Source organism: Papaver somniferum, chromosome 9, assembly GCF_003573695.1.
Source record: "Papaver somniferum cultivar HN1 chromosome 9, ASM357369v1, whole genome shotgun sequence".
Lineage (NCBI taxonomy): Eukaryota > Viridiplantae > Streptophyta > Magnoliopsida > Ranunculales > Papaveraceae > Papaver > Papaver somniferum.
This window is the reverse complement of record NC_039366.1, coordinates 3159048-3231136: the sequence shown is the minus strand read 5'-3', so window position 1 is coordinate 3231136 and position 72089 is coordinate 3159048. Positions and strand designations below refer to the sequence as shown.

At 36.9% G+C, this 72089-nt stretch overlaps 4 protein-coding genes across 7 annotated transcripts; 3 read left to right on the top strand and 1 right to left on the bottom strand.

Annotated features, from left to right (window-relative positions):
* The first annotated feature begins 22910 nt into the window (after positions 1 to 22910).
* On the top strand, positions 22911 to 27659 carry LOC113310140 (WD repeat-containing protein 87-like). The gene is made up of 8 exons (XM_026558725.1): positions 22911 to 22941; positions 23466 to 23525; positions 23617 to 23666; positions 23894 to 24584; positions 24680 to 24835; positions 24992 to 25171; positions 25398 to 27179; positions 27288 to 27659. Exons 2-8 carry the CDS (start codon positions 23466 to 23468, stop codon positions 27432 to 27434), a joined length of 3066 nt encoding a protein of 1021 aa, XP_026414510.1. The 5' UTR covers positions 22911 to 22941; the 3' UTR covers positions 27435 to 27659.
* A 16918-nt stretch (positions 27660 to 44577) lies between these two features.
* Positions 44578 to 48622, top strand: LOC113308693 (cytadherence high molecular weight protein 2-like). Its single transcript, XM_026557158.1, has 8 exons — positions 44578 to 44692; positions 44931 to 44990; positions 45089 to 45138; positions 45382 to 46072; positions 46168 to 46323; positions 46453 to 46635; positions 46878 to 48173; positions 48281 to 48622. The coding sequence occupies exons 2-8, from the start codon at positions 44931 to 44933 to the stop codon at positions 48425 to 48427; spliced, it is 2583 nt and encodes an 860-aa protein (XP_026412943.1). The 5' UTR covers positions 44578 to 44692; the 3' UTR covers positions 48428 to 48622.
* Positions 48623 to 53452: 4830 nt separating this feature from the next.
* On the top strand, positions 53453 to 58124 carry LOC113313625 (uncharacterized protein PF11_0207-like). Of its 4 annotated transcripts, XR_003341964.1 has the most exons (8): positions 53453 to 53677; positions 53815 to 53874; positions 54039 to 55664; positions 55775 to 55945; positions 56387 to 56509; positions 56896 to 56936; positions 57075 to 57282; positions 57392 to 58124. XR_003341964.1 is itself a non-coding variant. In XM_026562418.1 (5 exons), the coding sequence occupies exons 2-4, from the start codon at positions 53815 to 53817 to the stop codon at positions 55943 to 55945; spliced, it is 1857 nt and encodes a 618-aa protein (XP_026418203.1). In that variant the 5' UTR covers positions 53453 to 53677; the 3' UTR covers positions 56387 to 57065. The 4 variants fall into 4 exon arrangements, 2 of the variants coding, with proteins under 2 accessions (XP_026418203.1, XP_026418204.1); XR_003341963.1 differs by lacking the exon at positions 56896 to 56936; XM_026562418.1 differs by lacking the exons at positions 57075 to 57282; positions 57392 to 58124 and having other exon boundaries at positions 56387 to 57065.
* Positions 58125 to 60753: 2629 nt separating this feature from the next.
* LOC113311175 lies at positions 60754 to 61176 on the bottom strand. The gene has a single exon (XM_026560024.1). It carries the CDS (start codon positions 61174 to 61176, stop codon positions 60754 to 60756), a length of 423 nt encoding a protein of 140 aa, XP_026415809.1.
* Between the last annotated feature and the right edge of the window lie 10913 nt (positions 61177 to 72089).

The following is a 72089-nucleotide window of genomic DNA, read 5'->3' as shown; positions in this document are numbered from 1 at the left end:
TGAACACCTCACTGAGTACAATAGATTAATTGCTGATGCACTTAATATTGATGTGAAACTCGAAGATGAAACCAAAACTTGTTGTTTTTTGGCATCATTACCTGATTCGTATGAGACTTTCATTGATAGTTTATCGAATAAGATAGAGGATAAAACACTCAAGTTTGATGATGTGGCTGCTGCACTTATAAGCTATGATATTATGCAAAGGGATAGAGATTTGAACATGGAATCGACTAGTGAAGCCTTGACAGTCAGAGGGAAGTCTGACAAGAAGAATTCAGGTAAATCAAGGTTCAAATCAAAGTACAAATCAAAGATCCCAGCATATGATGAATGTTCCTTCTGTCATCAGACTGGACGTTGAAAGAAAGACTGTCCTAAAGCAATGAACAAGGACCAGAAGAAGAGTTTGGATGCAAACGTTGCTGAAATCAAGTCTGGTGCTGTTGAATACGATGAGTATGACAAGTTCTCGATGAATGTTCATGAATCCGCACTAGTTGCTGATACAACTGAGTGGATTATGGATTGCGCAGCTTCCTACCATATGTATCCTAGGAAGGACTGGTTCGTTAAGTTTGAAAAGTTTGATGGACCAAGGGTGTTTATGGGTAATAATAATACCTGTAAATTTGAAGGGATTGGGAAGATTCGTTTGAAGATGAATGATGGTGTTGTTCAAGAGCTTGAAGATGTTCGTTATGTACCAGAATTGAAGAAAAATTTGATCTCAGTAGGTGAACTTGACTCCCGAGGGTACGAGGTGACATTAAAAGGTGGAGTTTTGAAAGTGTATTCCAATGGCCTAGTTGTTATGAAAGGTTTGAAAAATGGGAACTTGTATTTTCTGCAAGGAAACACAAGTATGAGTGAAGGAATTGTAGCACTATCGGATAGTGTTGAGTCGGACACTACCAAACTATGGCATATGCGCTTAGGGCAAACCGGAGAAAAGTCTTTGCAAAATCTGACTTCGCAAGGGTTGTTGAAAGGTACAAAATCATGCAGCAAGTTGGGATTTTGTGAACATTGTGTGAAGGGGAAGAGAACTAGAACGAAGTTTATGACCGGTAAAAGCACCACAAAGGGAATTCTAGACTATGTTCACACAGATGTATGGGGACCTTCAAGGAATGCATCCTTGAGAGGTAGAAGATATTTTGTCTCCTTTATAGATGACTTCACCAGAAGAGTATGGGTGTACACCATGAACAGAAAGGATGAAGTTTTGGGAATATTTTTGAAGTGGAAGAAGAAGGTCGAGATGAAGACCGGCAGGAAAGTGAAGGCCTTAAGATCAGACAATGGTGGTGAGTATAAGTCTGATCCGTTCCTGCAAATCTGTGAAGTGAAGGCATTGAGCGTCATTTCACAGTAAGGGAGACTCCACAACAGAACGGGGTGGCGGAGCGCATGAATCGTACATTACTGGAGAAAGTACGATGTATGTTGTCTAATGCTGGATTAGGAAAACTGTTTTGGGTTGCAGCTGTGGAATATGCGTGTCACCTAGTGAATCGGTTCCCAACAGCGGCACTAGAAGGTAAAACACCGATGGAAGTATGGTATGGTAAACCAGTTTCAGATTACAATATATTACACGTATTTGGTTGTCCCGCTTATTACCATGTGAGGGAAGGAAAACTTGATCCTAGAGCCAAGAAAGCTATTTTCGTAGGTTTCCAATCAAGAGTAAAAGGATACAAGTTGTGGTGTCCCGAGTCGAAGAAGGTCGTAAGTAGGGATGTTACCTTTAATGAGACTGCAATGTGGAAGAATGAATCATCTGAAACGAATGAAGTAAGTCGGCAAATGGCAGATTTTGAACTGAATGAGAAACCAGCGAAGTCTGTCCACATAGACGAGAATTTAGAAGATGAAGGATCTGACGAAGACTTAGAATTGGGAAAAACTGATGGTTAAATCCAAGAACCGGAACAAGAGGTACAAGTAGAAGAAACACAATCTGACGTACCGGAAGAAGCTACATATTTTGATAGTATTGCTCATAGGAAAGATAAAAGAAATACTCGCCAACCAGAACGGTTTGCGGATATTGTTGCATATGCATTACAGATTGTAGAAGAAGAAATTCCTTCCATCCATAAAAAAGCTGTCAAGACAGTTGAAAAGGTGGAATGGGAGAAATCCATGAGTGAGGAGATGGATTCTCTTGACAAGAATGGAACTTGGGAGCTGGTGGAGCTACCAAAAGGATAAAAGATAATTGGATGCAAGTGGGTATATCCAAAGAATGAAGGATCTCCAAGTGCAAGCAGTGTAAGATACAAACCAAGGTTGGTAGCTAAGGGTTACGCGCAAAGGGAAGGGATTGACTATAATGAAGTGTTTGCTCCAGTGGTAAAGCATACTTCCATTAGAATTTTACTTGATTTGGTGTCGCAGTTTGATCTCGATCTTGTACAACTTGATGCGAAAACTGCTTTCTTACACGGTGACTTGGAGGAGACGATTTATATGAAGCAACCTGAGGGGTTTGAAGTAGAAGGTAAAGAAGATTGGGTATGTAACTTGAAGAGATCGTTGTATGGCTTGAAGAAGTCTCCAAGGCAGTGGTACAAACGATTCGACAAGTTTATAAAGACACAAAAGTAGACAAGCAGCAACTATGACTCTTGTGTGTACTTCAAAAAGCTCAAAGATGAATCCTTTATCTACCTACTTTTATACGTAGATGACATGCTTATTGCGTCTAAAAGTGAGGTGGAGATTCAACGATTGAAAAATCAGTTGAGTAGTGAATTTGAGATGAAAGATCTCGGTGAAGCAAGGAAAATTTTGGGTATGGAAACTGAGAGAGATAGGAAATCAGACACTATTAGTCTTTCTCAAAAGTCTTATTTGAAAAGGGTATTGAAGCGTTTTGGTTTAGATGACAAGTCTAAACCGGTAACACAACCTCTAGCTCGACACTTTAAGTTGAATATTGAACTATCACCAAAAACAGTGGAGGAGCAGAGGTTAATGGTTGAAATACCTTATGCAAGTGTTGTTGGAAGCCTTATGTATGTTATGGTATGCACTAGGCCTGATATTTCACAAGTTGTTAGTGTGGTTAGTAGATATATGCATAATCCAGGGAAGGAGCACTGGCAGGATGTGAAGTGGATTCTGCGGTATATTCAAGGTACCGTAGATGTTGGATTGAAGTTCTCACGAAATGAGAGAACTACTTGCAAAGTAGTCGGATATTGTGATTCCGATTACGCTGGTGATTTGGATAAGTTTCAATCCACTACGGGGTATTTTTTTACATCTGCGAGTGGACCAATTAGTTGGAGGTCAACCTTACAACCAACAGTAGCATTATCGACAAACGAAGCTGAATACATGGCTGTTGTAGAAGGTATAAGGGAAGCCGTTTGGATGAAAGGTTTGTTTGAGGAGTTGGGAATTCAACAAGAGAAAGTAAGCGTGTATTGTGACAGTCAAAGTGCAATACACCTAGCTAAGAACCAAGTTTATCACGCTCGAACAAAGCACATCAATGTACGATATCATAAAATACGGGAAATTGTTGAAGAAGGTGAAATTCAGCAGGAAAAGGTTGGAACCGCCAACAATCTAGCAGATATGCTCACCAAAGTGGTGACAGGTGAAAAGTTTAGACATTGTCTAAACTTGATCAGCATTGTGCATATTTGAAGACACATTAGGGTGTAGTGGTGCTGTCAAGCACATGTGAAGCCCAAAAAAGGGAGTGAAGCATCTTATGATGAGTTAAGAAGTGAAGCATCTAAGGATGAGTGAAAGCAACAAAGTTTGAAGGAAATGAAATGTCAGATTTCATGCCAAGGTGGAGAAATTAGAGAATAGTGAAGTTGTCCTAGAAATCTTCCCAAGGTTGAGAATTGTTAGTTATTGGCTTGATTTAGGAAACACCCTGTTTTTGAAAAGATCAAACTGATTTCCCTAAAACAGTTTTGCACCTCCTCAAGTATTTTAGGAATCTGTTTTCTAAGTTACATTAAGAAATAGTTCTCTATTTAGGACTTCTATTTCTAGGCAATTATAGATTATTCCTAGGCCTATAAATAAGAGTGTAACCCTTTGGTTATTGTATCTCAGTCTGAATTGTAGAGGTGTGTGAAGAAGTTTATTCTCTAAGTTTCAATAAAGAAGTTTATTGCGGCAGTGGAGTAGGCACATTTCCGAACCACTATAACTCTTTGTGTTCTTGTTTAATTCCGCACTAATTTTCTGTTTTCTGTTTGAAGATCTTGGGGTGTTTAGGAAGTAGCTAATCTTAAGCATAACATTTGTGTGTTTGAGAAGGACTGGCATCACCTGCACAAGAATATTGACTTACGTGGGTTGATAGTAGAAACATTTGGAAGATTTAATGTGAATGGGTATGAAAAATGGGAAGGAGAAAAACTTGAAAGTGAAACCGCCTATTACTTATGAGAAAACGAGGCTATTGATGAATTCGAGGTTTTAGGTTTCAATCAGGTGAAATAAAAAGGTTTTTTGTTGTTACTGCTGTAGTTACAGTGTTTGGGCTTATAACGTTTAAATTATTCATCGTTAAGATGCATATAGGTCTTGACTTTTGTAATCATGATTAAACTCGTTATCATGTCCATAATCAATTTGTTCTAAAGGCGATGCCAACAATAATTCAACCACCTACATGGAAAACCGCATCGGGTAATGTTACCAAGTCCACTTTTTCCTTTCTACAACCAAAGTTGAATGTGAATGTTGTGCACCTATAAAAGCCAAACACTAGTAGTATAGTTCATTTTAAACATGTTTTGCTAGTTTGATGTTTTTATTTTAATCTAGTATTTCTCGTTATTAATATGTCTGAGTATTTAGAAATACTAGATTATAAGGGAAAAAAGTAAATCAAATTAGCACTAAATCTGGCTTTCTAGATGCACAACTTTCGATTCTTGATTATGGTTGTAGAAAGCGGGAAACAATTGAATAGATAAATTGATGCAGTAACATTAGTTCGATGTGTTTTTCCACGAAGGTGGTGAAAGTATCATTGACGTCTCCTTTAGAACAAATGGATTATGAACAGGATAAGAAGTTTAATTACTATGCATCATAGCCATAAATAACATGATTTGTAAAGGGATACCAATTTTGGCGGGATGATACCATTTGAACGATCCAACAGTCTGGATTTGTTAAGATTTTTTTTGTCCTATATGTAATGGTATCATCCGACAAGAAATATGGTATCCCCTTTATCAATTATGATAAATAAAGGCTGAATGAGCATTTTGTATCTTGAAGTCTGAAAGTTGTAATCCCATACACCGTAACCATAGCAGATTAAAACAATATTTTTATTCGCCTCACTGAAATGTAAAACCTTCTCATCAGATTTTCTTTTTCGTAGTAGGCACTTTTAATTTCATCTCCTTCTCGATCTTCATGCTCATTCATCATTCAAATTGAAGAACTAGGTGACGAGAAAATGACATATATGGAATTATATAATATACTGATGTTAAACGGTCTACTCATGATGTGAAGCTGAATTTTAAACTTGTAAATGTTTTGAATGTGAAATGTAAAACTGCTGTCGAATTATCCTTTTTATGAAAATGCTTTATATATATATATATATATATATATTGGGGGTGTGCTTATTCAGTTGTTAGTTGTTACCTGTAGCAATATATATATATATATATATATATATATATATATATATATACTAGGTATCACCCCGGCCTACGGCCGGGGCTCAACCTTTTTCGTTTTCGTTTTGTTGTTTGATCGGCTGGTCAGTATTCTACCAAAATCTTTTTTAGTCATTCGCAAAACTAATTAGATTATAACGGTAAAACATCGAGCTTATAAGTTAGTTCGGACTTGCTTCCCTAGTATTTGTGGTTGTGTCAAAGTCGGGCTTACAACCCAGACCGTGGTCCATTGAAGATACCATAGTATTTTGTTGATCGGGTCAATTTAGCCGGGGCTGTAAGGATACTATAGTATTTTGTTGGTCAGGTCAAATTAGCCGGGGCTTACAGCCCCGACCGTGGCCCTTAAACATTCCCTAATATTTTGTTGGTCGGGGTTGTGACACTTAAATCTCGCACATAAATCTTTACCATGTTTTTTATTTTATTTGTTTTTTAAAAATGGCTTTTAGATTAGTTGAGGCTAACTTAAATTTTCTTGAGAAAGTTATGGTACAAATCATTGTGCTTATTAGATGATTGAACGTTCGATGGACCAGAGTATATCCGGTGTATACGAATAATCTTCAGGGAGGGTCATCCACCAAACATAATCCAAACAGACCCTTAGCCATATGTTTTCCGTGAAGATTTATTAGTAAGGAGATATTTGGTTGCATTAAATATAAAACCTCTTACCCAATTCACTCCTCTTCCTCTATTAGGTTTTCTTTCTTCTCCTTTCCTTTTTAGACCAATTTTTTTTTTAAATCATCAGCTTTGTTTTCTTTTATTTCACCGTATCCATCCTTTAAATCATCCATAATAATAACTTAATATTAATAACTCAGTATTATTATGATATAGAGAGACGGAGTTAAGAATTAGAAGTCGTTAATGGAGGGGAAGAACTATAGATAGAAGACCATATGTTGGTGAAACCGTTAAAGAATGATGCTCTTCTGTTCTATAAATACATCTACTTAGTGTTAGCCTATATTAACGAAAACTTAGTCAAATTATGAAATCCGACGTTGCAATCAAATTAAGAAATCCAAAGATCCGACGCTGTTAAATAATCTTTAGAATCATATTTTTATTAGGAAGTCAAGGGATCGGACGGACGTCTATATAGGACATATAACCGATCGATCTCCATCGTGGGATGACGAAATCGATGGTCGGATTTGTAAGGCTACACACACACCACTTCTTTTTATAATATATAATAGGTATCACCCTGGCCTACGGCCGGGGATCAACCTTTTTCGAGTTTTGTTTACTGTTCGGTCGGCCGGTCAATATCCTCACATAAAATTTTAGTCAGCATGTAATGATCGTTTCGTGTTTGATCAGTCGGGTCATAGCAGCCAGGACCTACGACCCCGGCCATGGATTAGAAAATATATAGTCAAATATAGTCCCCGCATTAAAATTTAGTCAACATGTAATGATCGGGTCGTGTTTAGTTAGTCGGGCCATAGCAGCCGGGGTAGTGGATTAGAAAATCAAGAATCAAATGTAATCCCCTAATTAAGATTTGATTTACTGATTTCCTATATTCCTAACTTCCTAAAATTTATATTTTTTACCTTTTCTTTTTCTTTTCCTTTTCGTGTTTCCTATATTCTAAACGTAGTTAATTTATAAACCATTATGTAAATAGAATTCTAATACATATCTTATACGAAAAATATAACTGAGGTAAATCAGTTAATTAAGTCTAGCACAGGATACTGCCATAATGGGGTAGTAATACTCTAAGTTTGTCGTGAACCTTAGCTTATTGAATCTCCTTTACTAATATTAAATATGATTAACGTGTCGTCCTCCGCATGCACCAATACCGACACGAGGAATGAATTTATTGACTTGATAAGTAGATGTTCTTTTAGCAAGCAGGTCTAGCAACTCTGTATGCATGCCGGGTTGAGCATGGGCCGGTATGGACCGGTTTTCACCTCATCCGCATCCAATCCATTGCACTACGGATTTCAAATTTGGCATCCGCATCCAATCCATATCCAACGGATTTGCATCCAATGGATGCACGGATGGACGGATTGGATGCGGATAATCTAATGGATTTGTTTTAGTTAAAATTTATAGTAAAGAAAATAAAGCTAACACAAATGACTCCTTATAAAACCTATATATCTTATATATGTATGCAAATATAAAAATGCGATGTACGTCACCCCAAGCAAACATCTTAAAAATTCCTAAATGATCCATAACATTTTCTAGAACTATATAAATGTCCTTAATTTAATGGATATGGATGTCCAACGGATTTTCAAGGTTGCATCCGGGTCCGATCCTTTATCCGTTGGATTTCAAAAATTCCATCCGCATCCAACTCATTAGCGAACGGTCTGGACACCCATCCGCAAATGAACGGTTGGTCCCGGTTAAATCCACGGATTATGGATCAAATGCTCACCCCTATGCATGCATCCATACAAAATTTTGGAGAGCTGTGGAGCCCATGTACATAGATATTTAGTAATAGCTGTCTAGCCCATTAAAAAATTTAGTAATGGGTTCTCAAATGTGTATGCATGCGTCCTGGCTAATCAAATCGAGTAGACCACGAATTTAATTGGTCACGGTAAGGTTAGGGTGCGGTTCATGAAACCTAAAAATTGGTCAAAGTAAAATTAGGGAATTTTGGTTGGGCCAGGCATAATCCGCATCGTCCAAAATTATATGTTAAAAACGGGATCGGACGGATGTCTATATAGAACATATAACGAATCGATCCGAGCCGTTGGATGACGAAATCGATTGTCGGATTTGTAAGTCTACACACACCACTTCTTTTTATAATATAGTATCACCCAGCGTACGGCCGGGGCTCAACCTTTATCGATTTCTTTTAGGTTATTTGGTCGCCGGTTTGTCTCTTCCCACAATATTTTAGTCAACATGCAAGTTGGTCGGGGTGATATCAATATCCAGGTTATAATATTGTTTTTAGTTAGCCAGGTAATAGTAACCCCGGCTAATAGGAACGGTCTAGTGCTAGCTAAAGGACCTACGGTTTTAGTTTTTTGCTCGTCGAGTCAAATTAGGAAATCAATGGTCCAACATAGTATCCATTTTGGTTAAAATTCAGAGGTTGAGTCGAAGCATGTAGCCCGGGAGTTGAGCTTATAGATTGATCAGGGGATGTCTCGCTGGTCGGATTAAATAAGCCGGGGCCTACGGCCCCTACCGTGGATTAGCAATAGCGGCAAGTAATGTTTGCACGTTAAAATTAGTTGTGATTAGGTCGAAATCTATGGAAATAGGCCTATAAATTAGCGGGGACCTGCGGCCTCGATGTGGTCGGGTGAAATAAGCTGAGGCTTACGGCCCCGCTGTTGGTTAGAAAATTTAGCGTCAAAACTAATATTTAGCATTAAAGTTAAATGTTTTAAATTACAAAACTAAGTTAGATTAAAAACCTAATTATGGAAATTAAGCTATATTAGAAAAATTGAGTCACAATGAACATAACCCATTTGTATACACAACGGACAGATAGATTTATGCCTCACGAACTAATGATCACTATCACAAGGATACAGACACCACTTTTTTCAATAATATAGATGCACATAAACCACTTGATAAAACTTATATATTATGCCAATTAATTACTAATCAACAAATTTTAAGTTAATTAACTACTAAGTTGTAGAAGTGTCTTATTTTGAGGTCTAAAGCTTCGCGCTGTTTAATTAGTTGTAGCAATTTTTACGCACCAACTGTGATCCTTTTTTTTTTCTCTCACCAAAAACTTATAAATTGATCAACCATCCCTTTTTTCCCTTGATCAACATCCGTTTTCTCCACAGCATCACCAACTACATAAGCTTCTCTTGTTTAACCTGAAAATTATTTTGTGAGTAGTGAATTTTTAAGTTTGCGATAGAACATTGTTATGATTGGAAATATGGTCACTAAGAAATTCAGCCAAATTATGAAATCGATAATTAACTTAAGAAATTTGGTCCGAATAGAAAATCGGTAATTAAATTATGCTAAGTTGGACTTAGGTAAGTCCTAACTTTGGTAATCCTGATCGACTATGAAAAGTCCTCATCTTGGAGAAGAAAGATAATAAAATCCCTGACTTTTCTTTGTATTTTTCGGGAGATCTCGACTATCTCTAGTTTTGTAGACTTATGATATAAATAGATAGTTGGGATGTATTGTAATCTTTGTCGCATAGTCTAAATCTAAAATCGATTGGTAAAAGCGATGAGGAATCGATTCAAGGTTCGAAATTATATGGTCAGCAAGAACTAACAGAGTCTAGTAATTTTAGGAATTAGAGATAATGTCGGGCATCTAGTTGGGCCAAAGTATGGTCACATTAGCTTCCTCGGTAAGTAAACGTGATCCCCTGTTTGAAACTACCTTTGTTTATTGTATTCGATAAGGCATATAGTCCTAAAATTTCAACTGTGAAGCGAACCACCTAGTGGTGTTAGTCCGATTTTTTATCCAGTGAAAACTTTTAAGGAATCAAAAGGTTTCTTTTTAGTTTGGTTGAGAAACTCTAATATGTCGGATAGAGCATGCAGCACTCCGTACCACCGGTATCCCAGTAAAGACCATGTGTTTTACGGGTCAATTTTGATTGTAAAGAATTGAATTAGGGTTGGAGGGTTTGGAGAGAAGCTTGACGGTGGGAATGAAACTGTAGGAAACAATTATAAATAAAATCAATATCAACGTGTTTTTGGTAATTAAATGTTAGGAAACTGTTTTGTAGTTAGAAACAGGATTATACAAGGAAAATCTAGGAATCGCATGACGGATGTATGTCTCGCCAATAGACGGATGCACATCAAAAACGAATTCAGGTAAGGAAAATTTATGGAGACAGAGTCAAATCAGGAAACCCAACGATCGGACGGACGTCTATATACAACATATAACGAATCGATCCGCATCGTGGAATGACGAAATCAAGGGTCGGATTTATACTACTACACACACCACTTCTTTTTATAATATAGATATATACAAGGACATTTTATGCCCGTGCATTTTCCCGGGCTAGCTTATCATGATATTCTATTGTCATGTATATTCTTACTTGTGCATATATATTTGTCCTTACCGTCTATATCTTTTTAAACTTACTCGGCCAGCCTTCTCCAATGCTAACAGGATGACTGTATCGCTTTTGTAGTTAACCTGCCATGAAATTCAACCCACTAAACCTCAAAATTCACCATTATCAAAATTCGTCTCTAATTTGAAAGTAAATATTTTTGCTCCTTTCTTGGATAGAGTATCATATCTAGGATAATAGAATCAGGATCTTCAAGCTCATTCACAATGAACAAACTACATCAAAACTTAAATAGAACATATGTTTACTCTGTCTTTTTGTCTCACCAACGATATTATTTATCTGAACACCTTGATACTCGGAAACAACAGACTTATCTCTGCGATCATAGGGAAATCGAATTCCAAAAAAGATTTGTTGATGATGGAAAGAGAGTCCATGTTTCTAGTGAATGGCACGAGTTCCATCACTACTTCTGCTTCCGGCATTGCACTCATCATAATGTTCTTAGCGAGTTTTGCATTGCCAAATACCTAAGTGAATCCAAAAAGTGTAAATGAAAGGATAACCAATCAGTATATCTTTAATGAGTGCTAGTATACTACAAAGAAATTTAATATAAATATGAATGTGAATCCATCCCATCAATTCACTCATAAGCCGCGAACTTAATTAAAGTCTCAAACCCAAATTACTAACGATTATATATGTACCACTATAACTCCATGAGAGGCATTTTAAAGTTTGCCAACTATAGAAAACGGACTCCCAAACTGAATGAAACCCCAATAATTTTAAGAAAACAGAAGAGAACAAAGGACCCAGAGTAGATTCGAAATCATAGAGGCAGACAATGAGTAATTAGCTCTTATTTGAATTGTCATGCCATATGACACTGTAGTGCTTAAGAAATATTCCCTTGATACACCTTGATTCCATATACCGTCCTCCTCATTAGAAAGCAAATAAGTACATGGCTTGAAATTTGCAAGAAGAAGAAAACACATACTTTTTTTTTTTTTTTAACTTAAGAAAACACATACTTCCACCTGCATTGTTACCATATGAAATTTATTGTCATTTCAACCATCAACACCTTTTTCCTCTTTTCCTTCCTCTGCATAAGAAACATAAAATTCGAAACACAAAAATTTAATATGCGCACTAATTTCGTCGATCAGTTTATGTTTAGCTGAAAAAGTAGGACTCCATGAAATGATTCGTTACATATATATGCTTCGGTTATTCAAACCAAAAAACTTTCAATAGTCCAGTTTAAACTTCGAAACGAATTTCTCCTTTCAATAACAATATATAACAAAGAGAGTGACCCGGTTATTCCCTTGCCATAACTTGTCACATTTTGTGACTGAAATGCAGGGTTTCCAAGACATGTAGTTCTCATGATATATTTTGTAGCCATCCACCACCGTCATCATACAATGACTGTCAAAGAAAAAATCATACAATGACGGTCGCCTTGTTGCCATAAAACATGATGTAAATAGTTTGAGGAAGTATTCTCTTTACATTATTCGAAGGGTCTTTGACACATCATCTGTTATATTGACCAAGCAGGGTGCGGTTTCTTCCAGATTTCTCAATTCCAAAGTATCTTTCTCTAATGTTTACTTTATTCAACTCGGAAAACCCTATTCGTTCGACAACCATTATTATTACTTCCCAGATCCTTCTCTTCTCCTTGTAACAATGAGAACTTATTTTCTCTCCTCCTCCAGCACCCCCAAATCCTAAAAAAGGTTTCTCACCATTCCAAACTCAGTATGCGAAGTTCCTCACCATTCGATGTCAAACTCCAAGACCCAGATTTATACTGAAGCTTTCATGGCAATTTGATATTTCCACTATCAAAATTTGTACCGGGTTTAATCTACAGTTTACTTCTCTTCAAACTTTGGACCAACATAAACCATTTGAGAGAAAATCCAAACAATCCAAGATATTTATTGAGAAAGCTGTTGGTTCCAATATAGCGTCTCTAAATAACGACTATTCATCCCTGTTCCATGTCGTGTCAGTTGATCGACGAAGAGTTTGAAGAGACACGTCCCATGAAAACACAACTTATACGAACTGCAGGGGTATCTTCTTATGTTGTTCGGTAAAAGATGTATCTGTTTGTTCAATGATTGACAATTTTGAACAGACACGTCTCATGCTAACAAACCACAACTTATGCGAACAGAAGGCATATCTTCTTGTGCTGTTTGGTAAAAGATGCATCCGTTTGTTCAGTGATTTTTCTAAATATTTGGCGTGGCTTCCTGAATGGAGAGAAAACATGAAAGTTATTGAGGATGCGACACGTCAGCACCAAACATTCTCTTTGAGCTGTTTGGTAAAAGATGCATCCGTTTGTTCAGTGATTCTTCTAAATATTTGGCGTGGCTTCCTGAATTGAGAGAAAACATGAAAGTTATTGAGGATGCGACACGTCAGCACCAAACATTCTCTTTTATATAAAGAAGTATTGATATAATATATGGGTTAAGCGGCAAAATACCCCAAAATGGACCCCATAGTTGTGAAAATGCCCCGGATGTTAGGTGAAAGATTAAAATGCCCCAAAATAGAATCAAAATGCCCCAGACGTTAATTTTGCCGTTAGACACAGTTAAGTGGTCAAATTCAAAAGCATGTGATCCGTACATGTGAAAATATGACATTTATACCCTTTTGACAAGTTGAATTTGGTTAGTAAATAAATGAATGATGGCTGATTGAACCAATAATGTGTGCAGGTACTGCAGTAAATATTACACTGTGGATAGCTACAGGACCACCTACAAATGGTCAATAACCCCATTGGGAGACATTGATGACTATCAGAATAAGGTTTGTCTAGCATTGAGCGGTTTCAGATGCTTTAACTTTTTCATTGTCTGCTTTCGTTTATTTTTGTTTTGAGAATCTTTTTCATTGAATTTAATTATCTACTTTTGTTTTGTGAATCTTTTTGTTGAATAATATTATCTACTTTGTACTTTTAATTTATTATATGTATTTTTTTTTACATTATTCTCTAGATCTGTGAATTTCCAATAATCGTTTTTTTGTTTGCAGACAAATATCAGCATTATGTATCCACACAGACTAAGAGATAAGGGAAGACCGATGGAGAAGAACAAGCCGCGTAAAAGAGTAACAAAATGCAGTGTGTGTAAAGATCTTGATCATAATATCCGTACTTGTCAAGGTCCTCCAGTTGGATCTAACCCAAAGAAGAAAGGAGTAAGAATGGAGTGTTCTGTTAATGGGGATGAATTCTGTGTTACTGTTGCACCAACAAAGAAGATGAGGAAGGCCTTGTCTGCACCAACTATTGGAACAACATCTGCATCAAAGAAATCTACTAATATACCTCCATTGTCAAAGGGCAAAGCAGTTGCTGCCACACCATGTTCTTCTTCAGCTGGTTCCCAGAAAAAGGATAAGACAACGACACAATCCTCTACTGCAGGTGATGCTGGTGCTAAAAGGAAGGTGCCACATCCAACTACTTCTTCTACACCTTCTATTTCCTGTTTTAACCAGACTTATAATGGTCCTGTTAAGATATCTAGCCAAACAATCAACATTACTCAACCATCATCAAAAAGTGTTAGAAAGCCTAACTCTAAATATGAGTAGCCAGAAATGTTGGGCTCCTGTTCAATTATGTTTTTTAGCATTTCTAGATCTATGAAATTTTATTGGCAAACTTATTAGTAGACCGTTTATGTTTAAGAGTTTTAACAGTCTTTTGTTTATGAATCTATGGTTTTAAAAAGTATGGAGACAATTATGGTTTTATTTCTTAATTCATGAGTTAACAGTCTTTTGTTGATGAATCTATGGTTTGAATTGATGCCCACTTAATCTGTAACCGTTAGTCTGAATTGATGTCACTGATGACACACGTGTCACATGTTTAGTACACGATGGCAAAATGCCCCACGTGTCATCTTATTTGTCAAAAGGGTATAAATGTTATATTTTCACATGTACGGATCACATGCTTTTGAATTTGACCACTTAACTGTGTCTAACGGCAAAATTAACGTATGTGGCATTTTGATTCTATTTTGGGGCATTTTAATCTTTCGCCTAACGTCCGGGGAATTTTCACAACTATGGGGTCCATTTTGGGTCATTTTGCCGCTTAACCCATAATATATATATATATATATATATCTTGAGTCTTGTCATTGGCCAAAAACCGTTTTGTTGCAGGATATTTTTGCTTGAAAAGATATATATGACATCATGGAAATCGTAGAATCCTTGAAATGGGTTGCAAGCTCTTGTGACGTGAAGGTATATGATTACTTGTAGTGCCATCAGTGTTAGAGTAAACCTCTTAATCTCTTAATTAACACCAGAATTTATAGTGTTGAGTTTTTGTCAAACCTTGGCTCTGCTGTAGTTCTCTTTTTAATCCTCACCATCCATCAGTAAATGTTAGATATTATGTGTCGCTACCGGTGATTGTGGTGGTTTAGGGTGTGAACTGTGAACAAGACATTCAAGTACCTGTATTAGCATCTGAGCATTGCCACTGAATTGGAGAAAGTTCAAATTGAGGATTTAGAAAATGGGAGAATTAGATTAGAAGAACTTTTAGTTATGCATCGAAAGACATTTGTAGCTCATCTTCAATGGATAAAGTTTCTAATCACTCTGTCCTGCTTTGCAGCTTTTTGAAGGAAATGCTCGAATACCTAGCTTGGAATATGGCAAAGCAAATCCAAGCATTGAAGCTTGTGGCTGTTTTTAAAGCTGGGACAGAACTCACTGCCGATGTTATATACAGGACGTTGTGTTGTCCTGATGATATCCTCCCAGTCAAGAGTTTGTTATCCATATGGAAGGCCACTTGGGTTCTAATCAATTTCCATCATTATCGTCCTATCAAGGATTCATCGCGGCTTCTCCTGCTGTAACTCGCTCCCCTTCGTCATGCCCTGATCTTTCACAAGGCTATAGATCCCTACCAGTTCGATCGCTACTGCTGCTGCTTCTAGGAGCATCTGGTTAATATACATGCGATCTCTCTCTCTCTATGTCTCTCTGTTTCTCTCTCTCTCACGTTTGCAAGCAACTCACCTATCATTTATTTTTCTGCTGTTTTTATGTCGATGAATCCTAAGTATCATCTATCACTCTCGTGGCACTTATTTTATTGATCAATCTAATCCCGTGAAACCTTTTTGCCTCATAGCTTTGGCTTGTTCTAGACATATAAATGTCAATTTAATGAAAATATTATTTAATTAATCATGGAGGATCCATGGACATTCCTAGATGGACACTATCATATATGATTTGCATCATTTTCTCTGGAAAATCCTAAAGACAACAAATTTGAATTTAATACTCACGTTCCTCTTATCTTCTTATAAGACTATACATTCCTACCAAAAATGACCGATATTCGAGATACCAAACTTCGTCATCTACCGATCTTAATTTCAACCGTTGACTTTTAACGGCTAATATTCAAAGGTGTAGATGGTGGTATTATTCGTCTCGCACTGTGCTCATTTTTGGTAGGATTGTAGAATTTTACAAGAGAAACGTAGCATCTACATATTAGACTTAAATTCATTGTCGTTTGGGTTTTGTGGAGAAAATGACGCATATCATGTATGATAGTGTCCATCTAAGAGTGTCCGTGGATCCTCCCACTTGATCATGTAAATATAGGCTCCCTCAATCTAAGTCCTATGGGCTAGATTTGACTGCTAGATTAGACAAAAAGCGTTGTAGATTACACAAAAAGTGTTACCCATTTTACTTCTCTTTTTAGATATCTCTCGCATTCCAACTAGTTGCCAGATAGTTTCGTTGTATGGTTCAGTGTAATGAAAATCAACTTTTCATTGTTTGGTTCAGCGTAGATTGATATATTTTTGGGGTTTTTGAATTTACCCCCTAAATAAATAAGTGATTGAGCTTTACCCCCTAAATTGTTAATAGTAGCAATTTTCCCCCTGAAATAATATTTTTGTTAAAAATACCCTTATTATACGTTTGCACTCTATATTGTGCGCGTCAATCAGCACCATGGCACCATCATTTCTAGGCCCGCACATAAACCGAATCGTAACTGCACAAACCGAACCGATAATCCAACGATCGGTCATGGTTTTAATTTTGATAACCGTTAGATCTTCGGTAATGACAACGGTTTCACCATTAACCGCACCCTAACCGAACCGATTAACCGATTATTGTAGGTCCTTGATTTATTTCTATAAGGATCAATCCTAGCCGTCTAAAACGAGTAAGCCTAGAGTATATATATTAGAAACCCTAAATCAAGTACTCATTCACTCGCCTCTCTATCTCTTTTTTTCTTCTTGTTTGCTACTTCTTTACAGTCATCTCTATCTTTTTATCTTTGATTTCTTCTTATATATGGTTACTGCAACTACTTATCATCACCGATTACCACCACAATCACCACCTTCTTCTTGTCCTTATTTGATTGCTTCTTTTCTTTTTGCTCTTTTTGAACCCACACCACCTGCTACACCACCAACACCAGGGCAATCTGCTACAACACTACCACCGCCTGCAACACCAGCATCACCTTTCGATTGGGATTTTTTTTTAAGATTAAGATTGTATTCGAATTATTGGGTTTACTTTATTTTCTAATTTATTGATGAATCTCTGTGTTAAATAATTGTAACTTTAATTTTAGTTTGTTTATTTATTTTGAAGATCAATTTTGATGAGTTACTAAGATGAGTTTCTATGTGTTGATTTCAAATTTAGAGATCTGGGGAATGTTTAGAATTGATGTAATTGATTTGCTGTCATGGTTCGATGAAGAAATTGATGTTAAATTAAGTTAATGCCATGATTAACTCAGTGAATAAAATTGATATTTTTCAAGTTATAAGAGATGAAGTTAGAGATATGATAGCTTTGGACGGAAATCATTCTGAAAACCGTAACCAACCGATCCGAGTCGGCTCGGTTTCAAACCGAGCCGTTGCTGCCACAGTTCAGTTACGGTTCTAAAAATGAAAAACGTAGTACTTGCGGTTAGGTCAATGGTTTTACCCATAACCGCACAGAACCGCACTGTGTGCATCCCTAATCATCCCTAATAAAACTTAATTAATAATAGATTAAAATCAACATACTTATAAAAAATCATTCTTGTAATAGATCTGAAACATGGTTGAACCCAGTAATAAACCATTTGATATAAATCAATAATAATTCTAGTAAACCTTCATTTAGTCTCCTATTCTATTACGACAAAATTACATTACACTACAAGCAATGGAGTACACATCATCATACATCAAAAATTGAATATAGAAAAGTAACCCTAAAAGATGTCGGCGTCACTGTAGTACAATGGTAAAGTCGTGAGTTCGATACTTGCTAGCACCAAATTCGTTACCAATTAAAAAAAAAAGCCCCTAAATTGATTTATTAGATGCGTAGAATTTGTTGCAACAATATATGTAAACCTTAAAAATCAGACTTTGATTAAATCTAATTTCTGATATTCTTTGTTCGTGATCAAATTCTTATGATTCACTTTTGGTGGTGCTAGAAGGAGGTTTTCAATGACGCTCGATCACAAATGTATAACGAGGGTATTTTGACAAAAATATTATTTGAGGGGGGGAAGTTTCTATTGTCGTTAATAACTAAGGGGGGAACCTCGATCACTAATTCATTTAGGAGGGGTAAACTCAAAAAACCATAGTTTTTGATCCGATGGCTGAGACAGTTGCTATGTTCCATTAAACGTGGTCACGGGGAATGATTCGGCGCATCTAGATACTAGATTAGAATTTCCATAAGAATTAGAAGGTTATTCTAACTTCCAATATAAATGCTAGATTAGAAGACCATAAGACTTAGCCTTAGAAAAAGAAAGGAAGAAATATTTTCCGCTAAAACTAAGGAGAGTGAAAGTTTTAAAATGAAACTTAATTTTTCGAACTAAAACTTGTTTTTGATTATAAATTTTTGGACTAGGATATCTTCTCCAGATAATGTCTTTTCCAAATTTTGATTATACTGTCTCTTGCTGCAAGTACAGTGGAGATGTTTATGTAATATTTGTTCTAAAAAAGGTTAATTCTATCGTTTTTTAAAATCACCCAAAGTAGCATTTCCAAATTAATATATGATGTTTTTCAAAATCTCGTAGAAATCAGAGTAGCAAAAATCAAAAAGCAATTCGAACCCAGTATGATTAGTTTGTGCCACTCTTAAGTGTAGCAAATAGCATACGTTAGTTATTAGCTGAGTAACAAAAGTACGGTTTTTTTCGGGGACCATGATTCTTTTTCAATAAGATTTTTAAAGTAAATCTATGCTACCCCTTACCCAAAGATTTATGTTAATACCAAAATTACCCTTTATAATTAAGTTTGTATAATGATTAGTTAGTGTAGTGATTAGTTGAATGATTAAGTTAAGTTAATTAATGATTAGTGAGCTAAAATTAATAAATTGTTTTTTATGAGAAGAAGATGATGGAAAAAGGACATCTTTTGAGATGGGTGAATATGAATTGGGTGACTCGAGTGATGATAGCTCCTCCAATTCATCCCCAGAGTATTCGTTAATACTGCTTGAATTGGCCAAAACTTTCCTTAAAATGATTTTTTTTAAGTAGATTACAATATTTGAAGAACAGACAACCGAACTTATCTGAAAATGCAATTCAGCTAATGTTTACTTAGACGAAGGTAGCCGAAATTTTCTTTAATGGAGATTTTGCTTTGTTCGGCTATCGTGTTCCGAAAAAGGTAGTCTAACCAACCGAATTTTTTCCTCTAACCGAACTTTTATTCTAGCTTATATAGAGTAATGTTCGGTTTCAACATAAATTTTCGACTAAAGGGAACTCAACATAAGAGTTCTCTGAGTGAAGTTCAGTTAGGAAAAAATTTCTCGAATAAACTGAACTCAACATATGTGTTTGCAGAGTAGAGTAGAGTGCGGTTAGGGGAACAAATTTCCAACTACCCTAACTAACCGAACTCAACATATTGGTTTTCAGAGAAGGGCTCAGTTAGCAAAGTTTTTTTTTTTTTTTGTTAACTAACCGAACTCAACATTTGTTGTTTTATACAAGAATTCGGTTAGGGGACAAAATTTTCCAACTAACCTAACAAACCGAACACAACATATTGGTTCTCAGAGAGGAGTTCGGTTAGAATATTATTTTTTTGCGAACCAACTGAACTCAGCATTTGTTATTATATACAAGAGTTCGGTTACAAAAAGGAAAATCGCTATAGCTGAAGCGTTGGTTTCAGAATGTTCGGCTAGAAAACTATTTTTTTTTAACTACTCCTAACCAAAAAGGGGAATATCCTTGTGCAAATAAAATATTTTCTGGTTTGTGTAGAAAAAGAAAAAATCAAAAGAACATCATTAATCTACCTAAAAAAATAGTTGCTCGATATTAGTATTGTACCATAATAAAACACCAATAAAATCACATGACTTAATCGAGATGGGAGAATTCATAAAAATCAAGCTGCTTAATGAGATTTTATTGAGATTATCATGTATCACAAAAGAGACATATGATGATTGGTGGACCGAAAAATCAAAAGTACAGAAAAGAAAAGGAACAAAAATATAGCTCCAAAAGTTTAAGTAATATCAAAATTTGCAAAGAGATCGGACGAGCATAACTTTCAAATAATTCATGTCCTTATTGAACTTTTATTTGCTAATTGCATAAGCAAGAAACAAACTCATGTGTAGCACAGGTGAAAACTAGTTTTATGTACTAACGAGTCACGTACAAACATGATACATGACTCAAATAGTTTCCGTGTCAGTTGCATGGGCCGGGTTAGGTGCCCTATCAAATTTGGATGAAGATTTATATCAACATGGTGAAGGAAGGTGATGGAGGGGCGAGCATTTGTCCCTTAATCCGCGGATTTAACCGGGACCACTCGTATTTTTGGATGGATGTCCGGACCGTTCGCTAGTGGGTTTGATGCAGATAGGAATTTTGAAACCCAACGGATTATGGATTAGGTCAGGACATAACCTTGAAAATCCGTTGGACATCCATACCCGTTAGATTATGGGCATTTATGTAGTTTTTAGACAATACATAATCTTAAGGTGTTTGTTTGGAGTGTTGTCCATGGCACTTTTATATTTATATACACATATATAGAAAGTTTAGGTTTTATAAGAAGTCATCTACGTGTGCTTGATTTCTTCATTATAAATTTTAACTACAACAAATACATTGGAAAATCGGTACGCAATCTATTCATCCGTAAATCCGTTGGATGCAAATCCGTTAGATGTTGGCGGATTGAATGTTGATGCCAAATTTGAAATCCATAATGAATTGGATTGGGTATGAACGATTTTTTTGGGACCATGGTTTTTTTGGGGGGACCATGGTTTTATTTTGGGTAAAGTCATTAGAAGTAATTTTAGGTCACCCCATATCTAGTTATTTATTTAATACCTAATCTACCCTCTTAATTAATTTTAGGTTATGATTAGTGAATGATTTAGTTAAAAACAATTAGTGATATTAAATTAAAAGATGGGTTTATTATTAGTTGAGTAGAATTATTGAGAGAGTAGAGTTAGAGAAGATGAAGGAGAAAAACATGGAAAATAATTTTTTTTTCCAATTCACTAAGTTTGAGTATTCAAATGATGAAAACTCATCTGATTCTTCATCTCCATCCTCTCCTAGAATATTTGTTAATCTTCAAAATGATCCGGATTTGAACTGGATTTTGAACAGTTCGGTTACTTTATATGAAGAACAAGTAACCGAACTCATCTGAAGCTGTAGTTCGGTTGCCCTGTGAGATGAACAAGTAACCGAACTCATCTGAAAGTGTAGTTCGGTTACTTGTTCCAAACACGCAGGTTACCGAACTCTCAAATAATAAAATTTCTAGGAGTTACAGCGTTATGTTCGGTTGGTTCTCAACTAACCGAACTTTGGTATACAAAGTTCGGTTGGTTCGCAAACTGCATGCACTTTTGATCTAACCGAACTTTACGTAATATAAGAGTATATAAGTTAACAAAGTTCGGTTCTTTCGCAAACTTGAACCTAACAGCTAACCAACCGAACTCTGAGTTCGGTTTCTGCGATAAAATTGTGAAGTTACCGAACTTAACAAACAAAAAAAATGTGAAGTTCCAGAGTCTATTGGCTAAGTTCGGTTACTTTGTAGTTTTAAAGTTTTTGCGAACAAACCGAACTCTATTGGCTAAGTTCGGTTATTTTGGAACACAACATAGTGGCCACAATAACACAGTTCGGTTAGACTGGATTTGTTTTTTTTCGGTTCTAAGGGTGGAGTTCGGTTACTTTGTAGTTTTAAATTTTTTTGCGAAACAACCGAACAGAGAGTTCAATGACTTAGTTTTAAATCCAATAGAACCGAACTGTTCTTCGTGTTCTTCATTTTCAAGAAGTTCGGTTAGTAAACTAGAGTTTTTTGGAACGTGGCTCTGTAACTCCTATTAAAACCTTATTTTGATGATTTATATTCGATTGAAGCAATCAAAATCAAATTAAAGTGAAGGGTTTTTTGGAAAATACCTCCGGAGTGGTCCCATGGAAGAATCAGGTTGCGGCTGACGTCTTTTATACTCGATAAAATTATTATGTAACCGCACTTAATTGTGATTGCATTGATGTTGTTACATTTCTTAAATAGGCGGTGGCGATGGTGGTGGGAGGAGGTGGTGGTGGTAATCGGTGGTTGGTGGTGGTGATAATCGGAGGTGGTGGTGGTAATCGGCGGTGGTGGGCGGTGGTGGTGGTGGTAATCGGTGATTGGTGGTGGTGGTGGTGGTAATCGGCGGTGGTGGGCGGAGGTGGTGGTTATATATATAGGTGGTTATTAGGTTGGTTTTACATTAAATTAGGTTAAGGGTAGGTTAGTCATTTCAAGGTTTTAGGACACCCCTTATCATTATACGGAAGGTGGCCGAATAAAATCATGGTCTCCTAAAAATAACATGATCCCTAAAAAATCATTCTTTTGGACGTGGTAAAAACCGGCCCATACGGAGAAGTCTTAATTTAATTTGGGTTAGAACTGCCCCAAAGGCCCATCGGTAAAGATGGATAAAGTTGAGCTTTCGATATGACCGATACTACACAACCAAACAGCCACTCAAAACAAAAAGAAGAGATTTCAGAGTAAGGTATGACACTGACAGAGGGAGTAAAATCCATCAACGCTACTTCAATAATCAAAACTTACAATTAAAACCCTAACTCGAATCAGCAGCAGATTATACTCAATTTTATAAATAGAAAGAAGATTCAGAGTAAAGGAAAATGAACTTCATTTAACTTTCTTTCAATAACCTAAACAATTCCCAATTAAAACCCTAAATTGAATCAACACAACCAGATTATTGACTCGGATATTATCCCTAAACATCTAAAGATTTGTAATATCATCTCCATTTTCAATCAATTTCATTTAGTTCTAATAAATTTCACTCCCCATTTTGCAGTCTTCAACTGTCTTTTCTGTGTATTAACTTGAAAATGCAGCATAATCCGTCTGCCACATGACTTATTTTCGATTTATTGCATTCCCAATCACTTTCTCAAAAAATAATAATTAGGGTTTATGAAAATTAGAGTTGTTGCGGAAAATTAGGGTTTATGAAAATTAGAGATTTGATGTTTTGTATGATTCATGTTGTTGTTGTTACAGATGGCTCGGGGTAAGTCTACTGGAGGTAAGGCACCAAGGAAGAAGCAACTTGCAACTAAGGTAGGTTGGTTGGTTTAATTTATAGGTCTATATATCTCTTGTAATGCTTTGAAAATTGTTGAAAATGATGATTAAATCTTCTTCATTGTAGGCTGCGCCAACCACTGGAGGAGTGAAGAAGCCTCCGCGTGGTGTTGCAAGGTATGTTCTTTTTATTGATTGTTTTTGGTGATGCATTTCTAGATGATTTTGTTGTTTTGGGGTTTGTCTTTTGCTAGAGTATCAATGTGAAATGTTTTTCGATTTCTATGACTTTTGGTAAACATTTAGCATACTTGTTATGAGCGACTCTTCTGAGACCGTCAGTTTATATTGAAAACATGAAATTCATTGGTCGACTGAATACACTGCTTACCTTTCTACTTCAGGATGTGTGGAATCAAGCAGCCATCTGCCAGGATAACTTCCCATTCGAAAATCAGCTGTATAAAACACATCGAAAGCCAATTGAAGGGTACTCCATATCTAAAAGTGTTGGAAGATAGTTGCTTTGGGCATCTTAGACACCTGCCAGAGATCAGCTTGTATGCAAATGTCATCTACAATGTACTATTGCAGAGAAAGTATCCATCTAAGAAGGACAAGGAGGAGAAGGATGCCATGTCCTTTAATATTGGCAATCAGGAGATATGTTTTGGTGAACGAGAGTTTGCAATGATGTCGGGGTTGAAGTTTCAGGGGAGTGAAAAAATAGACTACAATCCTGAACAAGTACGTCTCATGAAAGTTCATTTTCCTGGTCAGCGTAGTGTTAAGTTGGAAGACTTGATAAAGAAATTCAATCAACTGAAGAACAGTGAAGACAAAATAAAGCTAGGCTTGCTTTATATTGCTGAATCTGTAATAATGGGCCATAAGTCAAGGTGTATTGTAAATAAAGGTCGTTTCTTCTTAGTTGACAACCTCGAGGAGTTTAACCGCTATCCTTGGGGAAAGCTCTCTTTCAAACTGACAATAAAATGTCTTATCTGTCTATCAGAGAAGAAAAATGTTTCTAAATCCAAACACATGCTTGGAAAAGTGGCTCACGATCTGCAAGGATTCCCTCATGTTTTTCAGGTATGGATAATAACTCCAGTTAGTGAGTTTAAAGTAACCCATTTTTACGAGGGAGATTATGATACTCAATTTGTTTTTTTCTTTGATTTTGACAGTCTTGGATTTTCCATAGTATACCAGTATTTCAACTGGCATACACTGAAAAAAATGATGATTGCCCTCAGGCCATTCACCCTCGTATCTTGCATTTGAAAAAGGGTAAGACAGCACCATGGCATAAAACAAGCCGCATGGAATTGAGCAATGTAAAGGTGAGGACATATCTTTCTTCCCTTGGCATGTTAGTGTGTTGATTGCATACCTCCTTATTTATTCTGAAGTTATGTAGATAATCCAATCCAAGTAATCTGAGAGCTAAGCTCTTTACTCTTAATTTGTTTTCCCTTTTTTGTGTTTGTTTTTTTCAGAGTAAGGTTTTACACCCTACATTGGATGAACTAAAAGAAGGCTACATGGCTGGATTTCTAAGTGATGAGGAGGTTTCAGGAGCCAATGGGCCTCAAAATAATTCAGGCATCCAATCGCTAAATGGCGAAGATTATGCTACCGAACAATGGGAAGATGATTCCAGCTCAACAAATTCCTTGGTAAGATCACATCGTAAGAAACCTCTTTGTCATTACAAAGTTATCATTACATATGATATAGGTTTGATTGATTCCATAAGTAAACCAAAATCTTTAAACTCACGAAGTTCGAATGGTTTCTAATTAGGGAAGGTTGACCTGGAATATCATCTTCTCCATTTTCAATTCATTTCATTTCATCAGTTTTTTTCCTTTCGTTTTTTAAATTTTCTCTTTGTTTGTGTAGAAGGTCGATAAGCAAAATGGCACCACGATCAAAGAAGTTATAACTTTATCAGGTCGTGTGGATCAAAATGTTGAATCTCTAGAGTACTTGAAGTTGAAACTGGGAAGCGAAATTGAAATCCTTAAGAAAGAGAGCTCTGCAGTGGAAAGTGATGTCGGATTCCTCAACAAAAAAAGGGAGGAAATGGAGACTCATCATTATAAGCTCTTAGAAGAGAAGGCTATACTTATCAAGGAGAAATCAGAACTCCGAAGAGATATTGAGTCACTTAACAAGGAGAAGACTAAATTGAGTACTGATACTGACTTACTCAATAAGGAGAAGGAAAAATTGGAATGTGATTTTGGTATTCTCAACAAACAACATCAGAAATTGCAATTTGATTTTGAGATTTTATACAAAGAGAAAACAAAACTAGGAAATGATGTTGAGTTACTTAGTAGGTACAAATCTGAAACGAAAACTGGTTATGAAATTCTCAAAGATGAGAAGAATAAGCTAGCCACTGATTTAGAATTCACCAACAAAGAGAAGGATAAGTTGCGAAATGACGTTGAACTTCTCAATGAGGAGAAGGACAAGTTGCTATCTGATGTTGAATTTCTTAATGTAGAGAAGGCTAAATTGGGAGCTCAGTCTGAGTTACTTAGCAAGGAGAAGACAAAATTGCAGAGTGATTTTGAATGTCTCAACAGAAAAAAGTCTACAGTACAAGGTGATATTTGTTCGCTCAATGAAAAGAAGACTTCATTGCAAGATGATATTTGTTCGCTCAATGGAGAGAAGATTACAGTACAGGAAGATATTTGTTTGCTTAATGAAAAGAAGACTACAGTACATGGTGATATTCGCTCGCTCAATGAGAACAAGACTACTCTGGAAAGTGAAATTAAATCGCTTAGCAATGAGAAGTCTAACTTGGAAAACGAGACTGATTTGCTTGGCAAGGAGAAGATGAAATTGCAAAGTGACAAGGATAGATTGCAAATTGAGATTGAATTACTTAGCAATGAGAAGACTGACTTGGGGAAGGAAACTGACTTGCTCACCAAGAACAAAACGAAATTGGAATGTGATTTTGAGATTCTTTACAAAGAGAGTACTACAGTGAAAAGTGATGTCGAATTAATCTACAAAAAGAAAACAAAACTAGGAAATGATATTGAGTTACTTAGTAGGGAGAACTCTGAAATGGTAACTGGTTTTGAATTTCTCAAAAGAGAAAAGTCTACAGTACAAGATGATGTTTGTTCGCTCAATGAGAAGAAGGCTTCGATACAAGATGTTATTTGCTCGCTCAATGAAAAGAAGACTTCGATACAAGATGATATTTGCTCGCTAAATGAGAAGAAGACTGCGATACAAGATAATATTTGTTTGCTTAATGAAAAGAAGACTGTGATACAAGACGATATTTGCTCCCTCAATGAAAAGAAGACTACGGTACAAGTTGATTTTCGTTCACTCAATGAAAAGAAGACTGTTCTGGAAAGTGAAATTGAATCGCTTAGCAAAGAGAAGACTAACTTGGGAAATGAGACTGATTTGCTTGGCAAGGAGAAGATGAAATTGCAAACTGATATTGAATTTCACAATAAAGAGAAAGCTGAATTTATTCATTCTGTGACGGCTGATCTTAGTAAGTCCTTTTATGAACGTGAAAAAGCATTGGCTGAGAATGAAAAAATGTTCATAGAGCTTAAAGAGATGAACCACGCATTGGTTGCCAAGGAACGGTGTTACACTGAAGAGCTTCAGGGAGCTCGCCAAGTACTTATCAAGGTACACTATCTAAATTGTTATTATTTCTGAAGTTCTGTTTCTTTTTTGAAATTTAGGTTAATGGAAACATAAGATTTTGATCGACGTAAGTGTATGCTATTAATGCAGCAAATGGAGTCAGAAAAGTCAACCAAAAGTAGGGTGATTGGAGTAAAGAGAATGAGAGGAGATCAAGTGCTATGGAATTTTAAGGAGAAGAAGAGAGCCACACTGAAGGATGTGATTAGTTTTCAATTGAACCGTACAGATAAGTAAAAGAGACCAACTTCTACATGTGTCTTGTGCGAGAATGTGGTAATGTCTAGTTTTTGGGTTTTCTTTGGGTACACTAGTGGGAGGATGCTAACATAATATCTAATTGTAAATGATTGTGAAAGAATTAGGTGACGAGAAAATGATAGATGCGGAATGATATGATATAGATGTTAATGGTCTGCTCATGGTATGGATCTGAATTTCAAACTTGTAAAATGTTTTGAATACTGCTGCGGAATTAGTATTTTCATCGTGTTCTAGTTCGGGATGTGCTTAATCAATTATTAGTTGTTACCTCTAGCAAATTCTATATCTATATTTCTTGTGTTTTATTATTGCCCATAAATCATTCTCTTGCAGGACACTTTTTGTTGAGACACTTTTTGGAATGGGTTGCGAGTCTTTTGACCTGGAGCTATAATTTTCATCTGTTTGTTTGCAGGTATTTCTGAATTCTAGTTTCTATCTTCTGTTTCCTTTATTTCAGTATGCTGAAAATCATAATAGGAACTGATACTTTCCTTGGTATTGTAGTTTCTTTTGTTAATCCTTATCATCCAGCAGCAAGTGTTAGCTTTCATGTGTGCGTCCATATGGGTGCGATTGTGATGGTTATGGTTTAGGCCCTTTAGGTTGTGAACAAAACATATTCTAGTAATACCTGTAATAGCTTCTGATACAATACTTAAGTCGGATTTATTTATCCTTTTTCTCTTTGGTATTGCTGTTTGTTCTGTGTTTTGCTTTTAGTGTTACAGTTACAGATGATCTTTATTCAGGAAAAAGGAGGAGAACCTATTTGCTCAAGTTAAGAATGATAAGCTTTCATCTATTATTTTGTACTTTATAGGTATCTCTAATTTCTAGCTTTTATTTGCTTGAACTACTACCCATGTCTCTTCTGCGTGGTTTAGTAAACTGGTATATATAGGTTTATGTTAACATGAGAAGAGAATTAGAGAAGTGATGAGGATAAAAATTTGACAATTTCTACGGTCCTCAACAGTATAGTTGTATGTATTAGCTATCATGTGTCTATATGGGTGCGATTGTGATGGTTTAGGGTGTGAACTGTGAACAGAACATGCTCTAGTACCTGTATTGGCGTCTGATGCAATACTTTAAGTTTGTTATATTTCTCCTTTTTTTGCAGTATTTTTCTGTATTTTTCTTTTAGTGTTGCAGACGATCTCTATTCAGGAAAAGGAGAAGTAGAATATATTTTGGTACCCCTGTTCTATGTTTTAGGATCCCGCAAATTTGGTGTACGTTTTGCTGTTCCTGTACAATGGCTTTTGTTCATTTCAACCAGCAATCCTTGCACTTATGAGTTAAGATTCATTGCAGCTGATTCTCTTCAAAAGATTATGGTCTTAATTATTTGGCCTAGATTCATTTACATATTCGATCTTTATTTTTCAATGTAGTGTTTCTTCTTTTTCGATATTGATAGCTGCTCACTCTGTTTTTTTTATTTATTTTAAGTATTGGCACTGAATTGGAGAAAGTTCAAATTCTCTGAGTTAAATTGGGGATTTGGAAAAGGGAAGAGTTAGATTAGAAAACTGATTACAAGACATTTGACATTTGTAGCTCATCTTCTATGGATAAACTTTCTAATTACTCTGTCCTGCTTTGCAGCTTTTTGGAGGAAATGCTCGAATATACCTAGCTTGGAATATGATAAAGCAAATCCAAGAATTGAAGCTTGTGGCTGTTTTTAAAGCTGGGACAGAACTCACTGCCGATGTTGTAGATAGGACGTTGTGTTGTCCTGATGATATCCTCCATGTGCAGGAGTTTCTTATCAACATGGATCCTGCTGTTGCTGCTTTGAAAGAGGCACGGGTTAATTTTCTTGGAAGGACAACTTGCCTGAGTTCTACTTAATTTCCATATTGCCGCCCTATCGAGGATTCACCCGCGGCGGCTCCTGCTGTAACTCGCTCCCCTCGGTCCTTCCCTGATCTTTCTCAAGGCTACATCCCTACCAGTTCCATCATTATCTGCTGCTGCTGTTGCTTCAAAGAGCTTCTGCTCTCTCTCTCTCTCTCTCTCTCTCTCATTTGCAAGTGACTCAGATCGGTGCTTATCCAATCATTTACTTTTCTGCTGTTTTTATGTTGATGAATTCCAAGTATCAGTTTACTGTTAAGTTGTAGTTAATTCTCGCTGTATTTGAATGTTAAGCGCTAGATGAACTGAAGCAACCAGCAAGTAATGCACATCACACTGGTTGCACTTAGAGTGAGTTTGTTTTTTGCTGACTCGTCTGGATTTGACTGGATTCACCTGACTCAACATGTTTGTTTTTTGAGTCAGATCTTACTCAAAATAGAAAACAAACGGTTTGACATTTGACTCGTGCCGAGTCAGGGGCCAAGTCAGATCTAGACGCAAAGTCAGCAAAACAAACGCACTCTTACTTCATTGAGTAAATGAAGCTTGAAAATTGATGATTTTGATCACTTGAGGCGTGTAAATGTCCATTTTATCCCCGAAACCTTTTTGGAGCATGATTCGATCCATCAATGTAAATGTGGATTTGATAAAAAAATATTAGTATTTGATTTTGTTAATTGATGATTTTCTAATGTAAAGTATTGGCTCCCAAAAAAAGAAAGGAAATTTTTTTCAGGGAAGCCAATGAGAGTAAAATTTTAAAATGTATCTATTTTCTCAAAGTAAAACTTGGTTTCGATTGCAAATTTTTTGAAATAACATTTTCTAAGTGACTTTTTTCTTTTCTCAAAATTAAAAAGTAACAAATATCACCCAGGTTGTGGATTTAGGAATCGGAAAATCTTCTGGAAGTAGTAGATTATGTACGTTAGCCATTAGTTTGGCCAACTTTTAATTATTTTTTTTTTAAAATAACCAGGAAGTAAACGCTCCGTAAACCGGGGGATAACTGAGTCACCCAGATCTCGCCGATTCTCATTCTCTTATCATGATTTCCTGAATTTTTTCTTGAGAATCAATCATATATAATCAGATCTTGAACCAAACCCTTAATTCCTTCAGAAACCCAACGTTAATAGCACTTAATTGACCTCGAATCTCTTTCTATACCAAAACCCTAGTTTCAATTTCAAAATCAAAATCAAATCAAATAGATGATTTTCATGGGGAGTAATTTCTAACAAGAGTAAACCCTAGGATCCTGGGGGCGGATGATAGATTAAGAACTGGGGGTTATGGAATTGAGGAACCAATGAAAGACTCATTTTTGTAAGTTATTTTGTAATTTTATTCCTTTTTAGCTTTGATTTGATCTGTTTTAGATAAGGGTAAGCCTCAATGCTTTGATGTTTAGAAAAGGGTATATCTATTAGTATTTTTCATGTTCTAATTACTTCATAGTATGTCTTGATTCCTATTGTTTGTTATCTTCCTATTTGTTCTGCCTCTTCTTAGGTTAGTATTTTAAGTTTATTATTTGCTTTTCTGCTTGATAAGGTTCTTGTTGTTGATACCTTAGTTAATCTGTAATAAGATTGGTTATCATGAATTCTTCTCTGCTAAGGCTTCTGGATTATATGAGTTATTTCATTCATTTGGTTTATGATGATTTAATTTGGGATCTCCAAAATAGTTTTAGCTGTCTTAGGGGGGGCAAAAAATTGAAATCTCTATTTTCTGATGTCATTGAGTTTGTGATTTAATTTGGAATTAAAAAGAATTAAAAGGTGTTTTAAAATGGAGTCTCTTAAAATAAGTTCTTAGGGATTCTTAGATTTTAGGAATTTGAAAATCTTCCTAATATTCTGTGTTCTTCTTCTTAATGTGTTGTAGTTATTGGTGGTCTTAAGGCCAGTGCTTTTTGTATCTTTTGCTTGTGTAGTAGTTACTTCAGTTTGTTTGAGGAAGTATTCTACTGGTTTTAGTAAATGTATTAGTTCTTGTGCTTCTCTGTGGCTATGTTTGAATGTGTGATTTAATTTGGAATTAAAAAAAATTAAAAGGTGTTTTAAATTTGAGTCTCTTAAAAGAGTTCTTAGAGATTCTTAGATTTATAGGATATTGAAAACCTTCCTAATAATCTGTGTTCCTCTTCTTTTTGTGTCCGTTGGTTTTGGAGGTCTTAAGGCCATTTCTTTTTATTTCCTTTGCTTGTGTAGTAGTTCTAAGATGTCTTCCTATCTGATTTTAGTTGTTGTTATCCTTGTTTGCAGTAGAAAGTCTGTAGATTTCTTGGGGGCTTTTAAATTTAATCTTAGTTATATGTTTCGTGCGGTATGGAAGCTGACTATGTTATCTAGTTTTAGCTTCTTAATCTCTCGTTTTTGTCTGCATATATTCTTTTCTATCTACCTAGTTCTAATATTTATAAATCATAAGTTCACTTATTTTCTCTATCGCGAGTCCTTTGATAATTTAGAGCCTGTTTTTCATGTTTTTTTATTAGTTTGAACCTCTTATAATCATTTGGCTTGCTTTGAGTTTGATTCTTCTTACTGAACGTATGTGTCACAAATAAAGACTTCATTCTCAGTTCCAACCCTAAGTTCCTCTGATCAATCTAAGCCCCCAGGTAAGTCCACTTAAATTACCGTTATTATATCCTCCTCTCCAAGTTGTTCTTTCACTCATCTAATTCCCCTGCTATCTTGGGTTGTTTTTTCTGCTTTCCATCGGTGCACAATAGCATTTACAAGTGCGCAATAGGTCTGTCAATTATGTAATAGTCGGAATTATTTAACGTTTCTCCACCTTCTATCTATGTAATTTGCTTTGTAAGTGCTCCATTATAAATCACACCTTTTATACTTATGTACTATGGTGCTACAACACTCCTTATAAGATTCAGTTGCATTCAAAAGTTATTTCTTTCAAGTGTTGTAATACAAATTTCACCCCCTCCCCCCACCTCCCACTAACCTATCAATTTGCTCATTACTATTTCTTCCTCAGTCTGAACCTTTCAACCAATTGCGGATCCAGCAAACCCCTCCTCACTTTTCTTCTTATCATCATAATGACTATCCTAGCTTGGAATTGCCAAGGCATAAACCTTCCATCCCCAATTAAACACTTAAAAGGATTGGTCTCTCTTCACAAACCCAGCATTTTGTTTCTATCTGAAACTTTAGCTAACAATCAGCATATGAGAAGCTTATCTCAATCCCTTCAGTTCCATAATCACTTCTCAGTCCCAAAAATTGGAAGGCGAGGCGGTCTCTGTTTAATGTGGAAAGATTCCCTAAATATCCAGATTTTATTTCACTCACAAAATTACATTCATTCAATAGTTACACCACCACCCCCTAGACAACCATGGATCTGCACGGGTATTTATGGCCCGCCACACCAGGACATCAGGAAAAATCTTTGGCAAGAATTTCCAACAATCTTCAACAACATCAACCCGTCCACACCATGGCTTTTATTAGGAGACTTTAACGACGTCTTAGATCAATCAGAAAAAAAATGAGGAAGACAAGTAACTTATGCCCAATCTCAACCTCTTCTCTCTCTAATGGACCAGATGGGATTTATCGATCTGGGGTTCCGAGGAGACCCCTACACCTGGAAAAACAACCAAATGGGTCAGGATAACATTCTAGAAAGACTAGATAGAGCAATGGAAACTCAACATTGGCGGACTGCAAATCCGCATGCAGCAGTTACTCGTCTTCCAAGAATAGCATCTGATCACATCCCAATTCTTATACAAGAGAAAGCAATGGACTGGCAGAGAAAAAAAAAACTACGAATTTGAACACCCGTGGCTCTCTCATCCTCAGCTCAAACAAGTGGTTGAAATAGCTTGGGAACAACAACAAGATACTGAACCTACCCTTGATCTTCAACTAAAACTCATAACAACAGGACAAACTCTATTGAAAAATGGAACAAAGAAACTTTTGGCCACCTACCAACCATGATCAAGAAATCGATAGCCAAGATAAAACATGCTCAACATCAATGTGCTACACAATCGGGAGGCGACCTGGAATTTTGGCTGATCCATGAAAAACAACTAAGAATTGATCATGATGAGCAACTACAATGTCATGCGACATACTGGCAGCAAAGATCCATAATCCAATGGTTGCAATCGGGAGATCTCAATACAACTTTTTCCATACTAAAGCCACCATTCACAGAGCCTGCAACAATATACAACAATTACAAGACCCACAAAACAACTGAGTTGACAACAAAGAAGACATTGTTCAACTCATTCTGGATCATTATTCACAACAATATACGGCCCCACCTACAGTGATAAATGGAGATCTTTTTTACAAATATCAGGCCAAGATTAACTCCCAGAAAATCAGACATGCTTACTAAGGAAGTAACTATAGCAGAAATCAAACAAGCTCTTTTTTCCATAAACTCCGAAAGTGCTCCTGGTCCAGATGGCTACACAAGTAAGTTTTTCAAAGTATACTGGGAAACAACTCATTCTCAATTGATAGCAATGGTTCGAAGTTTCTTTAATAATCTAAACATGCATGCTATCATGAATCACACAAACATAACACTAATACCTAAAGTAGACCATCCTTCAAAACCTTCACAGTTTAGACCCATAGCACTATGTAACGTCACGTATAAAATCATCAAAAATCCTAGTCAACCGAATTAGACCCCTTCTTCCTTTCTTAATAAGCCCATACCAAAGTGCTTTTGTACCACAAAGATCAATCCACGATAACGTAGCAATTTCCGGAGAACTCTTCCACCATATCAGAACTTCAAACCTCACCAAGGATCCAAAAATAGCTATCAAACTAGATATCCAGAAAGCCTACGATAGTTTAGATTGGGGTTTCATCAAAACCTCCTTTACAAAACTTGGATTTCCTTCATCCTTTATAGATTACATTATGATATGTGTCACATCAGTTACTTATTATGTCAACATAAATGGTACACCCCATGGCTACATCAACCCAACTAGAGGTATCATACAAGGCGACCCATCATCTTCTTATATTTTCATCATATATGCTGAAATCCTATCTACTAATATGGGAAACCTTGAAAACCAAAAGTTAGTTCAAGGACTGAACATTTCAAAAAAAAGCACCATCCATTTCTCATCTAATGTATGCAGATGATTTACTAATTACCTATAAAGCCTCGGATCAGAGCAACCATCACCTTAAGACCCTTCTCCAATCCTATGGCACTTCTGCAGGACAGGTAATTAATACCTCCAAATCAGTAATAATTCACCACCCAAGACTAGACCCGAACAAGGTAACTGAACTACAACAGCTTTTCGATATGCCAACAACATCAAAACCTCCGACCTATCTAGGCATCCAATTCAAACAAGGAAGTGCATCCAATCAAACCTTCGCATCCCTATTACAAAGATTAACCCGGAAAGCTAAAGGATGGATGACAAAATGCCTAACTCCAGCTGGAAAATTCACTCTCATCAAAACCTCTTTTACCCCCACCTCAAACCACATTATGCAAACACAAAACCTACCCAGTACTGTTCACAAGCAAATAGATCGTATCACTAGGAATTTTTTCTGGGGACATGACTCAACAATCAAAAAGCTTCACCCTATAGGCTGGGATAAAGTAACAAAACCATTATCCGAAGGGGGTCTAGGCATAAGGAAAAGCAGTGATCACAATAAGGCTCTCCTCATGAAAATAATTTGGAATTTGCATGAACAACCTAACTCCATTTGTTGAAGCATCTTCAGTGAAAAATATCTTGATCAACAACCTATTCTACAAGGCATTCATATCATACCTTCCTCTTCTAGTCCTCAATGGAGACAATTGGCATCAATTGTCCCTGCCATGCAACAACTGATTTTCCATCGTATTGGAAATGGGTTATCAACTCCAGTAGAAGCTAGTTGGATTCCACACTCACCACCTCTAGACCCAGCGCAATGCTACCCTATCCGAATGGTAGCAGATATCATCGACCCAATCTCTCATAACTGGAATCAAGCAAAATTAAGCACCCTTCCAAATCATATAGCCCAAAAAATTATAAACATCCACCTTCCCCAAAACAACACACACGATAAAATTATCTAGCCACACTCAAAATCTAGAAATTACACCACATCTTCGGGATACAAATGTCTAACCCATGGTCAACCAACTCATACCCCTCTTCCACCCACAAAATTCCTGTGGACTTTACCATGTCCACTAAAATTCCGCTTTTCTTGTGGAAAGCAATCAATGAAGGATTACCAACCTTCTCTCTCCTACATCATATACACTTGACCAACTCTGACATATGCCCCAGATGCAATGCTGATCCGGAATCAGTGAGTCACCTTCTAATTCATTGTCCAACGACGAGTATATCCTGGAACACCCCTCAGTCTCACCTTAACACCTCAGACAACCATCTCCCAAATCCTACAACAATCAGCACCAACAACTGTAATCTCCTCTTTTTGCTTCCTTATTTGGACCCTATGGTTATCTAGGAATGACCTAATATACCGCCAGAAGCAAACAACTTCAGCCGAAATCTTAATATAGGATCAAAAGCTACGACAAGAATTCACTGCGGCACAAGATTCTTTACCACCGATCCTACCAGGAGATGCACCAATACATAACCATCCAAGAGGAGAAAAAAGAATATCTACAATATCGGTAGGATGGTCAATTCCAAACATCAACTGGATTAAGATCAATATAGATGGGGCAGCCAGAGGTCACCCAGGTTTTGCTGGGGAAGGATTCATTTGCAGAGATTTCGACACGCAAACTTTAATGACTTTATCTCAACCTTTAGGAATTACGACTGCCTTAACTGCAGAAACTTGGGCTCTCCTTTCAGCTGCAAGAACGACAACGAAAAGACATTGGCCAAAAGTTCTCTTTGAAACTGACTCAGAAAATCTTTTGCGCTTCATCACATCCTCTACCCCCCCCCCTCGGCACATCTCAGATATGATTGAGGAAATAAAGAAGAAATTCAGACAGATCTCACAGGCTGCCATTCAACACAACTACAGAGAAGGAAACCAAGCCGCAGATGGTTTGGCCAATCATGAAGAAGATGAAAGCCAATTAGGAAACTTATCAACGAAAATATGGGACCAGGCAATCCCGCTTTTTATTAGCCATATTTTATTTCATGATTCAGTGGCTACCACATACTCACGACAAATTGTAACCTAATCTCATATCAATAAAATGCATGCTTCAAAAAAAAAGAAAAAAGAACTAATCCGCAAATTCAGACTCATGTTGAAACAACTCTGTACGAATTGTCCATCTGATGACCGAATCTATGTGATTAGCTTCTTCAGTGAAAGATACATAATAGAGTTTGTCTTACAGCTTGCATAAGCTTTGACAGTGTCAAAACTTATTGTTGGAATTAAAAAATGTGGTGCTTCAACAAAATAAGTAACTTGTTGAGTGGCCCACTTTTAGATGGAAACCAGTTTCAGCATGGTCTAGGCCAGCATTAGGTCTGGATTTATGGTGCAACCTGTTATAGGGGATGATTAAACCATTAGAGGGCTGACACAATAGGACAAAAAGGGTCACCAATTAGTAATTTCAAAAACCCCTTATCTATATAATTTTCATGATTTTGTTTTTCTCCAAGAACCTAGATTTTGATTTACTCAACCAAAATGAGTGATTTCAGTGGAAAATTGGAGGTGGGTGAATCTCTATATGATAAAGAAACCATATTTCACAGATACCCATGATGGAGATCTTACTATGGTTGATCTCTTAGCTCCAATGTCCATTTCAGGGAAGTTTACGGTTAGAATTAACCATATAAGCCAATCATAGGGGCCATTTACAGTTGCAATTTGTGGAAAAAGAGAAAGAGATAGTGAAAAGGGTTATTTTTCACCCATAGGAGAGACTCCTCTTTTATGCAATTAGGTATCCTTACACATCTAGGGTTAGGAGGAAAATATCTCTAACACTAACACTAACTCTACAATAATTCAACACTATGACACTACCTGTACAGTGATATTCATGACTCATTCCAACACTCCCACTCAAGCAGGTGCGCAGATATCATGCATTCCTAGCTTGTTGAGGAAAGAGTTGAATGGTCGACTTGGAACTCCTTTAGTTAGCATGTCTGCAATCTGGTCTCATGTTCTTACAAACGGAGTACTGATAATCCATGCATTCAACTTCTCTTTAATGAAATGTCTGTCCACTTCCACATGTTTTGTTCTGTCATGCTGGACTGGATTGTGAGCAATGTTGATGGCGGCCTTTTTATCGCAGTACAACTTCATAGGACCTCTAGGTCTGAAACCAATCTCTGTCAACAATATTCTTAACCATAATAATTCACATATTCCATGAGCCATAGCCCTAAACTCTGCTTCTGCACCGGATCTAGCTACAACTTATTACTTCTTTCTGCGACAAGTTACTAGGTTTCCTCCCACAAATGAACAATATCCAGAGGTAGACCTACGATCAATTACGGAGCCTGCTGCCTGCCCAATCTGCATCTGTGTATGCTTTAACTTCTTTGTAGTTATTCTTAGAAAATAAAAGTCCTTTTGCTGGTGCCGACTTTAGGTAACGAAGTATTCGATACACTTCATCCATATGTGTCTCTCTTCAAGCATGCATAAACTGACTTACAACACTCACAGAGTATGCTATATCAGGACGAGTGTGAGAGAGATAAATAAATCTTCCCAGTAACCTTTGATATCTTTCTTTGTCCACCGGAATACCATCAGTGTCTTCTCCCAGATTCTGATTTGGTTCAACTGGTGTGTCAACCATGGCTCGGCAGCCTAACATTCCTGTCTCAGCTAGAAGATCTACGACATATTTCCTTTGAGAGATGTAGATGCGCCTTTTTGATCTTGCCACTTCAATTCCTAGAAAGTAGCACAATTTTCCTAGGTATTTTATCTCAAATTCCTTGGCCAAGTAAGATTTTACCTTCCTCATTTCTTCCACATCATCACTTGTCATTATAATGTCATCCACTTAGACAATTAGCATGGTCAGCTTTCTGTTCCTTGAATATTTGAGGAATAAGGTATGATCTTCCTGACAGTGCCGAAATCCATATCTCCGCATACTTTGGGTAAACCGTCCAAATCATACCCTTGGAGACTGCTTCAAACCATGTAAGGATTTATTCAACTTATATACTTTCCCTTCATTAGTGGATGTTTGAAATCCAGGAGGAATGTCCATGTATACCTCCTCTTCCAAATCACCATTAAGAAAAGAATTCTTTACATCGAACTGATGAAGTGGCCAGTCCTTGTTTGCTGTCAAAGATAACAAGACACGCATAGTGTTCATCTTAGCAACAAGAGCAAAGGGTTCTTGATAATCAATTCCATAAGTCTGATTGTAGCCTTTAGCTACTAATCTTGCCTTATGTCTTTCAACTGTTCCATCTGACTTGTACTTCACAGTAAATACCCATTTACAAACAACTGTCTTCTTCCCTTTTGGCAGTTTGACCTCATCCCAGGGTCATTCTTTTCTAGGGATTCCATTTCTTCCATTGTAGCTGCCTTCCACTTCGGATCAACAAAAGCATCTTCAATCCTTGTAGGTATACTCACAGATGATAAGTGGTCTGCAAAGGCAATATAAGTAGGTGACAGCCGATGAGAAGACACAAAATTGGAAATAGGGTGGCCAGTAGAAAAACCATATCGAGTTGGAGGATTACGAGTACGAATAGGATATCTAGAAGATATAGGGTCTTCTTCTTCAAAAACATTGGTAGACTCCTCAGCTGAAATATCATTCTTGTCAGTACTCAAAATAGTTTCAATCTGAACTGTAGGAGGTTCTAGTTCAGAATTACCTGTCACCGACAATCGACGAGGCTGAGAATGAGCGGCCTTGTCTCTTCGTTTGTACACCTGAGGTTGAGGTTGAAGAAGTGATGAAGCCGTTGGTGGAGTAGTCTCACTTTACTTATTTATGTTAGGTGAAGATCATAGGTCATACCATAAATCATACCCATACTGATCTTCACCAATTCTACCCCCCCCCCCCCTCGAAGAGAAGTCTCAACTCTCGAGAAATAAGAGGTATCTTCAGTAAAGGTTACATCCATAGACACAAACACCTTACCAGTGGGAGGGTGACAACACTTGTAACACTTTCGGGTTGATGAGGACCCTAAGTAAATGCACTTTAGAGCTCTATGATCTAGTTTACTCCTACCCTGTTTGTGTACATGAACATAACAAACACATCCAAATACTCTTGGTGGAACACGTACATGAGGTTGAAATGAAGTACCATTGGATAGAACCTCAAGAGGTGTTTGAAAATCAAGAGGCCTAGAAGGCATCTTGTTAATCAAGTGTGCTGCCATAAGAATAACATCGCCCCAATACATTTTTGGCACATTCATACAAAATAGTAAGCATCTATTAACTTCTAGTAAATTGCGATTCTTACGTTCAACAACTCAATTTTGCTGAGGGATATTTGTACAAGTGGTTTGGTTTACTATTCCTTGTTCTAAGAAATAAGATGATAATCCTTGGTTTAGGTACTCACCAACACGATCAGATCTTAACACTTGAATCCTAGTGTTAAACTGGGTAACGACAAACTTATGAAAGATTTTGAAGACAGAGTGTACTTCACTTTTTTCCTTCAATAAGTAGACCCATGAAACTCTAGAGTAGTCATCAATGAAAGTGACGAACCAACGTGCACCAGAAGAACTAATGACACGTGAAGGACCCCACACATCACTATGTATAATTGAAAAAGGAAATAAGCTTTTATTTATACTTAAAGGATATTGGACTTGCTGATGTTTAGATAACTCACACACTTCACATTGGAGTTTAGATATTTCTAGTGCAACTTAGGAAACAACCTTTTTAAGTACCCAAAAGAAGGATGTCCCAATCATTTGTGCCATAGCTAGGTTTGATCTTCTACCTTGGATACACTTGTCGAATTGCAAGACCTTGTACTGCCATCTTGTGTTGTCCCTTGCAAGTCCAAGTAGTAAAGGCCCCCTCTTTATTTACCAAGTCCAATCGTCGCTCCTGTGAGTAGGTCCTGAAATACAAATGTGAGTCAAAAAAGGTAACGCTGCACTTCAAAGATGTGGTTATTTGACTGATAGAGAGAAGGCTATAAGACAAATTCGGAATATGTAACACAGTATATAAAGACATAGTTTTGGTTATAGATATTTGTCCTTCACCAGAGACAATTGTCGAAGATCCATCCGCTGTCAAGATACAAGGTTTACTAGGACTTGCACTATAAGTGGAGAAAAGATTTGACTCGGTAGACATGTGGTCAGTTTCTCCACTATCGATAATCCAAGAACCTTTAGACTTATCACATGCAGTGTTTAGTGCCCTACCATAGTTCTCTGTGTTACCTGATTGAGCCATAGAAGTAGACCCATCAGCGTTTTCCTTGGATGATAGCAGTCGTGCATACTCTTTGATCATTTGTTCCAGATGGTCTTGAGATGAATGAGAAGAACCACTCGGTGCTGATGTAGATTGAAATTTCATCTAATCAGTAGTGTTATATGCCCTTGAACCAGTGTTGCGACCTCCTATTCTTCCTCTACTACTGCCACTAGTTGCCACCTCTTTTATTGTTGTTCTGCCATTGTAAACGACCATTGATCTTGTAAAAAGTCTCCCTGGTATGTCTACGCTTGTGACAATAATCACAGTACCATGAGTCTTTCTCATCAGATTGTCGGTCGTTTTCGCGCGTGGATGTTGGTGCTTGAGTTGATGGAGTAATCACATTCAAAGAAGAACTTTCCTGTGGCACTGGAGGTATCATAACAGTTCGGCGAAGTTCTTCCGACCTAACAGTTCCATACACTGCTCGTAGGGTCGGCAATGGATCGTTTCCCAACAGACCCTAATTGGATCAAAATCTGAGTCAAGCCCAGCAAGGAACTCAATAATTCTCCATTTTTCAATTCTTTTCTGCAACTTTCCAGTATCATCTGCACACACCATGTCTAAGGTCTGTCGAAAATCAAGTTCTTGCCATATAGTTTGAAGTGCATTGAAGTAGACAGATACAGGTCTGTTTTTCTGGCGAGTCTCGATAATTCGACGATTCAATTCATAAATATGTGTCGCATCACCGCTCACAACATAAATCTGTGTGACTGCCTCCCATACTTCTTTTGCTGTGGTTAAACGCATATAGATGCTCTTGAAGTCGGGAGTCATTGAGTCTATCAAAAAACTCATTATCATGGCGTCCTCTTGAGTACAGGTATCATATGAAGGGTCCTATTTTTTTGGACAAGCTTTACTTCCGGTCAGGTACCCAAGCTTTCCTTTACCCGTAATGTAAAGTTTCACGCAGTGAGATCAAACAAGGTAATTTGTATCATCAAGTTTGCAAGATATTATATTTCTGCTCATATTATCAGTGTGAGAAACATCTAGAGATGAAAAACTCATAGACTTAGAAGGAACACTGTTCTCAGATGTTGTAGACATCAAATCTACTTTTAACTCAATAGATAAAGATAAATTTCAGAGAAAACAACTTACAAACAGCCACAGGTTCTTCAAGAACAATAGTTTGCAGTCCTTTTTGAAACAACTTCAAGATCTTTAACCACAGATCGAAGCAACAATAGATCAAGTAGTTTTCAGCTTCTTTGAAACAACTTTCGGATCTAACTTCAAGATCTTTAATCACATATCGAAGCAACAGTAGATCAAGCTAAAGAAGGAACTAAGATGGGTTTTCTCTTCTTTCTCTCTTGAGATCTGATACCATGTGGAAAAAGAGAAAGAGATAGTGAAAAGGGTTATTTTCACCCATAGGAGAGGCTCCTATTTTATACAATTAGGTATCCTTACACATCTATGGTTAGGAGGAAAATATCTCTAACACCAACACTAACTCTGCAGTAATTCAACACTATAACACTAACTGTACAGTGATATTCATGACCATCCCAACACAATTACCATAGCAACCAACCGTAGGGGCCATTTACGGTTAGTATTGAAGAACATCCAACCGTAACTGCTTAAAATTGGGAAAACCCAATCACAACCCAGTTACGGTTGGATTTTTTTCCTGCGAGACGAATCGTAAATAAGTTACGGTTCGTTTGTTGATGGCTGGTATTCAAACGTAATTGTTTACGGTTGATAACATTTAAGTCAAATCCAACCGTAATCAAACTCAAAAACTTAAATTATTGCTCAGAATTTTTACGGTTGGTAATGTTAAAATCGAAACCAACCATAAATATTTTTACGGTTACAAAATGAACTGTAACTAGATATTCTGAATAGTTTTTTAGGATTTACGGTTGGTAGTTCTTCAATTACCAACTGCAACACCTTCAGAAATCATACTTATGGTTGGTTAATTAAGAATAACCAACCGTAACTCCATCTGCGATCAATGTTTTTTCTTTGTTTTTTTTTAAGCTTCAAATACATTTAATTATGATTATCAAAGAATTTTGATTTTTTTATGATTAGGCTTGAATAGATAGGAGGGTAATTTAGTCCATTTTAAAATTGAATCATAATTTAGACCTTTAACATGCCACTAGGACATTCCCTAACCAATTTGGTAGATATTATTAGTTACGGACTCTCATAAAGCGGTGCTCGTGCTTCAGGCAGAACCGGGTACGGTCTCAAGTTGAGTGGTGCTTCCCAGCCTAGGTGAAAGGCCCAGATTATAGGGGCTAAAATAAAAAGTGAAAACTACAGGGAGACCCATTCTCCCTGATGTTTCTACTGTGAAACCCACGCTCCCAAAACTACAGGCGCGCACCAAAATTCTGGAAGAAAATTATTCTCAAACCCAAAATATATAAAATTCTGTTTCTGTCTTTTTTTTTCTCTTCTTCTTCTTCGTCTTTTTTTCTTCTTCTTCTTCTCCACTATACCTAGATCTCAGAAAAAGGGAGAGATTCGATTGATTTCGAGAACAAATTCATGCCTAAATTCGATTGATCTCAACAACAGCACCAAATCGTCTTCTTCTTCGAATTAACGACGAACCCTCTTACTACCGATTCTCTTCATTACAATTTCAATTCACTACTGTTATTAATGGTAGCAGCAAAAATCCCTAAATGGGTTTGTAGAACACGGTTTGGTCATCATAGATTTATGATCAAAACTTGTTTTCAATGAAGATTTTGAAATGAATTTCAGATTTTTATGAAACTCTCAGCCGTGAATTGAGTTGGAGTAAGCAATACTGGATGAGTTGTGAAGAAGGTTTAATTGCAGATGATGTTGTAAATACATGAAAGAAGATGATGGTGTAAATACATGATTTTGACCAAGAGCCCCCGAATAACTGAAAGATAATGGTTTGCGTGGGAGTTAATGAAACATGAAAGAAGATGATGATGTGGTTATGACTGCATAACATGTCATTCAGTCGAGAAACTGTCTGCATAACATGTTATGCATTCGTGAAATGGATGCATAATCTGTTATGCATCTACAAAATTTGTTGCATAACTTGTCATGCAGTCCAGAAAACCTGCATAACCTGTTATGCGTCCGAAAATATGGCTACATAATGCATTATGCATCGAGAAAATAGATGCATAACCTGATATGCATCCGTAAATATGGATGCATACTGCATTATGCATCAATTTTTTATATGTACGGCTAAAATCAACCAAAAAAATGGTAATATAACTTGTTATAGATGCATAATTTTGTTATCCAAATGCATAATTTGTTACGCAGTGGAGAAAATGGTTGCATAATTCGTTATGCTTCTGCAGAATGTGTTATGCATCGTTTTTGGTGACTGCATAATGGTTAAGTATCAAGTTTTCAAAAAATTTCTCTAAAATGAGGATCACCTCCGATTTTTCGTTAAAAACAAAAATTTGATATTCTTGTTTGTACTCGTTGCGTAGCTCTTTTAAAAAGATTTCCAATGATATAAAATTTGTAAAATTCTAAGGCGCGGATTTTCAGATATGTTATGTCCAAGTTGCGCTGTCAATTATACCCCTGAAAAATTAGGCTGGGTAACGAGTTATGCCTGAAAAGATAATATGCATAACCAGTTATGTATTGATTTATATTATAATTTCATATAATTATGAGTGTCACGGTACATAAAATTAATTGTGGGTGAGAATGAAAATATTATTTTTTTTTGGGTCTCCTCCTAAGTTCCTAGTAAAGAAACAGAGAGATTTAGAGTGAAGGTTTAACTCCCTTTGAATAACCTAAACAATTCCCAATTAAAACCCTAAATTGAATCAACACAACCAGATTATTGACTCGGATATTATCCCTAAACTTCTAAAGGTTTGTAATATCATCTCCATTTTCAATCAATTTCATTTCATTTCATTTTGTTCTAATAAATTTCACTCCCCCTTTTGCAGTCTTATTTGTGTATGAACTTGAAATTGCAGCATAGTCTGAAAATTACATTACCAATCACTTTTTACCCTTGTTATTTTCACAAATTAGTAGTTAGGGTTTATGAAAATTTGAGAAAAGAGAATTGATTTTTGTATGATTCTTGTTGTTGTTGTTACAGATGGCTCGTGGTAAGTCTACTGGAGGAAAGGAATCAAGGAAGAAGCAACTTGCAACTAAGGTTGGTTGGTTGGTTCAATTTATAGTGTTTTTCTTTTAATTCTCTTGTAATGCTTTGAAAATTAGTTAGAAATGATGATTAAATCTTCTTCAATGTAGGCTGCACCAATCACTGGAGGAGTGAAGAAGCCTCTGGGCACTGCTGCAAGGTATGTTCGCATTTCTTAATTGTTTTTGGTGATGCATTTCTAGATGATTTTCTTGTTTCGGGGTTGTCTTTTATTAGGGTATGAATGTGAAATGTTTTAGAGCTTTATTTTTCGTTTTCTATGACTTTTGGTAAACCTATATCGTACTTGTTTTGAGGGACTCTCCTGAGACTGTCGGATTATAGGGAAAGCATGAAAATTCGTTAGGCGAGACTGAATACACTGCTTACCTTTCTACTACAGGATGTGTGAAAGCAAGCAGCCAGCTGCAAAGATAAATTCCCATTCGAAAATCAATTTTATAAAACACATGGAAAGCCAATTGAAGGGTACTCCATATCTAAAAGTGTTCGAAGATAGTTGCTTTGGGCATCTTATACACCTGCCAGAGATCAACTTGTATGCAAATGTCATCTACAATGTACTATTGAAGAGAAAGTATCCATCTAAGAAGGACAAGGAGGAGAAGGATGCTATGTCCTTTAATATTGGCAATCGGGAGATATGTTTTAACGAACGAGAGTTTGCAATGATGTCGGGATTGAAGTTTCAGGGGAGTGAAAAGATAGACTACAATCCTGAACAAATACGTCTCATGAAAGTTCATTTTCCTGGTCAGCGTAGTGTTAAGTTGGAAGATCTGATAAAGAAATTCAATCAACTGAAGAACAGCAAAGACAAAGTAAAGCTAGGCTTGCTTTATATCGCTGAAGCTGTAATTATGGGCCGTAGGTCAAAGTGGCCTGTGGATAAAGGTCTTTTCTTCTTAGTTGACAACATCGAGGAGTTTAACCGCTATCCTTGGGGAAAGCTCTCTTACAAAGAGACAATACAATCTCTCATCTGTCTGTCAGAGAAGAAAAATGTTTCTAAATCCAGACACATACTCGGCAAAGTGACCCACCATCTGCATGGATTCCCTCATGTTTTTCAGGTATGGATAATAACTCCAGTCAGTGAGTTTCAAATTACCCATTTGTAGGAGGACGATTATGATACTCAATTTGTTTTTTTCTTTGATTTCGATAGGCTTGGATTTTCCATAGTATACCAGTATTACAACAGGCATACACTGAAAAAAATGAAGATTGCCCTCAGGGCATTCACCCTGGTATCTTGCATTTGAAAAAGGCTAACAGAGCACCATGGCATAAAACAAGCCGCATAGAATTGAGCAATGTAAAGGTGAGGAATTATCTTTTCTCCCCTTGGCATATGTTACTTTGTTGAATGCATACCTTAATCCATCCAAGTAATCTGAGAGCTAGGCTCTTTACTCTTTTTTTTTTGTTGTTGTTGTTTTCTCTGATTAAGGTTTTGTCACCGTTACACCCTACATTGGATGAACTAAAAGAAGGCTACATGGCTGGATTTCTAAGTGATGAGGAGGTTTCAGGAGCTAAAGGGCCTCAAAATGAGTCAGGCATCCAAGCGCTAAATGGCGAAGATAATGCTACTGAACAATGGGAAGATGATTACAGCCCAACAAATTCCTTGGTAAGTTCACATCGCAAGTAACCTCTTTGTCATTACACATATATATCTTAATCCAGAATTATCAAAGTTATCGTTACATTTAAATTAGGTTCGATTGATTCCATAACTAAACCAAAATCTTTGAACACACTAAGTCCGAACGGATTCTAATATGAGAAGGTTGACCTGGAATATCATCGTCTCCATTTTCAATAAATTTCGGTCTTTTTTTCTTTTAAAATTTCTCTTTGTTTGTGTTGAAGGTCGATAAGCAAAGTGGCATGACTATCAAAGAAGTTATAACTTTATCAGGTGGCGAGGATCAAGATGCTGAGTCTCTAGAGAACTTGAAGTTGAAACTTGGAAGCGAAATTGAAATACTCAACGAAGCAAAGTCTGCAGTGGAAAGTGATGTCGAATTACTCAACAAAAAGAGGAAGGAATTGGAGACTGACCGTGATAAGCTCTTAGCAGAGAAGGCTATACTTAACGAGGAGAAATTGAAACTCGGAAGAGATATTGAGTCACTCAACAAGGAGAAGACTAAACTGGGAACTGATACTGACTTACTCAATAAGGAGAAGGCAAAATTGCAAAGTGATTTTGATATTCTCAACCAAGAGAAGACTACAGTGGAAAGTGATCTCAGGTTATGCTGCGAACAGCAGAAGAAATTACAATGTGATTTTGAGATTCTCTACAAAGAGAAGACTAAGTTGGTAAGTGATACTGAGTTACTCAACAAAGAGAAGACTACAGTGGAAAGTGATATCGAATTACTCAACAAAAAGAAAACAACACTAGGAAATGATATTGAGTTACTTAGTTTGGAGAAGTCTGAATTGGAAACTGGTTATGAATTTCTCAAAGATGAGAAGAATAAGCTAGCAACTGATTTGGAATTCACCAACAAAGAGAAGGATAGGTTGCGAAATGACCTTGAACTTCTCAATGAGGAGAAGGACAAGTTGCAATCTGATGTTGAATTTCTCAATGAAGAGAAGGCTAAATTGGGAGCTCAGGCTGAGTTACTTAGCAAGGAGAAGACAAAATTGCAGAGTGATTTTGAATGTCTCAACAAAGAAAAGTATACGGTACAAGGTGATATTTGTTCGCTCAACGAAAAGAAGTCTATGGTGCAAAATGATATTTGTTCGCTCAATGGAAAGAAGATTAAAGTACAGGATGATATTTGTTCACTTAGTGAAAAGAAGGATACAGTACATGGTGATATTCGTTCGCTTAATGAAAAGAAGACTATTTTGGAAAGTGAAATTGAATCGCTTAACAATGAGAAGACTAACTTGGGAAATGAGACTGATTTGCTTGGCAAGGAGAAGATAAAATTGCAAACTGATATTGAATTTCACAATAGAGAGAAGGCTGAATTCATTCGTTCTATGACGGCTGATCTTAATAAGTCCTTTTATGAACGTGAAAAAGCATTGGCTGAGAATGAAAAAATGTGTGTAGAGCTTAAACAGATGAACCGCACATTGGTTGCCAAGGAACGGTGTTACACTGAAGAGCTTCAGGAAGTTCGCCAAGTACTTATCAAGGTACACTATCTAAATTGTTATTATTTCCAAAGGTTTTTTCTTTCTTGAAATTTAGGTTAATGGGAACATAAAATTTTGATCGATATGAATGTATGCTATTAATGCAGAAAATAGAGTCAGAAAAGTCAACCAAAAGTAGGGTGATTGGAGTAAAGAGAATGAGAGGAGATCAAGTGCTATGGAATTTTAAGGAGAAGAAGAGAGCCACACTGAAGGATGTGATTAGGTTTCAATTGAACCGTACAGATAAGTAAAAGAGACCAACTTCTACATGAGCCTTGTGCGAGAACGTGGTAATATCTAGTTTTTGGGTTTTCTTTGGGTAAACTAGTGGGAGGATGCTAACATAATATCTAATTGTAAATAAGTGCGAAAGAATTAGGTGACGAGAAAATGATAATAATGTATGTAGATGTTAATGGTTGATATGAAGCTGAATTTCAAACTTGTAAATGTTTTGAATTTGAAATGTAAAACTGCTGCGGAATTAGTATTTTTGAGAAAATGCTTCATCTTGTTCTGTGTTGGGGATATGCTTAGTCAATTTTTAGTTGTTACCTCTAGCAAATTGTATATCTATATTTCTTGTGTTTTGTTATTTCCCAAAAATCATTCTCTTGCAGAACATTTTTGGTTGAGACAAGATTTAAGGTATATGACATCATGAAAGTGATCAGAATTCGTGAAATGGGTTGCGAGTCTTGTGACCTGAAGGTATAATTTTCATCTGTTTGTTTGTAGGTATTTTCTGAGTTCTATTTTCTAGCTTCTGTTTCCTTTTTTTCCAATATGTTGAAAATGATAATAGGAACTGAAATTTTGTTACTCTGATATTGTAGCTTTCATGTGTCCGTCCCTATGGGTGCGATTGCGGTGGTTTAGGCCCTTTAAGGTGTGAACAAAACATATTCTAGTAATACCTGTATTAGCCTCTGATACAATACTTAAGTCGGATTTATTTCTTCTTTTCCTTTTTGGTAGTGTTGTTTGTTCCCTGTCTTGCTTTTATTGTTACTGACGATCTTTATTCAGGAAAAAGGGGGAGAACCTATGTTATATAGTCCTACACCTGATTAATGTTTTGGATTTGCTGTTCCATTACAATGTGTAATGGGCATGTAGACAAGCAATCTTCACACTTATGAGTTTAGTAACTGCTTTAGTTAATGATAGCAGGTGATGGTTATGGTGGTAGGTTTGCTTGTTAGGCTTGCCTTAATTTCTCCAGAAAAGTAGCTGCATATGCTGCTAAGTATTTCTTTCAGCAGCTGGTTGGGTTGATTCGAGGAAAGGAGTGGTAAGTATGTTCTTCTCTGAACTTATACAAGGCCTTTTTACTTCAGTGAGGTCTGACTGAATCAAATCCACATGGATCTTCACAAAGATGCTAACTCTGAACTTGAGATGGAGCCTGGCGAAGGAAATCAGCTTCTGCTTCTGAATGTGATATTACCTGATCAAACTAGATCCTGTGGTTAGTTGAGAAATAAATTAAAGCACGCTTTGTTTTTATATTGTATTCAATGCCACAGAATTGCAGGGAATTAGAGAAAGTTCAAATTCGCTGAGTTAAGTTGGGGAGGAGAGTTAAATTTTGAAACCGTTTGGTTATGCATTAGAAAGTCTATTCTAGCTCATCTTCACTCTGTCCTACTTTGCAGCTTTTTGGAGGAAATGCTCGAAGACCAAGCTTGGCCACTCAAATTACCTTGGGGGTGATGGGAAACATCAGGTAATATCTCCGTATCTCGCTCTCCCTTGCTGCTAACTTCTCAGTTGACTCCTAGAGAATTGGTATTAAAAACGGATTTTCAGCAACAATTATCATGTATATTTGTTGGCTACTGGAAATGATTGACGGAGAGGATAATAACTGAAAGGCTTAAAGAACTGATGGGTTTTGAACCATATTCTGCAGGTGTTAATGCACTTGCTGAGAACAACCAAAATAAGTCGGGCAACCTTACTGTAGGCACCCATGGGCAGGATCTGATCCTGGCAGTGCATACTACCTGGCTGTATTATTAGCAAGTTGAACAGTAAAACTCTGGACAGCAGAGCAAGTAAAATTCAGGGTAAGATTCATGGTTTAACTTATTGGAAGAACCTATTTTTGTTGCATCGTTGGAACTGGAGCTCTACTACAAATTAAAATTAAGTGCTGGAAAGTCGAGTATATCTGACTTAATTACATTATTAATTGAAGCTTAAAATATAAGCCGGTATGCGCATCTTTTGCATTATGTTTTAAAGCCGTTACTTAGCGATTCGGAACTTGTCGGCATTTAAATCCTGTGGTCACTTGAACAGGTTTAGTAATGTGGTCGTTGTGTAAATTGAACTGTAATTTTTGAAACAAATTAATGAAATGGAAGTGAAATCCAGATTTCTTTTTAACCCTTCCTTTCGCAACTGATTCACATGGATTCAGAATTTCTCTTGTTTACTATTCGTACTTAAGATAAAATTTAGATTTTAATTGCGGGTTGGTCGCACTATAATGCTGGTGGTTCACAGCGTACCTCTCATGGTCAATGTAAAAGTTTTCAGCACCAGTGAAGCATCATGGTGCAAAACAATAGTCATTGCTAAATAATTATAAAAAATAACATTTGAGTTCACTCATATATGCCCAGTAAATCAAATACTTTGATGTACACACACTAATCTGACATCCAAAAAAAAGCAAATAACTTGAATCTGACTTAGAAAAATGAAAAATGCAAATGACTTGACATCGAACTTTGACCAAGCGACACCAAACCATATTCAAATCAGAAATTCTAAGTTGGTGGAAAACTGAATCCCGCTGTTTGTTCCCTTCTCTCGTAGAGGCAGGAATGCGACACCATTAATACGGCCATGTCAATTCGGGGTTGGGAGAGAATTTTGTGAGGGTCAGGAATATCCATGGCTAATGGGTTAAATGAATCTAAATAAATTATTGTCTATTTTTGATTTTTTTATTATTTTACTTCATGGCAAAAACATTTTTAATCATATATGGCCAGGTGGGCGGTGTTTTCCAACTGTTTTACGAAGTTTATTGTCCCTATTTTTGATGGGTCTTCACAAGTATCCCTAACAGACTTTATAAATATCCCTGGTGGCATAATTGAAATTAAAAAGTAAAAACATAAATACCGTGGTTCCTCTTTTAACCTTCCATTATTGTTTCTTCTTTAATCGTTTTCTTCACAATTTATCTCTCCTCCCACTGCCATCTGCAACACCGCCACCATTACCATCTCCGTCGCCATCACACTAACACCACCAGTACTATCTCCATAACCACCTCCTTAATCTCCATCTACATCTCCATCTTTCCAGATCTAAAATCACTTCCTCCTCTTCTTATAACCGCCACCACCATCACCGTCACTTTTCTTGGGTTTTTTCGCCGCCGTTATGAAATATATGAGAGAAAGATTTTCGATTGAGAGAGATATAAAGTAAATATGATTATGGCGATGGTGTCTCTGGTGGCGACGACGATTTTAGGTTTCAGAGATTTCTCAAAATTGATTTTGTGTTGATTTCAGTTGGGAAGAACACAGAAGATGGTAGATCTAAGATGAGTCATGATGGAGATGTCATTGTTGTGTGTCGATTCAACTTGATTTCATGACCTTGTGTTGAAGTTGAGAATGAAGCAGAATTGAGGATTTGGTGAAATTAGGATTTGATTCTGTGAGTTAGAAGAAATTGAAGCTAGGGTTTGAACTCATGGAGGTTCAGATGGTTCGAATTGGTGTTGAAGCTTCAAAGCAGATAATGGTGGTTGTTGCTATGGATTATTAATGATGGTTGATGCTGGATCTGAAACTGCAGCTGGTGAAATGGTAGCATTTTTCCATCAGCATGGATAAACATCCATTGTTAATCCAACTAAAATAGATAAACTTATACTGTTGATCCAACTGCAATGGATAAACTTCTACTGTTGATCCAACTGAAATGTATCACTTTTAGTTTTATGCCATTTACTGTTGATCCATCATCATGGATAAACATCCATTGTTTATCCAACTGAAATGGATAAACATCCATTGTTGACCCAATTGAAATCGATCAACTACTGTTGTTGATACAAAATTATCTGAACCGATGGTGGCGTCGGCGGTGGCGACAGACTAGTGGTGGTGGAGGACTGTTGGTAGTGTAATGGTGGTGGTGAAGGAGTGGTGGTGGCGGTTGGTAGGTGGTGGTTGTTGAACGGTGGTGGTGGAATGGTAGTTGAATGTTGTTGGTGGTGGTGCTAGTGATGGTGGTGAAGTGGTTGAGGAAGAAATTTGTTCCATTTTGAAATAAAGAATATTATATGGGTGAGGGTAAAAAGGTAATGTAATTTTAAATGGATAGAGTTATTAAAAGAAGGCTATTATTGGGGCGTCACACTCCAATAGAGGGGCTTCACTTGAATTCTTAATGTCCAAAAAGGTGGTTGTGGGATATCCTAACACATATACAAAATGTCTGGATTACCCTTTAACTAGAAGTGATTTTACGTTCAGGTTTGGATTAATTCCAACCGTAGAATTTTATTTGCATGTAATTTTACGTCCAGGTTTGGATTAGTTCCAACCATAGAAGCTCATTTTACGCCCAGGTTTCTTTTAATTCCAACCGTAGAATCCGATTTTACGTCCAGTTTTCTTTTAATTCCAACCGTAGAAGTGATTTTGCGTCCAGGTTTGGATTATTTCCAACCGTAGAAGTGATTTTACGTCTAGGTTTGAATTAATTCCAAACGTGGAATTTTATATGTATGTAGTTTTACGTCCAGGTTTGAATTAGTTTTCAACCGTAGAAGCTCATTTTACGTCCAGATTCCTTTTAATTCCAACCGTATAAGTGATTTTACGTCTAGGTTTGGAATATTTCCAACCGTAGAAGTGATTTTACGTCTACAATTGGATTATTTCCAACCGTAGAAGTTTATTTTACGACCAATTTTTCTTCCCACAAAAACTTTGTCCCAAAATTTACCAAATATACAAAAAAATTCATTAATTTAATTTTTATCTAATTAATTAAGTTAAAATTAACTAAATAAGGATTGTTTAGTCATTACAAAATTGTTTGAGATAAAGAATTTTTCATATTATTAATGAGTGACCCGTTTTTGTCCTATTAGATGACGGCCTTCTGATGAAATGTGACGCCCCAATAAAAACCTTTTATTAAAAAGTACGACATATTTATTGTTGGGTGTTGGATATATAAATAATGTTCCCTTTTACGAAGGGATAAAAATTGAACCTTTTGGATATGGCCGATACTACAAAAACCAAACCAAACAGCCACTTTAAAATAAAAAGAAACAAAAAGAAGAAGCGAGAAACAGAGAGAGATTCTGAGTAAGGTATGACATTGACAGACTTCATTAACTCTCTTCCAAGAACCAAAACTCTCAATTAAAACCCTAAACTTCAATCAATCAACACAACCAGCAGCAACAGAAGATTATTTGAATTTGAAAGTAACCCTAAACTTTCAAAGAGGTTAGTAACATCATCTCCCATTTTCAATCAATTTCATATTTTTCTTATTAGGGTTTATGAAAATTAGACTTGTTGTTCTTGTTGGGAGAAAAGAGTTTATATTTGTATGATTCATGTTGTTTTTGTTGTTGTTACAGATGGTTGATGGTAATTCCACTGGAGAAATGGCTCCAAAGAAGCAGCAGCTTCCAAATAAGGTATGTTTTGTTGGTTCAATTGAATTGAATGCTTTGAAAGTTGTTGGTATTGAGATTTTCTTCATTCTAAAGTTTCTAATGTCATCATCTATTCATCTCCATTTTCAATTAGTAAATTTCTTTTCTTTTTTCTTTTTTTCTTTTTCAAAATTTTGTTTGCGTAGGAGGTTGACAAGCAAAATTGCACCACCATGGAAGAAGTTATTGCTTTATCAGATGATGAGGAACAAGATGTTGAATATCTGAAGAAATTGAAGTCGAAACTGAGAAAGGAAATCGAAATACTTAAGGAGCAAAAGATGATGTTGGGTAAAACTACTCAGTTATTTCACAGGCAATTGACAATGGAAGTGGAGCCGAATTATTACTCGCTAAGGGAAGAGAATGTTTTACTTAAGGAAGAGAATCGGAGACTCAGAAGTAATGTTAAATCGCTCAATGAAGAGAAGGATGAATTGGAAAGGGATGCTGATTTGCTCTGCAAGGAGATTGATAAATTGGGATGTGAACTTGAAATGTTTCGCAAAGAAAAGTCTGCGGTGGAAAATGATTTAGAATTGCTCAATAAAAATAGGGAGGAATTGGTGAATGATCTTGAATCGCTAAAGGTGGAGAAGGATGAATTGGAAAGGGATTCTGACTTCCTCTGTAAGGAGAATGATAAAATGGGATGTGAAATTAACAAACTTCGCAAAGAAAAGTCGGAAGTTGAAAATGATCTGAAATTTCTCAACAAACAAAGGGAGGTATTAGTGAATGATCTTGGTTCGCAGAACGGAGATAAGGGTATACTTGGCGATGAGAAGTTGGAACTCAGAAGAGGTATTGAATCACTCACAAAGAAGAAGGCTGAAATGGGAAGTGAAATCGAATCGCTTGACAAGGAGAAGACTCAACTAGGAGCTGAGACTGAGTTACTTAACAAGGGCAAGACGAAATTGCAAGGTGATGTTGAAATTCTCAACAAAGAAAAGTCTACCGTACAATGTGATATTCATTCGCTCAATGAAAAGAAGACTATTTTGGAAAGTGACATTGACTCTCTTCACAGTGAGAAGACTAACTTGGGAAATGAGACTGAGTTGCTCAACAAGGAGAAGACGAAATTGCAAACTGAAATTGAGTTTCACAACAGAGAAAAGTCTGCAGTACAAGATGATATTTGTTTGCTCAATGAAACGAAGACTATTAGGAAAAGCGAAATCGAACCACTTGGGAATGAGAAGATTAACTTGGGAAATGAGATTGAGTTGCTCAACAAAGATAAGACTAAATTGCAAACAATGCAAAGTGAAATTGAGTTTTTCAACGAGGAGAAGATGAAACTGCGAAATGATTTCAAATTTCTCAACCAAGAGAAAGCTAAACTAGGAATGGATGTTCTGCTACTCAAGAAGGGAAAGTGTGACGTGGAAACTGATCTTGAATTCCTCCAAGATACGAAGAATAAGCTGCATAGTGATATTGAATCTTTGAACAAAGAGAAGGCTAAACTTGGAATCGATTATGAACTCACCAACAAAGAGAAGGTCAAGTTGCAAAGTGATATTGAACTTCTCAATGAGGAGAAGGTCAAATTGCAATCTGATATTGAATTTCTCAATGAAGAAAAGGCTGAATTTATTCGGTCCGTGACATCTGATGTTAATGAATCTTTTTATGAACGTGAGAAGACATTGGCTGAGAATGAAAGAATGTTCATAGAGCTTAAAGAGATGAACCAAACATTGGTTGCCAAGGAACGGTTTTACACTGAAGAGCTTCAGGAAGCTCACCAAGAACTTATCAAGGTACATCTATCTTGATTGTTATAATTTCCGAACACAAGATTTTCATTTCTGAACTTTAGGTTGATCTAAAACAATATTTTGATTGATGTTAATGTACTCTACTCATGCAGCAAATGGAGTCGGAAAAGCCAACCAAAAGTAGGGTGATTGGAGTCAAGAGAATGAGAGGAGATCAAGTGCTCTGGAATTTTAAGGAGAAGAAAAGAGCCACACTGAAGGATGTGATTAGTTTTCGGTTGAGCCGTAAAAGTAGAAAAAACAGACCAACACATGAGCCTTAGGCAAGTATTCCTCTAATCGGGCTAAGAATTTTTAGCTGTACAGCAAAGATATGGTAAAATTAGATTATAAATGTGTGTGAAAGAATTAGGTGACGAGATAATGATGGATATGCAAGAATAGAATAGAGATGTTGACAGTCTCGGTCTGCTCATGATGTGAAGTTAAACTTTAGAACCTGTAAATGTTTTGAATTTTAAATGCAAAACTGCTGCCGTATCAGCCCTTTTCAGAAAATATATTTCTTCTTGTCCTATGGGATGTGCTTTTTCAGTTGGTAGTTACCTGTGGAAAAATGGTATATATGTGCTGTTTTATTATCATCTAGAATCTCCGTGTCTGTTTCATTTCCTTAAATTTGTGCACATGACTGTGGACCGATCTGTTAGATAGTTAAAATGCTTGTCCTATTCTGATCAATCTGGTTATACACATTGATTCAGAATCTCTCCTGTTTTTACACATTGAGGGTAGGAAGAACCGCAGAAGGGATTCCTATGTATAACCAGGAAAAGTGCCTGCTGCTGGGAAAAGTGCCTGCTGCTGGGATTCTTATGTATAACCAGGTATCATCATCTGAATGCTTATTCCAATGTTTGTTTAGGAGTGACCCATATTTTGTTTTGAAATGCATATTTTATTTGGTACTTGGTTCCCTTCACCAACAAACCTCAATTATCCAGCAACAGGTACTTTGTGTTTATATATTTTTCCTAGATCAGTTTGGAGGTAAGTTGCTATATGCGGGCGTTTTATTTAAATGGTGTTGTTTTAGTGTCAGTGTTGGTGCATATTATCCCCTTCATTGGTAAAGGTTAATCACTGTTCAGAATTTCCAGACCTTTAATTTATACTGAATTGATTTGGGAAACCATAATTGTTGAATACGGATAACAGTGCCACAACCAGAATGTTTCGATATAACATATTTTCTGCACCCATGGAATTGCAGGGAATTTGAGAAAATTCGGATTATCCCCTTCATTGGTATAGGTTAATCACTATCCAGAATTTCCAGACCTGTATTTTATACTGAATTGATTTGGGAAACCATAATTGTTGAATACGGATGACAGTGCCACAACCAGAATGTTTCGGTATAACATATCTTCTGCACCCATGGCATTGTAGGGAATTTGAGAAAATTGGGATTCTCGGAGTGTAGTTGGTATGAAGAGAATGGGAGAGTTAGATTCGAAACCATTTGGTGCAGCGTTAAATGACAGTTGTCTGTCATCTTCGACGAATCAAGTTTCTAGTCAGTCTGTCCTACTTTTCCTCTTTTGTCAGAGACCAAGCTTGGCATATTAAATTTACCTGTACTGATGGGAAGCATCAGGTATTATCTCGTCTCTCACTCGAATTGGTGTTAGTTATTGTTCGGCGTTCAGCAGTTATATCAGGAAAAGAACTTGAGAATTACTTATATGTGTGTTTGTTGGCTGCAGGGGATGATGAACGTATAGAATAAATAAGGGATGAGGTATGAAGCATATTTTGCAGTTGTCAGTGGATTTCTGGAGATGAATGAGGACAACCCAGGTGGTCCAAATCCTGGTCAATAACTTATTTACTAGACAGGCGGCAGGTTATCAAGCAAGATGGAAATATTCACTCAAGAACCTGGGAATCTTCACCCACTGGCCATTTCTCCATCAATTCCAACATACAAATCTTGGATGGAATCCAATCAAGACATCCCAGCACCCATTATCCCACGCAAAGCCATCTGAAACTTGAATCTTCCACCTTAACTATTTCTCTAAACGAAATACCAAGACTCTTCACCTGGCTCAAACATGATCATCTAGAGGCATTTTTTGCAGGCCCTGCAAAAGAAGTCTGGGATATGGTTCGTGCTGCAGTTGGGTTATATGGTCTGAGCAAAATAGAAAGAGTTTTTAAGGTGAAATCTGACTCACTTCCAGGTGAGTATGGAGGGGGCTAAATCAGTTGGGAGTTATGCTTTCAACAAATCTTCAATTTCAGGCTTGACTGGTGCATCATCTCTTTGCAAAGCATGTTCCATTTACTGCCAATTTTCAATGCTAGTCTTCACATCCAACTGTATCCCCTTTGCTTGCTTCTATTTTCTGCTGCAGCTTTTCATTTGTTACATTTAGTCTGTACTGTATTTGCTACTTTTTACTCTTATCTAAAACCAAACGGCAACAAAAATCAAGTCGGAAACCCATGTCTGCCCTTCTAAACAAACACTCAAACAGGTTACTGTAAGCAAACTTACCAAGGGCACGCACCGGCACTCTCTGATTCCGGCGGTACAAGCGGCAACAGAAAACTAGTCGGAAACCCACGTCTGCCCTTCACCAAACAAACACTCAAACAGGTTACCCTGAGCAACCTTACTAAGGGCACCACCGGCACATTGTGATTCCGGCTGTACATGTCTGACTACCTGCCGTTCAATTTATAAGCTCCCTATTCTACTCAACTTAGAGAGCTGAGCGCAATAAAACTCCCAGTGAAACAGTAAAAACCCTAGACAACGAAGCAAGTAGAATTCAGGTCTCAACTTCAATGCCGACCTATATTCCCGATGAGATCCTTGCTTATAACATCCTCGCAAGGTTACCAGGGAGATCGATATCCCGATTCAGGTGTGTGTAAATCATGGTGTAAGTTATTGGCAGAACCTAGATTTCATAAATTGGTGGAATGGGGAGCTACTACATATTAGAGCAAAGCGCTTGAGATGCGAAAAGCAGGTACTGTATATATTCTAAACCTTAAAAATCGTTGCTCGTATTCGAGGATTTCTGTAAAATAGTGATTCTTCTGTAAAAATACGTTCGATGCAGGTGACATATCTTGCAAATGGAAGTAGTCAGAGTTATCGGTTAAGTAAATGGTCTGGGATTGATAGAGAGCTTCATGCTGCTCTGGCTAGATTAGCTGACTAGTACAATTATTCTTTACAGCCAGTGATATCAGACAGCCGAGAGAGAAGCAGCAGACTATATATTGTTTTTCTAGTTACTAGCTAGGACGTTCGTGTAGTTTTTCGTATATGTGGTAACTCTTGCAAGCATAATACAGAATGCTTTACTCCGGCCATTACGATCATGCAGAACATGATCCACAAAATCCTACCTATATATGATAAAATTGTCATAGTCCATGACAATGGCCAAGCTTTCAATTAATACCGAAACAGTAGAGTGATACAAACAAAAATGCAGCATCTGCAGTTTTCCCACATAATAGTTGTTTACTCCTTTTCATGGCTGATAAACCATGAACATTTGGATCCAGAACTGACAGCACGCTGGCTTAGTTCCATATAATGCTATAATATACACATCAACACCCCTGACGACCGAACCATAGATGATAGCAAAAATGACAGCTAAAGAATTATGCATTCTGGCAATTACATTTAACATCAGAAAAAGGAGGCGAAATTGGTTAGGTAGGCACAATTACATTCCTCCCCGTTACCGGATTCCTTCCCAACAAGATGCGCATACAAAACCTCTTTATCGGTCACTTGATTGTGGTAATTCTTGCAAACATAATGGCAAATCCACCCTACAAATTTTAATATAATATGATCACCATGAAACTTTCATCAATTACCACTAAACACCAGCTATCAACTCAGACTTATTCATTAAATTCTTAGGTCCCATACAGGCTACCAACTCTAGGGTCAAGAACAGCCGTCAAAATAAATGCTAGTAATCTAGGATGCTGGGGGTGGTCGGTTAACAACTTAATCAAGTTGAATTAGACTCAATATTATGCATCCTACATTATACGTCAGTATATGTGTTCATACTTAGTTGGCTTCACTTAACCTTCAGAGAAACTACTGAGTAAGTCTTTATGGAACATAATCATTTTTCTTGAGAAATCAGAAGGAAAAACAGTCGCATATTACAAATATTATAACTTTAATGAATATTGTTCACATGCTTTAGTATTTTAAGCAACTCCCAACACTTGATAGAGATAAGGACGAAATTTCATAAGGAGTCTCAAGAAAATGAAAGCAAAGCGAAGGGAACTAAGGTACCATAATTACTTGCAATAATGTTTAGGTCCACTCAACAAATGAAGAAATTTCTTCTTCAATCGACTGTTTTTAGTAATATGAACAAACAAGACTTGTTATTTCTTCTCTCTTCCTTGATGAAAATTTCCAGTGAAGGTTAAAACTATGGGTAAGTATTAGTTTAAGAAAATGACTTTTATTGTCAGTATAATCTTCTTTTGGAAACACCACGAGACAGTGGGTTAGTAATGCAGTCAGTATCCTAGAAGGTAGAAGAGTTCACCCTTATTTAACGGCATGATGGAGTGCAGGAGTTCGAGAAGGTCACCTTTGCTTCACGTCAATAGTACTCCAATATAATATGTCAGTAGAGAAATTCAGAAATAGTACTTCATTTCGATGCCAAAGCTGTAAGTATTTGACACTACAAATTGAGATGCATAAACTAAATAACCAACAAAAGCAACTACTTCCAACATAAATGTTTGCGAAATAGAAAAACCTCTTTACGATCACTTGTTTGTGGAATTGGAGCTGTAATTGTTGAAACAAATGAATGAAACGGCAGTGAAATTCAGAAATAGTTTATTTCCATGTGAAAGCTGTAAGCAATTTTGACACTACAAATTTGGATGCATATACCTAATCACCAACAAAAGCAACTAGTTACTTGCCAACAGAAATATTTGCAACATAAAAAAACCTAACAAGCTCTCTTAATTCTAAACCCATTCTTTAACTTCCATATTATCAACTTCAACGCGGTTATAATTACTGTTACCAAATTCCATCCCGTCAAGATGCGCATCCAAAACCTCGTGATGGATCACTTGATAACTGTAACTCTTGCAAGTATAATACAGAACTTTGGCCAATCAACCCAACGAATTTTGCTCCAGTCATTATGATCACAGAGAATGCCAACAGCAAAATCCTAGCTATGGTATGAATGTCATAGTCCATGTCCATAGCCAAGTTTTCAATTAATAGAATTACCGAAACAGCAACCGAGTAGACTGATACAAATAATGCAGCAGCAGCAGCAGTTTTCCCACGTAATAGTTGTTTACTTCTTTTCATGGCTGATAAACCATGAGCATTTGGTTCAAGAACGGAAATCACATTGGCTAAGTTCCAGAATGCTATAATATACGCATCAACAACAGTGACGAAGAGGCCATAGATGACAGCAAAAATAACAGCTATAGCATTATTCATTTCGGCTATCGGTATCACATTTATTATCAGATAAATCAAAGTAAAGTTGGCTAGGTATGCACCGATCATGAGGGGTAAAGGGTAAACAAAGGTGATTAAAATACGTTTTGATAACGAGGAATCGCTAAAAGAATTGAAACGCAAGAGATACGTTTGGAAACGCAATTAGAAGCTATGGTGAAGGTCATAGCTGAGGTAGAGAGAAGATAGAAGGTGAGGAAGAGAACCAGATAGACGAAATTATAGATAAAGTATGAAATCAAAGATTTCTCACTTAGATTACTAACGAGCTAAAATAGACTACATAAGAACAACATCTGGAATAACGTAAGTGGAAGTATGAAGATGAAGGTTATGAACAAGATGTTCCTCTGAGATGATTTTGCTATGGTTTTCACTGCCTCTTTGATAGACAAATCCATTTTTCTTGCTTAGTGATTTCACTAGTGATGATTAGAGAACAGAATAAGATGATGCATCTCAACTAAATATGTATAGTGAGTTAATGGTTGGAAGGAATTGCTGGAAATGCCATGTAAAATACTACTTCATGGTTAAGTTAATTTTAATGTGTTCGGTAGAAGATTCGCGAAAATGTAAATGCCATTAATACAAAGGTAGTGGAGGCAGTTGAGGCTTGAGTTGGTTTACTGAAAAGAGATGCATTCTTGAATTTTTGTAGCCAGGAAGAGAAGAGGCATTAGACTTTTACGTATTGCACCTAAATAGAGCGTCTATAAAATTGCTGGGCATTAATTTCGGGTTGTTGTAATCAGACATGTATCAAATATCAGGGTTATCAAAAATGTTGGGATCCAATATATGTGCCCCAAAGAGTCATGTATAACTGAGTCCGACTGTAAATCAGACATCCAAAGAGTAATAAACGATTTTGACTCCAACGAATCAGATGCCGAGTAAGATTTATACCCGACTCAGATCTAAAAAAACATGGCGTGAACTCAGAAATTATTCAGCATCAAACTTATATTTAAATTTGAATAAACAGACAAGCTATGATTAAATCATAAAGGCATTTAACTCTTTGTTTTGATCAGCATAATCAGGGCTACACTAACTTTAATGAATATTGTTCACATGCATTAGCATTTTAAACAACTCCCAAACTTGATAGAGATAAGGACGAAATTTCCTAAGGAGTTTCAAGAAAATGAAAGCAAAACAAAGGGAACTAAGGTACCATAATTACCTGCAATAATGCTTAGGTCCACTCTACAAATGAAGAAATGCCTTTGCTTTCTTCTTTAATCGACTGTTTTTAGTAATACGAACAAACCAAGACTTGTTATTTCTTTCTCTCTTCCTTGATGAAAATTTCCAGTGAAGGTGAAAACTATGGGCAAGTATTAAATTAAGAAAATGACTTGCATTGTATATAAGAATAATTTTCTTTTGGAAACACTACAATATAGTAGGCTAGTAATGCAGTAGCCTAGTTGGGTAGTAGAGTTCACTCTTATTTAGTGTTGCATTTAAGCGTGATAGCTGTTGCAAACCGAACCGAGGATAAAGATTCTGGCCGATTGTAGCGTGTTCTTCATTTTCAAAGGACGAGATTTCAATATACAAAACCAATCAATGGAATAACCGTTGAGATGATATCAATGACCACAAAATCTCTCTAATCATGATGAGATCAGTGGCATAAACGATCCAAGAACACGACAAGATGGAGTACAGGAGTTCCAAAAGGATATAAAAAAAATTTAAGAAGAAAATTTAAGGGCCCAAAAATAAAAAAATTATTGCTCTTGATTTGTGATGCAAAGATATCCATTTTTGCTTAAATTTAGTAGTACTCCAATATAATAAGTCAGTAGGGAAATTCAGAAGTAGTACTTTAATTCGATTCGAAAAATGTAAGCATTTGACACAAAATGGGATGCATAAACTAAACAACCAACAAAAGAAATTACTATTCAACAGAGATGTTTCGAAATAAAAATGCCTAACAGGAATCAAGATCTCTTCATTATTCTAAACCCATTCCTTAAACTTCCCTGTTACCAGATTCCTTCCCAGCAAGATGCGCATACAAAACCTCTTTATCGATCACTTGATTATTTGCAAGCATAATACAGAACGCTTTGGCCAATCAACCCTACAAAATTTACTCCAGCCATTATGATCACACAGAACGCCAACAATATCCTGGCTATGGTATAATTGTCATAGTCTATGAACACAGCGAAGCTTTCAATGAATAGAATTACCAAAGAAACAATCAAGTAGAGGGATACAAAATGAAATGCATCATCATAAGGGTTTCCACGCAAGAGTTGTATACTCATTTTTATAGTTGAGAAAGCATGAATACTTGGTTCAAGAACTGCAATCACGTTGGCTAAGTTCCATAATACTATAATATACACATCAATATAAGCGACGAAAATACCATAGATGGTAGCAAAGCTCACAGCTATAGCATTAGCATCATTCATCTTGGCTATTACATTTACAAACAGATAAATGTTAGCCAAGTTGGATAAGTAGGCAAAAGATCATGAGAGGTAAAGCATTAAGGAAGGTAATTAGAATACGTTTTGATAAACGGGGGATAGAGAAAATTGTTGAAATGCAAGAGACAGGTTTGCAAACGTAACAAGACGCTATGGTGAAGATCATAGATGAGGTAGAGAGAAGATAGAAGGTGAGGAAGAGAACCAGATAAACGAAATTATAGATAAAGTATGAGATCATTGATTTGTCACTTTGATTACTAACGAGGATACCGATCTTAAGTAGATTAAATAAGAACAACATCTGGAATAACGAAAGTGGAAGTATTAGAAGATGAAGGTTATGAACAAGATGTTCCTCCGAGATGATTTCGCTATGGTTTTCACCGACTGTTTGATGGACAACTCCATTTTCCTGCTTAGTGATTTCATTAGTGATAGTAAGAGAAGAGAACAAAATGATGCATCTAATCTGCATATATAGTGGGTTAATGGTTGGAAGGAATTACAAGAAATGCAATGTAAAATACTAGCTACTTCATGGTATAGTTAATTTATGTGTTTGGTTGAAGATTCGCGAAAATGTAAATGCAAGAAATGAAGGTAGTGGAGGCAGTTGAGGCTTCATGAGTTGGTTTATTAAAAAGAGATGAATTCTTGAATTTTGATGGAAAGAAAAGAGGCATGAAACTTTTACGTATTTCACCGCGTCAATAAAATTGCTAGGCATTAACTTCGGGTTGTTGTAATCTAACGTATTACACATGACTCAGAAAATATTAATTTATGGGGCAATAAAAAATGTTGGAACCAATAATATATGTTCCCCATGAAGTCTGGGCTATGGTTCCTGCTGGCTTTTTTTTTCTTGAAACTAGCCATAGATTAGAAGAAACTAGCTTCCCAGAAAAGCCTGAGAAGCATTGTCTGTGAGATACATATTACAATCAAACATAGGAAAATAGGCACCACCATCTCTAGAGGATGGGGCATAGTCTTTGGCCATGGATTGAGTTGTGGTCTTCCAATCTTGTCTTAGGAAATTACAGTTTAATTTACAAAAATAAGAAAAGAGTTCAATATTGTTTTCAAACAGGGCAACTGGAGTAGATTGTTAAGGTAGACTCCATTTTGTCTTCAAAATCTTCATCATCTTGCTGTCTTCCATTTCAATGTTGCATATCCTGAGATGCGTTGATGCCACTTCATTGCTTCAATAACTCCTAAAGCCGCGCTTTGTTGTAGTGAGCTCACTGCGCAGAGGCAGGCCCATCGTCCTTTGGTGGTTCCTCGTTCATCTGTCAAAACATTGATCAGAATAGCCGTGTGAGGGTGGACATGCCAGCAGCTGTAACACTTCATTGTTAATATTGGAATTGGTATCGTGATTTGAATTTGATATAGTTGGGCCAAGGTTGGGGTTCTGTTGAAAGTTAGCTCATTGGGGATGGTTGTCCGTAACTGAAAATGGTTTTGTATTTGGTGAATAGTGACAGTAGGTGTTTGTTGGAAGCATTTTAAGCACCTAGCTTTCCGGATATACCAGGTTGTAAGAGCATATAGCTGATTCCATTGAACTCCTTCGAACGAACTAGGTTGAGTGTTTGTAATCCAAGCTTCAATCCATTGTTGAACGTTTGCAGTATTTGTATCTACTCTACATTGAATACGAAACCAGACAGCGCGACTAAACGTGCATCATAAAAGGGTATGGTCATCAGTTTCGGATGGGAAGCCACACATTGTACAGGTTTTGTCTATTGTTGTGACAAATCTTCCTATTTTACTGCTGACTGGGAGAATGCCACTATAGCATTTCCATACAAAGACACGGATACGAGGGAGGACATCAAGAGACCAAATTCTCTTCCATATTTGGTTTGGAGGAGGGAGAGGTGGATGACCATTTTGAATGGCTTTGTCTCTTATCAGATACTCATACACTGATTTTACTGTCAGTGTTCCTTTACTAGAGTGCGTCCAGAAAAGGGTGTCTTTGGTGGTAGTATGTTGGCTCAGATAAATTGCAAGAATCTTCCGTTCGACATTTTGGGGTAGGACTTGATTGAGGAAATTTTCATTCCAGTTTTTGGTATCTATGGACAGGATCTCACTAACCTTGGTCAGATTGTTTGCTATCGTTGGTTTGATTTCATTTCTGGATATGGTGTTAGGGTGGGTGAGGGGGATCCAATAATCAATCCAAAGGTGAATATTTTTTCCATTTCCAATTTTCCAGACAACTTCTTCTTTGATGAGTTGAATGCCCTTCCATAAGCCTTTCCAAAACCAAGAGCTATTTTGTTTCCGTTTGGTCAGCTGTAGGGGTGTACATTCCTAAAATATTTTGCTTTGAGCACTCTCGAGGTTATGGAATCTGGGTTGTTTATCATCCTCCAGGCGGTTTTGGTGATCATGGCTAGGTTGAATTGTTCAGATTTTTTGAGCCCTAATCCCCCATTTTCAATGGGGGTGCAAATAGAATCCCAAGCTTTGGGGCACCAACCCCTATTGCTTTCTGTTGAGTGGCCCCACCAGAAAGTTCTGTTTAAGGTATCCATTTTCTTGGTTATTTCCTTTGGTATTACAAAAAAAGACATTTGGTATGTTGCCATGGTATCTGCCATATGTTTGAAACAAACTCTTCTGCCCGCAGGGGAGAGAAGTTTGCTACTCCATCTTTTGAGACGAGCCTTTAATTTTTCTAGGATTGGTATGAATCATTTAATCTTGGATTTATGGGTAAATAGCGGGACTCCTAAGTACTTGTCATCCAGTTTTATTCTTCTCACCTTAAGGATATCTAGGATTTCTCTAATTTCTCCATTGGAGACAGAGTTACTAAAGAAAACACCGGATTTATTGTAGTTGATTTGTTGGCCAGATCCAATGCTAAAAACATCTAGGATATAGACAAGATTTTTGCACTCTTTCTTCCCTATTTTAGCGAAAATGAGACAATCATCCGCAAAAAGAAGGTGGGAGATGGCGGGAGCAGACGAGCCGAATTTTACCCCACTAATTAATTTTTGGTTTTCCGCTTCTTCCAACACCCTTGAAAGGGCTTCCATACAAATAATGAAAATGTAGGGAGAGAGTGGGTCTCCTTGTCTAAGCCTACGGGTAGGTTTAAAGAAACCCGTAGGGGACCATTAACAAGGACCGTGCTGGTGGTGGTACCTATACATTGAAGGATGAGGTCGATCCAATTTTTGCAGAAGCCCATTTTCTCCATAATTCTGATTAAGAAGTTCCATTCAACCCTATCGAAAGCTTTTGACATGTCTATTTTAAGGCCCATGTATCCTTTCTTTTTTTGTTTTTTCCTCTCTGCTCTCATCGTACGTATTATTTCATGGTCTATGATGATGTTGTCCGAGATTTGTCGACCTAGGACAAAAGCCGATTGGTAGGGGGAGATAAGCTTATCAAGGAAAGGCTTGATTCTTCCTTCCAGAAGTTTTGAGATAATTTTGTAGATAGTGTTGCAAAGAGATATTGGCCGAAAGTCCTTAGGGGTGGTAAGAGATTTTATCTTGGGGATGAGGGTGATAAAAGTGGAGTTGAATTCCTTTAGAATGTGTTTTGTGGTGAAAACATCCTGAACCATTTTGACAACTTCATCTTTGAGCAAGAACCAGTTCTTTTGGAAGAAAATAGCTGGGAATCCGTCTGGGCCGGGGTATTTATTTAGGTGCATATCAAAGAAAATGAGTTTAATTTCAAGTTCAGAAGGGGGAGCCACCAGTTTAGAATTGTCTAGATCCTTTAGGCATTTTGGGATTAGATGGATAATTTTCTCACTAATGTTGGGATTAGAGGTTGTAGCCATGTAGGCAAAATGTTTCTGGAAAGTATCCTCTAAACCTTGTCTATCATTACACCATGTTCCATCATCTTTCTTGATTGTCTCAATTCTAAGTTTTCTAGTCCGAAAAGTACCAGTTGAATGGAAATATCCAGTATTTTGGTCTCCTAGTTGAAGGTTATTATCTGTGGCTTTAGTTTTCCAAAATCTTTCTTCATAGTTGTACCACTTTTCCAGGTCTTGTTGGATATTCACTACTCTTGGGTTATTGTCTTGGAGATTGAGGTTGTTTTTTGCATGGGTAAGATTTTGGTTGAGCTTTTTGATGTTTTGTTGGATGTTTCCAAAACATTCTCTGTTCCAGATTTTTATTTTTTGTTTCACATTTTTGAGTTTAGACATGACTTGAAAAGCTGTTGAGCCTCTTGGGTTTATGTCCCAAGCTTCCTCTATAACTTGAAAACATGATGGTTCTTCCATATAGATACCAAAACTTTTGAAAGGTTTCGCTCCATCTTTCTAGCAGGGAGAAGTTCTAATCAGAATGGGGTTGTGATCCGATCCTAACGGCGTTAGGTGGTACACAAGCGCTCTTGGATAGAGATTTAACCATCTGGGATTGGCTAGGGCTCTGTCTAGTCTAGCTTCCACAAAGTCCTGTTTTTCCTTTTGTTAGACCAGGTAAAAGGATATCCCACAAAACCTAGGTCCATTAGATAAGCTTCATTTATTAGGTTATTCAAAAAGAGGCTCTCAATTTGATCCACCACTACTCCTCCCCTTTTTTCTTCAGCAGTAAGAGTAAAATTTAAGTCTCCTAGTACAAGCCAAGGTACTTCGACATTACTAGCCAACTTTTTGAAATACTCCCAACTAGTGTGTTTTCTTAATCGATAGGGGCACCCATAGGTTCCGGATAACATCCAGACATTTCCACTCACTTTACAGGTTACTATAACATCGAATTGACTATATGTTCTATTCAGAACTGAGAGGGATACTTTGCTAGACCAGGCTAGAGCTAATCCTCCTGCGGTTCCTATAACACCAGTAGGGTTTACAATTTCCATATTTTGGTATTTCACCTGGAGGAGAAATGATTTTATGAAAGGATGCTTGTTCTTGTTCTCTTGAAGGAATAGGATATCAGGTGTGTGCCCATTGAGAAGATGTTTTAGATGATTTTGGGTCGCTGGTTTGCCCAGTCCCTGGTAGTTCCAGGCTAAGACATTGAGATCCATTAAAATGGGTTGTTGAAGTTGATGTAAAATTTGGGGATTTGGTTTTTTGGAGGGAGGTAGTTTGGGCAGAGAGGGATAAACCTGCCGATGGTGAGTGAAGTCCGTAAAGATTTGGTTTGTAGAGGAATTTCTGAGGGAGCTAAAGAGGGTTTTAAACTATCTTCAGCTGCGGTGAGGCTCTGAGTTGAATGATCTTCAAGATGGGTGGATTGATTCGATTCCAGTAGGTATCCCAAAAGGTAGCCAGAGTACAAGGTATGCAGAGAATTCGTGTGATTGTAATATAAAAATCTAATTATGACTGTTTTCTATCAATCAGACGAAGAATTTTATATCTATAACAAAAAGTTTTAGAAAAAATTGAGCAGTAGATGTAGGTTATGGTATTCGACAAAATGCTAGAGAGAGATTTTACCTGGCTGGTCTGATTTTGTTCTTCCTTATTTTTATCCTTGTCACGGCTTTTGGCTTCTTGTTGCAGTTTGTGTATTGTGTTGAAGAGAGTTAAGCTTTTCCTCCGCATACGTGCACCTTCCTCAGTGACTCTTTGATTTTCTCTGGCAGGTGTGGGATGCTTTTTTTGGGGTACTGGTGGTGTTATCATCATTTGGTGGGGTAAGCGGAATGGGGAAAGGTTTTCATTATTGGGTTCAGCTCCATTTTTTCTTAGAGGATTGTTTGTGCCATCGATCCTAATTGCAATGTTTCCTTGTGTCTTTCTTACAATGCAATTTTTTATCTCCTCTTGCATCTTTTCCTTGCCTTTGCCTTTGTCTGCAAATGAGTTTTTTACCACTAGCTCTCTGTGTGACCAGTATTTTCTCTTCCTCTTGATGGTTTTGTGGGTATGTTACGGCATCAAAATCTCCTTTACTGTGATTTGGCATCTCCATTGCTTCTTCTTCTTCCACCTGGTTCAAATCCTCCAGATTTGCAGACCCAATTTTCCAGGCACTATTTGCATATTGTTGCATTAGTTTCTCATTTTCAGTGACTAGATCCCCAAGGAGTGTATTAACAACAGTGGAGAGAGCTTCAGGGGATGTATTTGTGGTTGTCTTCTTCTTGGGAATTCCTTGCGACGATCCAACAACAGGAAAAACTTTGTTTGTACTCATGAAAGTTGGGGGATGTGGGGTGAGGCGTGGTGGATCTAGTATGAGATTTTTCAGCGTTTCTAAAGCTTTTCCTGTCAAAATCATAGGTTTTTGGTGAGAGACATCATTGTTTTTGAAGTTTGGCGGTGGAGAGCAGGTTTTCTTGGGTTTGTAGTTTTTTAATGGGTCATCGAAGAACTTTTTGGGTAGGGTGGGGGTTGGGATGAAAGTGAAATTTTGTGGTTGAGCTGGTCCCTCTCTGATGATTGATTTTGGTAGGGGGAAAATCTTCAATGACAAAATTTTTGGAGAAAGCAAAACCATCAGTGGGGTAGGATTTTTTAGGAGCAAGGGATTGTGATTTGAAAGAGAATGAGGGGGTATTTTTGATAGGTGGTGGGACCAATAGTCTGTGGAAGGTCTGTTGTGCTTTGGGTCAGGACCATACGAACTGGTAGGACTAACTGATCTTTTGAGGCTGTTGGGATTGTACAAGACAATATTGGTATTCATCTCTCTTTGAGCTGTGGATGTTGAGGCCGATCCATGCATATGAGTTGCATTTGGTATAGGTGGTGGTGAATCTTGATCGAGGATGTTTCTGAGGGTACAGTTGTTGTCGGGGGACCCTGCTGGAGATGTTATAGGAGTAGAGATTTTACATCTACTCGATTCAGAGGCTGATTACGAAGATCTAGAGACTTTTGAGGCGCTTTCTGTATCATCCAAATAGCATGGGATTGCAGGATGATTGATTATCCTGCAGACAACGCATATGTGGGGTAAACCAACATAAAAGAACTTGACAGTGATATAGACATCTTCTTGCAGGTCTAGAGGAAGATCGACAATAAAGGGTTGGTTCACACTTAACACCAGTTTCACTCTTGGGTTCGTCTGTGCAAAGTTTGTATCCTTTGGATATTGGATATCAAGGACATTTCCTTTTAGTCTTCCAGCGATCAGGAGAAGAATTTTATCATACCATTTAACCGGTGGTAGATTGAGGATGCAAACCCACCAGGCTTCCTTTGACATATCTACAAGACAAGGATCAATATGACACGATTTTCTTCAGAGGGTCTCCCTATGATGAGAGTATGAGGTTCATAGTTGAGTTGCCAGTAGATTTTTAGTTCTTTTTTGATGACTTCAGCTCGGAAGAATTTTTTGGCATAAATCTTTCCTATTAACATGTAGTTGCTGTTTTCTTTGCTTAGTTTCCGATCATCTGAGGTGATGACAAGAGGGGTTTGTAAAGAGAGCTTTGATTGCATTTTTTCTGCCATCACTTGGTCGACATAAAGTTGAGTTTTTTCCATTTCAGGTTGAAAAGGACTTGAGCTGCACAAGTTATTCAGGATGGATTTCAGACATGATTCAATGGCTCTTGTGTACCAAAGCATGACTTTCAGAATGAGAAGTCTTTTTCTCAACCAGAATTCAAGAATACCACCCACTAAACACGGTAAACAGAATACAGTAAGTAAAAAGAGTAAAATTTTCTGATAATTCTTTAAGTCTATTAAGAAGACTGGCACCAAATAGTGAATTGGATGGTGAGGGAAGATCGAGATGTTGTTGGCTTCTTTACTTCTTTGTGAGTCGTCAACATTGTCAACATGGCCGAAGACTGGGAGTTGGTGTTGAAAATAGCTGAAATAGTGCTCAACATTAGAGGACTGGAGTTGAATGAGGGGGACAGGGACTGGGAGAAAAGTTGGAGAAATGGTTGTGGGAGAGTCACTGAGGGAGATGTACCTGCAGAAATAAAAACTCAAGCAAAGTGTTAATGAACTGCAATAACCAAAGAAAGCCGTACAAAAGAGGGGCAGGGATTCAGACCAGCCAGGAAATAAACGCGGTACTTAGTTGACCATAATTAGATGAAAATTTTTAATGCGAATCGTAGAAAAATACCCAAAAGACAGGCGAGAATACCAACTCAGGGATTAACCAGAAAAGACGAGAAGAATCGAGAGAAGAAAAACCAGAAAAGAGCAAGGGAAGAAAACAACAGAGAGATAAGATGATCTAGAGAAAAAGGGAGAGGAAAGCTTAAATCACAGAGAACAGGGAGAAGTTAGAAACAATAGGGATTAACACTTTGAGAAATCAAATTTAAGAATATTCAAAAAAACAAGCTTTGTAAAGGTGACAAACTTGAAAAACACTAAATAATTTTTGTAACAATACACGAATTGCTCAAAAAGAGCAAGAACACAGACTTAACAGTAAAAAGGATTATGAAGATAATCAGAGAATGCTCAAGAAATTTTTAGTGATA

What these genes read in the sequence shown, in the direction of transcription:
- LOC113310140 (XM_026558725.1), top strand. Translation starts at nt 23,466, where the DNA reads ATGGCTCGGGGTAAGTCTACTGGAGGTAAGGCACCAAGGAAGAAGCAA. An exon ending in AGAAGCAACTTGCAACTAAG is followed by an intron (nt 23,526 to 23,616) that starts GTAGGTTGGTTG and finishes TCTTCATTGTAG; the next exon opens with GCTGCGCCAACCACTGGAGG. An exon ending in CCTCCGCGTGGTGTTGCAAG is followed by an intron (nt 23,667 to 23,893) that starts GTATGTTCTTTT and finishes TTTCTACTTCAG; the next exon opens with GATGTGTGGAATCAAGCAGC.
- LOC113308693 (XM_026557158.1), top strand. Translation starts at nt 44,931, where the DNA reads ATGGCTCGTGGTAAGTCTACTGGAGGAAAGGAATCAAGGAAGAAGCAA. An exon ending in GATTCCCTCATGTTTTTCAG is followed by an intron (nt 46,073 to 46,167) that starts GTATGGATAATA and finishes TGATTTCGATAG; the next exon opens with GCTTGGATTTTCCATAGTAT. An exon ending in TTCGCCAAGTACTTATCAAG is followed by an intron (nt 48,174 to 48,280) that starts GTACACTATCTA and finishes CTATTAATGCAG; the next exon opens with AAAATAGAGTCAGAAAAGTC.
- LOC113313625 (XM_026562418.1), top strand. Translation starts at nt 53,815, where the DNA reads ATGGTTGATGGTAATTCCACTGGAGAAATGGCTCCAAAGAAGCAGCAG. An exon ending in AGCAGCAGCTTCCAAATAAG is followed by an intron (nt 53,875 to 54,038) that starts GTATGTTTTGTT and finishes TTGTTTGCGTAG; the next exon opens with GAGGTTGACAAGCAAAATTG. An exon ending in CTCACCAAGAACTTATCAAG is followed by an intron (nt 55,665 to 55,774) that starts GTACATCTATCT and finishes CTACTCATGCAG; the next exon opens with CAAATGGAGTCGGAAAAGCC.
- LOC113311175 (XM_026560024.1), bottom strand. Translation starts at nt 61,176, where the DNA reads ATGAATAATGCTATAGCTGTTATTTTTGCTGTCATCTATGGCCTCTTC.